Below are 72089 nucleotides of genomic sequence, written 5' to 3' on the forward strand. Positions count from 1 at the left end.
CCCTGTTTTTTGCCCAAGATCTCCAAGGAATGTGATCCTGTTCATCAATAAACCTTCTTTCCAAGCAACTTCCATGAATCTAGTGTCTTTTTCCCCACTGGAACTGAACCCAGAAGGACATTTCTTCCAATATCACACTTAAGTAAATAACTGCAGTTATTAAGTTAGTAACATGGTTGTTAAGTGAATCTGGCTTCTCCATTGACTTTGTCTGTCAGAAGATCACAAAAGATGATCACATGACCCCAGGACACTGCAACCGTCATAAATATGAACCAGTTGTCCAGCATCCAAATGTAAATCACATGACCACGAGGATGCTGCAATGGTCATAAGTGTGAAAAATGGTCTTAAGTCACTTTTTTTCAGTGCCATTGTAACTTTGAATAGTCACTAATCACAAGATTCTCAAAATAAATACAGAATACAGAAATCAAACCAGAGACTTTAAAAAGATTTTATGGTCAAAGAACCTGGAAAAAAAATCTGAAACTTTGTTGTTATACATGCTAACAAGCAGCAAGAGTGCTGCAAAAGAAAGGGAAAGAGATTCTAATTCCCACAATGGAAGAACGGAAAAACTAATAGAAGTAGCAGAGATGGCCAAATTAGCTCCTCTAATCAAAGAAAAGAATATATCCAACTTTATCTGTACTCTGGATTTTGTGCTTGAGATAGAAAAAAAAGGAAATTTCAGTTTTCGTTTTGCTGATTAGTTGTTTATTGTTATAGAAATGGCTAGTACATATTGAGCATGTAAAAGTAAAAAGTCAAGACTGTAATATTAGTTTATTCTATTGTGCTGAAGAGTTGGAAGAATGTGTTTTTTCCTATTTATCCTATATTTCTCTCATTTCCCTGTGGGAAGCCACACCTCTCCTAGAAGAATGAAATATTTTGAAAAATATTAAAAAGGCAGAATATTTTATTTCCTCGAGAGGGAGAAATGGAGAAACATGCTCACTCTTTCTTAATAGCCTCCCCTCCCAGCAGATATTTTGTGCCTATTAAGAAAGTTTGAGCCAGCCTATCTACAAAATAAAAGCCTTCAACTTCAGGGTGATGGGATTAAGAACAAGATATGACCCTTCAAGACATAATAGGATTAACCTACTACCATTTAGCAGAAGACATAGAGCTCACTACATTGCACAATCCCGTAAAGGCATTTCAGATATTGCACAACCCCCCCCAGCAGCATCTCTGAAACTTATAAAAATCCATGTACTCTTCAAACCAGTTGGTCAGCTGCACCAGAACCACAAACCCTGGTGGTTCTGTTCATCACTAAACCAACTTTCTAACCAGCCTCCATGTTTCCAGTGTCTTTCTCCCATCTTGAAACTGAACAGATGGATATTTCTTCCAACACCCGTTTCCCTTCCATTTCCCCATTATTTTTATTTGTATTTTATATTCTGATACTAATATACCCTCTGGAACGAGCTCCCTCTGGGGCTTCGTCAACTCCCCGACCTCAGGTCCTTCCGCTGCGAGCTGAAGACGTTGCTGTTTCGAAGAGCAGGACTAGCGTGAATGTAGTTTTAAATTGGGTTTTAAATCAGGGGTTTTAAATGGGGTTTTAAATTTGTATTTAAAAGTTTTAGGCCATCAATTGAATTAATTTTCTATTCTTTTTGCTGTTTTATATGTATTATATATTTTCTGTTGTTTTATTGGCTGTGAACCGCCCTGAGTCCTTCGGGAGATGGGCGATATACAAATATAATAATAATAATAATAATAATAATAATAATAATAATAATAATAATAATAATAATAATAATAATAATAATAATAATAATACCACCAGACCAATTTGATAATTCTTGCTGTTCAAATGCAAGGTTAACTATTTTTGGTCCATACTGACTGATAACAGAACGAGAGAAAAGCTTTATTTATTCTTTTGGCAAGTTGTTATAAAACTAGGATTTTACCAACTACCTTAACTAGTTACGATGCATTTACAGGCGCTTTTTTTTTGGTAAATCAATCATAGTCAAAGATTTCTTCCAACTTTTTAAAGAGAAGATTAAATCTCGAACTGCCAAAGTATGCAGCAAAAATATGATTTCGCCAAGATTTCAACTTCAAAAAACTGCGTTAGTACTTGAGTACGAAACTTTTTCATTCTGCCCCTCGTGATCTAAAAGGTTAAAAATGACTCACTCTCCCAGCACAGAATGGACTGAACCAACACTGAGAAGAGCGGGGATCAAACATGAGTCTACGATGAACATCTCCCCCCCACTTCACTTTTCTGCCAAGCTGTAGCATTTGTCGTAGCTCTAGAGCTCGGAGAAAGTCGGGTAGTAGGAATGTACTATTATCATAGGGGGAAGCGCGTTTATTGTAACGTTCTTAGAAATGCCTTGGCTCATGAAAAATAAATAATCGTTGGGGGAAAAAAACCCGCAACGATTTGTCAAAGCGTTGAATAAAACAGCACGTTGCCCGGTTTCATTTGATGAACGTAGCAGGCCCTCCCACCTCCACTCCACCCCCGCTTTTTAAAGCAGGAAATGGCTGGGCCCAACGGGTAACTGCTTCCTCCTTCAAGTGGCCCGTCTTTTCTGGAGATTTTCTTGGCCGCCGCTGCGCGAGAGGCGTCGAGGAGGGAGCCACCGTGCGCGCTGAGGCGGCTTCAGCCGGGAACCCAAGATGTCGGTGGCGTTTGCCCCCCGGCAGCGGGGCAAAGGCGAGATAACGCCGGCTGCCATCCAGAAGGTGAGCTGTCGGGCCTAGCCCGGGGGAAATCGGGTGCTTCGCCCCGTGTAGAAGCGGGGTGGGGAGCGAGAGAGTCGGGATTCTGCCCCGTCCTCCCCTGCGCGTGGGCTTGACCTGGAGGTCGGTCGAGGCCGGCGCTCGTGACCTGGCAATGATGTCGGATACAAGTCTTTTATTTAATGCCCAGCTTCTTCTTCTTTTTCTCCCCTCACTGTCGCCTTCTTGGGTGTTTCGAGGCTTTGGGTCACGACTCTGGGCCGAAGGGTGCTAAAAACATAAGAATTTGGGCCTGTGTGTTTGCATGACCCGAGAGGTCCGTCTCCGTTGTGGTCTAACCTCTTGTGCAATCCCGGCTTGTGTCAAGCTCTGCAGCTCAAACTCTAAAGGAGACTGGGTAAAACTATGGTTTAATAAACCGAGGGAAAATATGGCCTGCGAGTACAGCAAATAGATGGGGAGGCAATTCAGTTGTAAATTCAGGTGACCTAGACCGACTCCAAATCAAGAGAGTGACTGTTGTAAGGGATCTCTGGAGCAGGGGTCTCCAACCTTGGCAACTTTAAGCCTGGTGGACTTCAACTCCCAGAATTCCCCAGCCAGCTATGTTGGCTGGGGGATTCTGGGAGTTGAAGTCCACCAGGCTTAAAGTTGTCAAGGTTGGAGACTCCTGCTCTGGAGGATAGTGAGATGACTGGAGCTCTTGTCTGTGGAGATTCTGAGTCATCCAGGTCATGCTTGTCCCAAAGGTGCTTTTTCAAGAGGCAGCTGGACTTTCTGGTTTTTCTTTGAAGACATTTCTTTTCATCCAAGAAGCTGCTGGATGAGAAGCAAAATGTCTTCAAAGGAAGACCAGAAAGTCCAGTTGCCTCTTGAAAAAGCACCTTTGGGACTGGAGCTCTTATTAATGTTGAATAATATACAGTGATAATATAGTTTGTTTTGGTGATCTTAGATATAGTCCATATAACTCCGCACCTTATTTGAAGAAACCAGGCATAAAGACAATATTCTTAGCGTCTTCTGGTTGTATTGTAGTTCAGTTGTTTTTAATGGCTAGTAGGTGGATCTTGGAAGTTTGCATACAACCTTGGATAACAACCTTGCATACAACCTTGGTGGAAGGCTGAGCTGAAGTGTAGAAAAAGATTTTAGTGAGATAGGCTGTGGTTTCACAGAATGCTAAACCACATTGTGTGTTTGTAGTTTAGTTCATTTTCAGAATTCAGTGGTTGTGATCCATAAAGCATGAATTTTGGATTGTTGAGAATTAGCTAGTTAGTTACTGGGTAAACCAAGGTTGAACTAGCCATAACTAGCATACTTTGTAAAAATAGCTACATACCTAAAACAAAAAGTAGAAGTAAATTAAAATGTAGTAGAAAAGAAATTCAGGTAATGTTTTGGGCTGTTGATGGGGGCATTCCTGACAATATATGACAGCATGTTATTGTTAGCTTTCCAATTATTAGTGAAACAAGTAATGAGAATAAAAGGTAGCATCATACTAATTCGTATATCTTTGGACTCCAAAGAACCTGGAAGTGAGCTTGTGCTTGAAAAATAGGATTTTAAGACCAACCAAGATGAGTGCTACACCTGCTGACACACATTAATAAAGTTTAATTAAATAGGTAAGGTAAGATTAGTTTTAAACCTTTAGGGTTAAAGAGCTACACTACTTTCATCTGAAGATATATTTAAGTATTTTTGTTGAAAGTTATGCAGCTTAGTCACCATATCATAAGATCAATACACTATATATAAAAAGGATGGAAGATAGAGAATAGACAACAATGTGTGTATTTTTGTTTCTCTTTGAATATTGTCTATCGGACAAAAAGTGAGCATATTTATTTATTTATTTATTATTTACATTTCTATGCCGCCCTTCTCCGAAGACTCAGGGCGGTTTACAGCCAAGTTAAAAAGACATGATATGATTTGTGCTAAGTGCTGTGGAAAATGTTAATAGAGTTTACCTAGTTTTGTGATTTAAAACTATTGTTGAAAAATGTTTCTGTAGTTGTAAAACTAGAAAAACTGCTCTGGAGATTTGGTTATTACAGTTGCTCATACTGTATGTAGCCTTAAAGAAAAATGAAATTCTTGTTGGTGCATGTTACAATATAAAAGAAGGCTTAGATCACTGATGTTATTCACAAATTATAGCAGCTAAAAAAAAAGCTAAAAATATGAAGTCTTGGACTAGTCATTCATCTCTGCTCAGACTACTTCGTTTATTCATTAATCACATTCATATAGCCATCTGTCTCATAAATAGTGATTCTGGGTGGCACATATTAATCAACAAAACAAATATAAAAATAAAATGTAAAAATCCACACTAAAAGCTAAATATCATAAAAAACAAATTTACAAAATCTAGGCAAAGAGGGGATAAGAATGTCCAGCTCAGCAATGAAGCCATTGAAGAATGCCTCCAGTTCCCTGGGAGCTCTGGGCCTGCTAACATAACTAGGTCTTGAAGGACTTCTGGAACATCAAAGGGATGGAGCTAAACTAGTCTTAGGAAGAATGTTCATCAGATGGGTGCCATGGCAGAGGCCTATTTCCTGGAACCCACCAAAAGATCCTTAGCTGATGCTTTCACCACATGCTTTCTCTTCCTGACCTAAAAGGAGGGGCTGATATAACTGGGGAGAGGCGATGTCTCAGTTCAGTCCCATGGCATGAAGGGCTTTAAAGGTTAAAACCAGCATCTTCAATTGGATCTGAAAGTAAACTGGTATCCAGTGCAGCTCGCAGAGCTCTAACATGCACTATTCTAGGAGCAAATTACAACTGCCCTGTTGTTACATTCTGTACCAGCTGAAACATCTGGATACTCTTAAAGGACAATCTCAGGTTGAGCACATTGGTTCAGATTGGAATGATTTTAAACAGGCTTACCAATCCAGGAAATGGGCACAAGTGGTGCAAGATACAAAGCTATCCAAAGCTCACCTAGCCATGACTACCACCTGTTGATTGCTTGTGAATTTTGTGTCGACTCCCAGATTGTGTACTGCACATCTGGGACAGTGCAATCCCATCCAGCACCAAAGATGGCATAGTCCTGGAATCAGTCAGGTCCAAAGTCCAGAGCCACTCAGGCTTGTCAGGATTCAACTGAAGGCTGTTGTTCCTCATCTAGACTCTTCACAGACTCCAAACACCAGGATAAAGCATTCACAGTATCACTTAATTTATCAGGAGTAGAAATATATAATTGGCTATCATCAGCATGCTGTCATCAGCACATGATGACAGATAGTCTTACCCAGTAGCCTTGTGTAGATGCTGAACAGGAGGGAGAAAATATCAAACCCTGTGGCACCCCACATAATAGGGAAGGAGGGCAGACTTCACCTTCCCAGTCACCAGAGTGAAACCAACCCTAAAGAAAACAGTACGACACCATGCTGCCTACCCCATCTTCTAAGCTTATTCATAAGGATACCATATAGTTCCTTTCCTACCTATTATATACTATAATTTTGATATACTATACCAGGGGTGGGCAATTAATTTTTATCAGGGGCCGCATGAGAAGCCTGAATTGTGTCAGAGGGCCACCAACTTTCTTTCATTGTAAAATACTTAAATTAAATATTTTGAATAGCTGGTACTGATAATCAGAAGAATAAAGCACTCTGTAAATATGTATATTAGGTTATGTGAAACTGTGGTCTATTGGTTAAATAAGAAAAACAATTATTGAACCAGTGCAATTTATTTTTCAAAATAAAAGTTTAATTTATGGTGTTTATGATTGGCCTCACGCGGGCCGGACAGGGACGTACAAAGGGCCGGATGTGGCCCGCGGGCCTTAATTTGCCCAGGTCTGTACTATACTATAAATTGGTTAACCTTTAATTAAAATCAGTGTGAAATATTAAGTGTTCAAAAAAGAAATATTGATGACAGGTAATTGATTTGATTTCCATTAAAGAAGTAGCTTTGCTTTTTGCTGAACCAAGCAATTTTATTTTACTACTGAAATCTCTTGTAGCTACTTCCAATGAAAATAAAAAGATGCTTTAAATAACTAAAGTAATATAATTTAGTAGATCTGTTAAAATCAATCTGTTTTGTCTGTTACAACTGATACCCCTTAGAACTGTCAAACTCACGGCCTGTGAACCGGTTGCATCACGTGCTGCCCCTGCCGGGTTTACTGAAGGGGAAAAAAGTCCCAATACGTCATGTGACAGCACTGTGATAACGCAAGTTTGACACTCCTGCTTAGAAGAACTTCGGATTTTTCCTTTTGAAACCTAGCCATGAAATGTGCTTGACCAAATGTCAGAAAAGTCATTTATTTAAGAGTAGCCAAGGAAGGTAGTATAAAATGATTATTGTCAAACATTTACCATATTTAAGTGAAGTTTTTTGAGTTCTAATTTTGTATGACTGACTCATCCTATTCTGATATTCTTAATTTTTCTTCCCAAAACTAAATATCTACTTTGAAAGAGACTTTGTTGTTTTTCATATAAAATGATTGATAGATGTGTGAGAGACTGTGGTATGATGAAATAGTTTTTATTGTTAAAAAAAATCTCGAAAGGCTATTGTTTGGTTTTTGTATCTTTTAACTAGAAGTAAAACTATAGCTCTATAACAATGGGAGAGATAACTAAGGGAATCTTTTTTGATGTAGTTTTATTATTGTTAGACTTAGAATAACTTTATTGTCACTAAACATACATTAATTGGCATACATTAAAATGAAATTTTGTTTCATACAGCTCTCAAAGAGTCATCACCTCCAGCATACACTACATAAACATGACAAATAAATAGTTACATAGTCAGCCAGATCTTTAGTCTGAATTTGGCATTTTTAGTGAGACCTTTCAAATTCTTGCCAAGGAGCCGGGATAGGCACATACTGTATGTGTTGTTTGATGGTATTAAAGGTTTGTAAACTGTTCCAAGTAAAACTACCTCTTGCAATTGACTGATGGTGATTTTGTCAATGCCGATGTTTTCTTTTGCCGTAGTTGTCCTACTTCTATTTGCAACTTTTTGTATTGTGTGACTTTCTTTAGTTTCTTCTTTTCTGCTTTGCAGTGTCTACTGTCCAAACTCTTTTGGCTTTATTATCAGCAATTGTTAAATCTGTTGTGTTACAATTATTGTTGATTACATTTGTACGCTATCCAACCCCCATCAACTCTGGGTGCACTCTTATGCAACTGAGGGTCTGGTTTTATATTTTTGTGTCACAGAAGTTCATGCAGGTATGCAGAGATTTGGCGGAACAACAAAGGAACAGAGCAAGAGTTCATTCCTGTTATTTTTCTCTTACCATTCTGATCACTTGAGTTTTTTGGTAAAAAATAATACTGCAAAGCTGAACTGTATGATCTTATAAGAATGGGGAAAATGACAAATGATAACTTAGCTATAATCTTGTCACAAGTAACTGTAGGGAAGTAATCAGTCTTTTGCCAAACTTTCAGAAATGGTGCTTAAATACAGTTGTTAAGTAACACATGTTGACAAAGTTCAGCTTTTTTGCAGCTTTGCCTTGACATCTGTATTGAAGGTAAAACAGATGGGTTCAAGCTCAGTCAGTACTAGTTTATCTCATTCTAAAAATCTGTTCTGTTATTTCAGATGTTGGATGAAAATAATCACCTGATTCAGTGTATAATGGACTACCAGAATAAAGGCAAAACTTTGGAATGCTCTCAGTAAGTTAACGATAACTTCAATATATCAGCCTGGACTCCTAGTGGCTATATGAATATGTCCACACTTCAGGTTAACAACACAGAAGTAGTGAGCCATTATTTTCCTTGAATATCTTTTTTTTATAAAAAAAATTCTGGTTTATTATATATCACATCAATTTCCTCCAAGTTTTAGAAAGCTTGGGAGAGAGTTTTTTCCTGCTGTATAAAGGGTTGACCAAGCTATAGGTAGTTCTTGCTTAATGACCAAAGTTTGGACTGGAGTCTTGGTTGTTCAATGAAGCTGTCATTAAGCAAGACATCCCTGTGACATCTTGCTCATTGACTATGATTCCAACACTCCTTGTTGCAGTCGTTATGTGGTATCACAAGTTGTTAAGCAAAGAGAGTCTCTCTCCATGCCTGCAAAGTTATAGGGAAGCAGGGAGTGATTTGGGGGCTCTGTTCATGCTTGGATTTCTGCTGCCGAAGTACAAGCAGCATGGACCCCATAGACTCCTTTCCCCACCTCTGCGGAGAGCTTCACAAGGGCAAGAGAAGAAGGACACTAACCTTCTTTTAGTGTCTAGAGTTTCAGCAAACCACAGTTGCTGAAATCCAAGCATGCACAGAGCTTCAAATCTCTCTCCCTCTGCCTCCACAAAGTTCTCCACAGAGGTGGGAAGAAAAGGACCCTAAGTTCCATGTATGCCTGGACCTCAGCTGATGAAATTCAAGCAGGCACAAAGCTCAAAATCCTGCCTGCCTCTGCAGAGAGCTCAATGGATGCAGGGAGAAAAGGACTTTAAGCTCTGTCCCTGCTTGGCTTTGGTCAGCTGAGGTCCAGGCATGCACTGAGCTTGACCATGGAGGTCTGTGTGCTATATTTTGTAATGGTCAAAAGTGCTTTACACTTCTTTCTGAAGCCATCATAACTTCAAATGGTTGTTAAGCAAGTACTACCTATAGTGCATAACAGGTATTTGGAAAAATATGAATCTGTTTCTAATTATAGGTAGTCCTCAACTTAACAACCAAAATTAAGCCCCAACGTCTACTGCTAAGTAAGACAGTTAAGTGAGCTTTGCTGCATTTTATTACCTTTCTTGTTACAGTTGTTAAGTGAATCACTGAAGCTGTCATGTGAATAATTCAGTCATTAAATGATTCTTGGTTTCTCTCATTGACTTTGCTTGTTGGAATCCAGCTAGGAAGATTACAAATCACGATCACATTGACCCTGGGATAGGACAACTGTCATAAATATATGTCCATTGCCAAGTTTTTGAATTTTGACCATGTGACCACTGGGATGTAAGCGTGAAAACGGTCATAAATCACTTTTTCAGTGCCATTGCAGCTTCAAACAGTCGCTAAATTAATGGTTGTTAAGTCAAGGACTACCTGTACACAGTCATTGTATCAAGCAATAATATATTTAAGGCAACTTGTTTGTCACTGAATTGGTTTTGTAACATGGAGGTATGGAGAAGAATGGTTCAGTAGACAAATCAGAATAACAGTATTTCTCTATAAGCTTAGAGGAAAGCAGAACAGGCCTTGGGGTAAGTATAAAAAGCCTTCATCATATCTCACTATTCAAAAATCAAAATTATACTATGCCAAAATGTCCTTTGGATGGGAAAACCCAAACAATATGGTTTCCAAGCCATGACTTTATGTATGAATCAAGCCACTGTGATATACGCGCATACTGTATATTCAGTTTATTCCCTCAAACAGTTATCTTATGCTTTAGGTATGTTTGTCAACTATGCTTTTTAGTTTTTGAACAAAAATATGGAAGTTATTTATATAGAATAATTTACCTCAAGGCTGGTAGTGAGTTATTTAAATATAAAAGATCATACTTTGAAATAAGCTTTACCAGTAATAATAGCAAAAATAGTCTGTTATCCTCAATTTATCTTGTTGATTATAATTCTTGAAATATTTTATCATTGCTGTACTTTTCTCCAATTATACAGTTGAAAATTATAGAAATATCCCAGTATTATAACCTATATGTTAGTGGAAAACGATCATGTGGGAATTTTTTTAACTTAATTTTTTTCGTTTAAAATTAGGTACCAGCAGCTGTTGCATACAAATCTGGTCTACTTAGCCACAATAGCAGACTCCAATCAAAACATGCAATCTATATTACCACCAGTAAGTACCATGCAAAAAAACCAATTGCATTTTCTGAGAAACAAAGATATATTTTACAGAAAAGTGCTATAATGCAGGGGTCACCAACCTTTCGGACCTCAGGGACCACTAAATTCATAATTTTAAATCCCGCGGACCACTAATATGATCTGCCTAATGACCAGCTGGGTGGGTGTGGCTAGATGGTCATGTAACTGAGTGGGCAGGACCAACTCAATGTCACATCGAGGGCCACCTCACCAGCTTCTACTCACCCCTCCCCTCCCAGCTCCTCCTCGCTTCCCCATCCGGGCTCCTTTGGCCCCAAGAGGAAGCAGTTGTGCGAGCTAAGCAGCCACCACAAGAAAGAGTTGGCAAAACAGCTCAGTTCAAATTGGATCTGACTGAGGAGGCTCAGTAGAAGCACCTCACTGAGGATTACAAACATAGGCTTTCCAAGCAGAGGGAAGACCTGCGAGAGTGCAAGGCCAGATACCAGCACCTGGAGGCTCAGCGGGCTGAGATGGTCAGACGGTTCCAGGCATGATGCAGTCTCACTGGAACAAGGCCCTCCGGCTCCTTGCCACAGCACTTCCCTCCAGCCTTTGCCCAAAGCCCTGCACCAGGAGGCTGAAGCAGACCCCAAGTCAGAATTTCTGTCCCCCTCCAACCCACAAAAAAGGGGGAAGACCCTCTGCAGCAACACAAACATTGATTGCATGTATCTGGTCCAGGGGCCGTAGTTTGAGGACCCCTGATTTAGTGCAATGCAAATAATTTTTCTGCGGACCACCAAAATTTTCTCATGGACCACCAGTTGGTGACCACTGCTATAATGCATATGGTTATGGTTTAATAACTCTTTGAGTATTGTATATTACGACTATAACTTTTCATAACATAAGAATTATATTATTAAACCTAATGCATATTTAAATATATATTTGAGTATTATATCCATCTTTGTGTTAGGTCCTTATAATTTTTTTCATTTGAAATTTTTTAATTCCAGGTTACCTCTTGAACATTTAGGTAGATCTTAGCCAATTGTTTTATGAATTCAATCAGATCTTTTGTTTTTATTTAAATATTTAATGGTCATATATTAAAATACTTAGTTCATTAGCAAATGTTTCAAATGTTGAATGTTTGAGATGATTTCATTATTACTTTTTATGAGAAACAATTTATGTGGAAGTCTGTGAACTTTATTTTAATAAAATGTACTATTTCCAAAGATATATAAAACCAGGTCAATGTAGAGAAATTCTTAATCTTGTGTTAGAAAAGCAGAATTATAGAAAGTGTCATTCTGCTTATTAAAGGAATTATATAACTTGTCTTGTTATATGCAGTGTTTGAACCCAATTTCTAGGAAGTATCTTTTTTTAAATAACATTACAACTGGATAGATTTCTACTATCCACATTTCCGGGCAGTGATCCCTGTGGAATATAAATTCCTTTCTATGATGTCGTTTCAAACAACAATTAGGGATTTGTAGTTTAAATACCTGTTTTACCACTTAAGGCAGCTTTAGAACTGAGTAGAATGAATTCATCAGTATTACAGGGTTTTCCCGTTTTTGTTTTGAGGCAGTTGCAAAGTGCTGTGGTTTTGAAGTACATTGTAATTGTTTCTTCAAAATTCATTGCCATGGTCTGATGACTTTCAGGTTGCTTTTTGACTGGCTGGTGTTAAGCGACCTAATGGAAAAAAGATTTTCCTGCCCCATTTGAATTTCAGAGTTTGTATCTGGTGAGGTCAGATATCATCAATATGCAGATGATACATCTTGACCTCAGAAGTGTTGCTGTTAAAGTCTTCATGGTACAGAATACTTCCCCAGTCTTATGCCAGGATATTGCTATTGTATATTCCTTTCTTGTCAATTTCATCTTCAGCAACCAGAAGTGATATCAGCAGTCATACATTTTGGTCAACAGAAGATGGACTCCACCATCAAGGAATTATAATAATAGTAATAATGATAAGAATCTGCAAAAGATTCAACGTTTCTTCATCAAAAATCAAATGTTTTTGAGTTGAAATAATTGCCTGTTTTACAAAAAGAATTAACTCAAAATTGAGGCTTCATAAGGCATTAAATTTGATCTTACAGGAAAAAGTTGTAGTGAAACTTATCCTAGATGCTGGGTAGAATAGCAATAGCACTTAAATTTATATACTGGTTCACAGTGCTTTACTGTCCTTTCTAAGCGGTTTGAAGCAATTACCATTTTTAATGTTAAAAATACTATGTTTGCACTTGAATATTGTATAGTATTATAGCTTTCAACCTTTCTTTGGCAAACCTTTTTTCCTGTAAGATCAAATTTAATGCCTTATACTTACGAAGCCTTAATTCTGAGTTAATTCTTTTTGTTAAACAGGCAGTTATTTCAACTCAAATGTTATTTCAACATTTGATTTTTGATGAAGAAACCTTGAATTTTTTGCAGTATTTTCATATTAAATAAATCAAGATGAATTTTGATTAAACAGTAATATATGAGTATAAAAGGAAGAAGGAAGAGAAAAGGTTTACGCTTCTTGTAATTGCTTTGTATTTACTGTAATTGTAATTGTTCTAATTGTTTACTGTGAAGTAGCAGTAAATTTTGTAATGATATCAGTCTTCTAACTCTAATTGTATACTTTTAATTATAACAGTTAATTAATATGGTAACTTCTCAATTTTAATACTAAAAAGGTGATATTATATGGGCTGTTGAGAACCTGTTAGAGTAATATGAAGGTGACATATTTTATCATTTACAAATATATCGCCTCAGAAATCATCCTCTTTTATTTAACAACTTCATTTATGGTTCTTGAATATAAGAGTCTTTCCTCTCAAATGGGAGAGATATTTATAGAAAGTTGGATTGGGCTTTGGAAGTTTATCACCTGTTGAAATTCTTAACAAAATCTTTAATCCCTAAAATTTATCTCTTTATATTAAACTCTCCTAGAATACACTTCACCGTATCTGATGGTTTTGTTTGATACTGTAAGATTTTGGAATTACTCAAATTTTCTCTTGTTACTTCTTTAATGTTATACTAAAGAAAGCTGTTGTCAGGAATAAATACAGGTAGTCCTTGACTTACACCACTCCATTTAGTAACACTTTGAAGTTATAACTTATAACTGTTGCAGCTTCCCCATGGTCACATGATTTAGATGTGGATGCTTGATAACTAACATTTATGATGTTGAAGCGTCCCACCTTTTGCAAACTTCTGACAATCAAAGTCAATGGAGAAATCAGAGTCACTTAACAATCGTGTTACTAATTTAACAACTGCAGTGATTCAGTTAACAAATGTGGCAAGAAAAGTCATAAAATGGGGCAAAAGTCACATTACGAATTTCTCACTTAGCAACATAAATTTTGGGCTCAATTGTGGTCGTGAGTCAAGGACTACCTGTATTCTTTTATGTGTGCTTTAATGGCATAGTGCCGGACTATCCAACAGACTATCTGTCGCTAGTATATTTTTGGCTGTCCTGCACAAATAGTCAAGAGTTGGCATGCAACAGTAACATCTGACAGAAACCAGGAAGTGAGTCTTTTTTGTCACAGCATTTGCCTTCTGGAATAGCTCCCACTCTCACCCCCCCCTCCAAGATTTGTATAGCTTCCTACACACACTCCCCAAGATTTGTATAGCCCCTTATTCAGTCTTTAAGATCATGGTGTTTTCTTTAGGTCTTAGGCTTAGGGTAGGTGAATGTGTATGCTAAGTAGTATGCTTATTATTCTGTCCAGATAGTGTCGTTCGTTTTTCTTTATTGTATGCAACCAGAGTCATTTATGGAGTCAGGTGGCTATAAATTTGATAAATAAATAAAAAGATCAGTCTTTCATCCCTTGCAGCATAGTTAATAAAAAGGATACACAATGATTGAAGCTACCAGTTAAATAATCATTTAGTGAATTGTGAGGGCACAGTCATTCAGAAACAGCACTGTTCTTCAAAGCCATGTAAAACAGAATAGAAGTAGGCTAAAAAAACAAGGACTACGATATAGTTGTAGATACGTATGTGAAGACATACTGTATATTTGTTGGATTATAACCTTTTTTACTAAATTATTTTTCAGCCACCCACACAGAATATGCCAATGGGTCCTGGAGGAATGAATCAGAGTGGCCCTCCCCCACCTCCACGTACTCACAGTATGAGTTCAGATGGTATGGTAGGTGGGGGCCCTCCTGCTCCACACATGCAGAACCAGATGAACGGCCAGATGCCTGGTAAGTTTTTCTTCTAGAGATATTAACACCAGGTTGCTCAGCAACTGAAACAACGTGTGTGCTCAAGGGATTGAAGATTGTTGATGACAAAACTACTTTGAATGCTCTTGAGTACAAGTTCTTTTAGAGTTTGTTAGTTAGAGAGTTACGTGACCTGTATTCTATGTTTATCAGACTGCCCCTGGGCATTCCTTTGAACAGAACCAGCTAAATTTAGTGTGCCTGAAACCATACAGTACAGAGTCATTACAAGGCTTGCTAAAGAAAGATACTGACTTATGGATGAATGCATTCTCATTGGAATAAATTATTTAAAATAATTACTGTTAAATTAGTTTGATAAAGAGGAAATGAACTTAGTAAAATTTTGATTATCTTTCTAAGTTATTTTTCTACTAATCTTCTGCATGACAAAACAGATGGAAATGACAAGCTATTCTTTGGGGAGTTCATGTGAAAAATATCTTAGAAGAATTATTTCAGACCTTAAAACAGCTTTTTTAAAGAGAATAAAGAGGTATAAGCTATTGGTGTTTTTTCATAGTGGTCTATATTTTACTATACCTATAGAGAAAATTGCTTTTTAAGCATAGATCTGTCAGACAAGGTAGAATCTTTTCTTATTGAAAGACAGTTTCTCAGGATGTTTGTTAAAATGCTCTGGTATTGGATTTGGTTTTTTTAAAGTTTCTTCCAAAATTGTTCTTTTTTCATATTTGTTCAAGTTATTTCATATCACCATGCTCTTAGCTCTGTTTTATTTCCTTAAACTGTCATCAAAATTCCTATAAAATTCCAATAGCAAATTAAAGAGCTAGGCTGTAAATCTAAGCATAGTTTTAGAAGAATAAATTCTCAATCATAGTGAGTCTTCTGAGTAAATTGACTTAACATTTCTTGTAATATGGAAAGACTAATTCATATTTATGTCCAGCTAATGAGCCACAGATTTCTATCGGTTATCATTCTTTTCAAACCCAAAATGAATATTTTAGTCTCAGCATAGGGAGCATTTTCATACACACACACACACACACACAGAGTGAGAGAGAGAGAGAGAGAGTTTAGAAAACATGCAAAGAAAAATAGAATTCATGTCGTTTTAATCTGTGTACAGCCAATAAACACATGTAGAAGCAAGAAAGGCTGTATGCTTGTCATATCAACCAAGCAGCTAATTCGTTATTCTGTCATTTATATAGTTATATATATTATAATTTACCAATTATAAGTTTTACCAATTATAAGATGACATGCATAGTATAAAACAGGTAGCTGAAATCATACCTCTGAAACTTTAAAATACTTTTGCACTGCTTTCTGTTATTCTTGTTTGCAATAGTATCACTTTGTAAAGGGATTCAATCCAAGAAAAAACAAGTGAACTACTGATTATAATATTTTTCATTAACTTTCTAATCCTAAGTTTAAACTGTCAGGCAGAAAGACAGGTAGTCGTCATTTAGCAATTGCCTCATTTAACAATCATTGCAGTTAATGATAGTGATGAAAAAACAGCGTGAATGTACAGTTCTGTAAAGCAAAGGAAAACTGAAATAAAATCATAAGTAGCCTTTAGTGACAGTTTTGCTTAACCAAGTTGTCAGTCCCAGTTGTGATTGCTAAATGAGGACTACGTGTAGTAGTTAAGTATAGTTTTAACCTAGTTTTTCTTCTAATGAGACAATATATGTAACATACCATGTTTCACTGAAAATAAGACAGGGTCTTACTTTCTTTTGAACTCCAAAATAAGGGCTTGGCCTTATTATCGGGGGTCTTATTATTTTGGGGGTACAGGAGGCCTGGGCGGACCATAGCCAGGAGTCCGGCAGAGAGAGACTCACTTCACGTGCCGCCATAAAGCCCTCCTGCAGTGTATGTATGTGTGTGTAGAACGCGAGTGGCCCGAAGGCACCAAGCCACATGAGTGCCTGCCCCTCCCCATGCACCTCCCAGGCCTTGCCACGTTGATGTGAGTGAAGCTGGTGGGCACCAGGTCCTTGAGGAGCTCATAGCCATTGCTGCTGGCGCCCACCACCAGCATGGAAACCACGGCCTGGGGTAGCTCTTCCTGCAGGGTCCAGCTCCAGCTGTCACCACAGAATGGACAGTACACTCCCAGAGCGGATGCTGTCCTGGCTGGGGTTTGGAAGCCACAGAGGCAGAGTTTGGGGGAGAGAAAGAAAGACTTCTGCTGCTTTCCTTGCATGTAGCCAAAAGCAGAAGCAGCAGAAGTCTTTCTTTCTTTCCCCCAAACTCTGCCTCTGTGGCTTCCAGCCAGGGTAGCGGCTGCTCTGGGAGTGTGCTTCCCACTCTATGGTGACAGTCACCAGAGGCCTCCCCTTTCCCCCTGCTCTCCGTTCCAATCGCAGGTCCAGTTTACTGTTTCCAGGCGACCGGCAGTGAGACGCCAGACTGACACAGCTTGGCCGGCCCAGCCACAGCCAACGCTCCTTTCCCATGGCTGAGCTTGGCTGCAGGGGGCCTCTGGGGGCGGCAGCAGCAACACTTGCAGTGCCTCAGTATCCCCGCCGAGACCTGTGCCCAGCTGCGGGATGCTCCAGGCTCCACGATTGCCCGCCGCACATGGAAGCCTCTCTGTTGCAAGTGGCTGCCCTGCCAAGGAAGCCCCAGGATGGCAATGCTTGCGCTGGGGCTGCTGTGGCGGCCACTCAGTAGCATGAGCTATGCGGATGTGGCACCTGGGCGCGGGGGCGAGAGCAGGCGGGCTGCTACCATGGTGCAGGAGCAGGCGCTTGAGGTCTACAGTCAGGCCACAGGTGGGGAAAGGAACGGGGGGCACAGGAGTTCGCAGGGATGTGGCTACCTTGGGAGGATTGGGGGGGTGAGGGACATGTGTATGTGTAAGAGAGGTGGGGTGCTTATTTTCGGGGGAGGCCGTATATTTAGGTCCACCCCAAAAATCAGGCTTGGTCTTGTTTTCGGGACATGTCCTATTTTCGGGAAAACATGGTACTATTTATACATGATTGAATAGATTATCAAAGAAAATAACCAAAATTGTGTTCAGGCAGTATTCTAATTGGAACTCTCTGTGAAATAAGCAACATATTATTGAACAATGTGCTGATTATTCCCTCTTATTCTTCCTATCCTAAGATTAACAAGAGGATCTATGTCATCCAAATCAATGTTTAAAACTTTGGTAGAGTATAAGCCTATAAGATTAATCATGATATGTGGTTTCTGTTTCTGGTGTATTCTAGGAATACATTATGGATAGAAGCTATGGTTTGTTTTCTGATTTTTCTGACTTGTTCACTAAAATTAATTCTGATTTGCCACATTCTCTGAATCACATTTTGATTTCATTCAAGTTAGCTCTTACAAATTTAGTATAGAAATAAAGGTAGACTTCATTTAACAATCCTAATTACAGAGCCACGGTGGCACAGTGGCACAGTGCAGTACTGCAGGCTACTTCTGCTGATCACCGGCTGCCAGCAGTTTGGCAGATCGAATTTCACCAGGTTCAAGATTGACTCAGCCTTCCATCCTTCCAAGGTGGATAAAATGAGGACCCAGATTGTTGGGGGCAGTATGCTGACTCTGTAAACCACTTAGAGAGAGCTGTAAAGCACTGTGAAGTGGTATATAAATCTAAGTGCTATTTCTATTGCTAGTTGAGACCAGAATTTTCATCAGTAAGCTAAATGTTCATTAGATGAAACATGACATGACCGCATCATTTAGTGAAAGTGGTTTTGGTAGTCCTGGTTGCATTTGTTAGGCCACAACCATGCTGTCATTAGCTGAGGACCTTCCGCCTCTCTTTCAATCCCCCACCTGCCTGTCTCCTCCCTTTCTATCCTTGACTGCCGTGCACTTTGCTGATACCCCAGCTGACTTTCTCTGTCTTCTTTCTTCGGCTGCTGCTGCCTTGTGCCTGGCAGGAGACCTTACAAACGGCCAGTATATACTTTTGCTATATGCACCTTCTCAGCAGCTGGAGACAGCGATGGAGTTGAGAGCAGCCAAACAGACAGAGATGTTGGCGGGGGTGGGGAGATAGGCTACTGAGTGGAATTGAGGCACACGCTGTGAAAATAAATGCAAGCAGGCTTCCACTCACCAAAAATTTGATCACATGACCGTGGGGGCACTGCAAAGATCTAACTTTGAAGAACAGTGTCTTCAAAGTGAAGAACACTGTCATTGTTCAGTGCCATTGTAACTTCCAATGGTCGCTGAACAAAAGTTAGGTGAAGACCATCTGTATCACTAATTTGCACTTCAAAGTAACTGCCTCACTAGCATAATCCAATTTATATTTCTTCCAGCAACAAACTTTTGTTGTTACGTTAGATGTTCCTGACATAAACAGCTCTCTTTTGAGTTTGATCTCAAAATGGGGTTGTTTGAGTTGGTGCAGAAAGAACAAAGAATGTTCTTTCTGCGCCAACTCAGTAAGCTCAAACTGCCCAAGGAGCTGCTGATTCAGTTCTACAGAGGAATTATTGAGTCTGTCATTTGCACCTCTATAACTGTCTGGTTCGGTTCTGCAACCCAACAAGAAAGACACAGACTTCAGAGGATAATTAGAACTGCAGAAAAAATAATTGCTACCAACCTGCCTTCCATTGAAGACCTGTATACTGCACAAATCAAGAAGAGGGCCGTGAAAATATTTACAGATCCCTCACATCCAGGACATAAACTGTTTCAACTCCTACCCTCAAAACGACGCTATAGAGCACTGCACACCAGAACAACTAGACACAAGAACAGTTTTTTCCCAAAGGCCATCACTCTGCTAAACAAATAATTCCATCAACACTGTCACACTATTTACTAAATCTGCACTTCTTCTTCTCATAGTTCCCATCACCAATCTCTTTCCACTTATGACTGTATGACTGTAACTTTGTTGCTGGCAATCCTTATGATTTATATTGATATATTGACCATCATTTGTGTTGTAAATGTTGTACCTTAATGAACGTATCTTTTCTTGTATGTACACTGAGATCATATGCACCAAGACAAATTCCTTGTGTGTCCAATCACACTTAGCCAATAAAAATTCTATTCTATTCTATTCATTTTGAGCTTGAAAAGCTTCCAGAATCGTTAAAGTAACCAATTTCAAATTTAACATAGAATGTTTGAACTCAGATCATGTTTTAGATACATGTGGTGCATATATGAGAACATAATATTGGAAATTAAAGTTTCAGGGTAAGCAAGTCAAATATTCTTCAGGTATTTTGTCATAATTTTTTGCCAGTTGTCATGCTATATGATGTTGGCAGACCACAAGTTCCAAACCTTGGAAGACAATAGGATATGAGTCATGGTTTATAGTTTTGTTCAGCAATGTTTAACATTGCTGTTAAAATACCAAACTATTAACCAAAGACTATTTATTGTTTCCTAACCTGATTAGGGAGATTGAGATGTTCACATTGTCCTAGGCTAATGGTATAATGCAAAGAGAGTGACAATGATAACATTCAATATAAAAATCGTTAGATGTATATTTATGACCGGTAGTCATAAATTATCTGTATCTATTATTGTAGCTGCAGTGTAGTAACTTTTTCTGCCATTTTCTGAACAGTTTTAAAACCTCAAAATAGATACACTATCCATTTGTATAAATTTACTACTTTTTAGAATGAACTATTATGAAAGGAGAACCTATTGCTATTATATTACTATATTACTATTGTAGGTAACAGGTGTTGAACTGAAAATTCATTATGATTATTCATGACATTTTTGAAGTATGAAATATTTTTTAGTTTTTATTATTTATTTTAAAGATACTTTTCATTTTTTTGTTTTTTCAAAGGACCTAACCATATGCCCATACAGGGACCTGGACCAAGCCAACTTAGCATGACAAACAACTCCATGAGTATACCTTCAAATAATCATGGGTCAATGGGAGCCTATAATCATTCAGTGCCATCTTCACAAAGTATACCTGGACAGAGTCAGATGACAATAAGCCAAGGACAACCTATGGCCAGCTATGGTCCCAGACCAAATATAAATATGCCGCCAAATCAAGGTAAAGAAATAGATTGTTGGCCTTCTGCTAAAAGTAGAATTATCACAAGAGGCAATGCTTTAAAATTCTTATTAAAATTATTCTAAAAAGGGTGTTTATTTGCACTGATTTTATTCACTCACTGTTAATAAGTTAACTTTTACTGTCAAGAAAAGGTGATTCTTAATCTTTTTCAATGGTTTCTGTTATAAAATTTATCAATAAGTTTTACTTTTTAGTGCCCTAAAAGGATAGCATATCCTTTGCAAGAGTTCTTGAATGCTCAGAAAAAGGCTACATCTGTTCTTATCAGACGCTTTACTAGTGGTTATGACAAAGAGAGCCTTCTCTCTGGTTACTTCGTATCTGAACAATCATTCCTGGTCTCTTTTTTGGCTCCCTGCGGTTTTATTTTGATGTTGGTGGTTTTCACTTTGATGATTGTAAGCTTCTGAGATACAAATGTTATTAATAGATATACACTATATACAATTTAATTTTTTGACAACAGTCCCTTGTACATGTTATAGAACGAAGTTTTAAAAGTTTCTTTTTTCTCACTTTTATTACACCTCCCCCCCCCCCAAATAATTGTGCAAACAATTGTAAGTATGGCAAATAAGGAAATGAGAGAACTTGATTGAAGGTTGATGTCTATTATTTTGCACTCTGAATTTTTTATGAATACGATTATAATTATAAAATTATGAATGCTTTGAATTAAGGCATAGAGTGGCACAGCTATTATATAACATAAATTGGATGTTATGTTGGATGTAGCGGGTTTTCAAAAGGTTTCTTCCAAAACAATTATGCTTAATGGGATAATGCTTATATTTGGTCCAAAGGACACTAAAACAGTGATCAGTTTAGGTAAGTAAAAAGTTGTGAAAAGCAGAGTGAACAACTGGGGTATTAGTTACAATATACAAAGCACTGAAGCATTGAGATCAAAATCCAGTGATTCTATGAATATTCTATGCCACGAGTGTCAAACTTGATTGCGTCACATGACATATCATGATATTTTTTGCCTTTGTGGAGTTGGGGTGGGCATAGCCTGCACGTGACACATCTGGCCCACAGACTGCCAGTTTGATATCCCTGTTCTATGCCATAATAGTTCTCTTTGTCATAAAATAACTTGATTTATACAGAGTAAAAAAAAAATCCGTGTCATACATCTTGAATGTGCTACAAAAAAGATTTATTAAATAAGAGGTTATAAAAACAAAGTAATCCAGATATCTATGTGAATCTCATAACCTAATGCTTCAGAACACACAATGAAAACAAGAACATGGATTTTGTAAATTGATACGTATCTGTGTGTGTGTATTTATGTCTGCATGAGGGTAGCTTGGGATACATAAAAATGACTCCTTGTTTAAAAGAAAAGATACCTGTGATTATAGATTGGTAGATTATGCGCATTTTTCATGCAGAGAATCCTACGCCATATTTTCAGGATTGATTAAAACATAATAAATTGTGTGCTATTGAGAGAAATTAATATTACAGAATTGAAAAAAAAAACCTTAAACATTGCTGTATTTCTTCTCATTGTAGGTCCAATGATGCATCAGCAACCACCATCTCAACAGTATAATATACCCCAGGGAGGGGCACAACATTATCAGGGACAACAGCCACCAATGGGAATGATAAGCCAAGTTAATCAAGGAAACCATATGATGGGACAAAGGCAGATTCCTCCATATAGACCTCCACAGCAAGGTAAGGTTTAAAAGTTGAACACTTTTTTTACTCTATCCATCCAGTTTCTCTTAGTTATTGCAGGCATAGAAGCCTCCTCTGTCTCAGCGTTTGAGACAAATTTTGCTTGCTATAAGCATCCTGACATTTAGCCATTATAAAATGTCTCATATTACATTTCCCTACAAATAAATTGAGGCTAAACTAATCACTACCTTGCCAATAAATGTTGAAATCTGTATTTCTGTCTCAGAGGGCAGCTTAAATATATATTGTCTATATGCTTTGTGAAATGTAAATTCACAATTAGTATATCATACAGTCAAGATGCTCTCTACAATACGTACATGTATTAAACACAAAGCATTAAGTAAACTTTCTGAAACAATGCTATGGGTGGGGGAAATCTGTAGGTGAGAGGGTTTCTCAAATTACACTGAGAAATTAGTGAGCGTGTTAACAGAAAAAAATAAATTATTTACATATTGACTGGTTGTGGTTTTTCAGGCCCACCACAGCAGTACTCAGGCCAGGAAGACTATTATGGGGACCAATACAGTCATGGTGGACAGGGTCCTCCAGAAGGCATGAACCAGCAATATTACCCTGATGGTAATCTCTCATAATGTTAACTTTCCCATTTTATATACCTGCCCATTATTAGTGATACCTACATAAAATCACTGGTTGAGCAAAGTTTTAGTTGTTAATCACTAGAATAATTTTATTTATCAACGTTTTCAAGTTCCATAGTTTGAAAACCCAAAGAATAATATTAATTTATTGCTTTCTCAAAATATTTGTAATTTAACTCAAGTACCACAATACAATTTTTATAATAAGTCCCTCATTTTGCTATTCAAGTTTTTTCCCCACACAGATAGTGGTTATGTAATATGTCTGTTTATAATAATACTTCACTTATAGAAAGTTGTTTTAAAGTAAGATTTAATAGAAACTTGTCTGCTAAAATAGATTTCATCCTAAAATCCTCAAAGCAGAAATGGTCTTTCAAAAGTATATTTTTTCTGCATATTTTTTTTAAAAGTGGCACAGTTGTTTACACCAAATTTATTTATTTATAAGATGTTCAACCCCACTTTTCATTCTGAGGCTTGAAGTAGCATACAAAGCACTTCCTCCTGTTTTGTAAACCTATAGATAGGACAGACAGAATGATTTGCCCTAAATTACATAATAAATGTATGTAGCTGAGTCTCATTCATTATCTAGATTTCCCAATCCAAATTCAATACTTTTAATTCAGTAAATCACATTCTTTCTGAAAAATATATAATAGTTTCCCCACCTCTAAGATTCTGGAAATTACATAGAGTTTTTGAACTGTATTACCTGAAAAGTATTACAACACAATTAGAAAGCTGATTCTTTGTATATCCTGAAAATATATGAATGATGAGACTTTTTGCTTAAGAATTCAGATTTTTAATTTATATGTTTAACTAGTATGATTCAGTACAAGCTGAATAGATACGGGTTGCAGTTGTAAGAGATAGAACGACACTTTATGTATTAAAATTCGTGGTGGGTAGTAGATTATTTTTTCAATTTAATATTTATTGCAAATATTTGTTTCAAATTAATTTACTTTCTGAAAAAAAAATATTCCTGAATTGTTTTTGCTAAGTTTTAAACAACCTACTTACCACTGGTGATCCCCATGCTTATGGTTTACTTAATTTGTATATCATGAAATCAGTTTCGCACACCTTTTGCTGGACCAACCTAGAATCTATTTTGTGCTATGTAAGATTACGGTAAGAAAAGTTGCATAGAAAATATCTCTAAATTCTTATTAATCATTTGTAAAAGAAATAGTGGATTCTGTCTGACTGTTTTATGTACAAAGTAAAATGTAACAATATAAGTTTAATAATCTTAAGGTGTTGCTTAAATAATTGTAAAAAGTATCCTAAGTTTTATTTGCTGCTAGGTAAGTTGAGGCAAGGTTACGCAACTTGTGTCATCTCAGGGGTCACAACAAACTTTGTCAAGGTCTAATTCCAATCGTAAGAAGGGACTGGTCTGTTGAAGGCAGGGTTGGGGATTTTAAGAGATAAAATGGCTACTTTAAGGATCTGCATCAGTTAAGGCAGCCATTTTTACTCTCAAAGCTCTTGAAATGTAAATTAAGTCTCAAGTTTACAGTGCCACTCAGTCTGGGAGAGTTTGTGGGCTATAAAGGGAATATTGGCAAGCCCTAGGTACTGTCTGGGGAATACTTTTTGCACTTGCGAACTCTGTTATATTTGAAATAGGTACAACACATAATGTATGAGTATAAAATATTGTTTATAAATAGCCCTTTCTCTGAGAAGCTGTAGAGAAGATACAATGCAAAACAAAAATAAATTGCAGTATAGCTGAATTAAATTTGTGATGCCCATCACAAAAAAATAAAAAACAAAATACTTTAGCATAGACTTTAAAGAAATGTCTTTTTTTCCAAAGCCATTATTGTTTTCAATACTGCATATGAACTAGATTCTTACAAGCAGGTATCTGATATGAATAAAAATGTCAAGCAGATCCTATTGATAGATTGTAGCATTTACTGGTTATGTTTGTATGTATAGGATAGCCTCATTTTTCTTTTTTCTTTTTTAATTAGATTTTAGATAATTTATTAGTATTTTAATAAATATGTCATGTAAAATCATATAAAGGTTATTGAAAGTTTATTGAACATTATATAATAGAGTTCACATTGCTTTTAATAGCATACATTTTTGAATTGAAGATAAGTAGAACAGGTGTTTAGCAAAGTATGATAATTGAATTCTTTGTTCATTGTAATTAAATAATTCTTTACATGTGTGAAGCATAAATGATCTCATAAAAAAACAATTTTTTTACCCTTTTACCAGAAGCTGTAAGACCATTCCTTGCTGTGATGTTACTAAAACTACTTCATTAGCTGATTTTTTTACCTCCTGTCACATGTTCATTCAGTAAGAAAGGAAATCCTGTCCTATTGGTGAATCCTTCTAATTTAATTTGAAGGTTTTTTTTTTCATGTATTTCCAGCTGACACTGATTTTTCAGTAAAATGAAATATTCATAGGGTTTTCACTCAGAGGCCATTAACGTTTCTTCCTGTCTCTTGTCGAATTGATGTAGGTCATAGTGATTACGGTTATCAGCAACCGTCGTATCCTGAACAAGGCTACGATAGGCCTTATGAGGATTCCTCACAACATTACTACGAAGGAGGTATCTATATACCTTCACACACACATGCGCACATACATTACTTTTCCTCTCCCCTTCCACAAAAGAGCAAACATTTCTTGCACAACATTAACTTGTTTCCTGCCCATGCAAAGCTCTTGTAGTGTTTTAGTTGCTGGCTGTTAAGAATTGCAGGGAACTACTTTCTTGCAAACATCTAAACTTACAATTTTAAGTTTGTCATTCTAACAGCAGTAAAATTATTATAACACTATTAGTTGTTCTTTAATAATATTTTTATTTGAATATAAACTCATTGGTCCAGTTTATATTTTGTGTGTGTACACATACAAATATAGTGCCACTAGGAAACAGCTTGCTGATTTGTGTAGCTAGTTTGTGCTCTGTAGCTGTCTTTAATTTTGTCTTTTTTTTGTTTGTTTAGCATAGTCATGGCCTTATCAAGTCATGACATCACGTTCCAGTAAAAGTAATACTCGTTTGGCAGAGATGTGAAAATACTGCAGTTTAGCCTTGCAAATTTGGCTTTAACTGCAGCTTGGCTGAATATCTTCTGTTTTGGTTTGTTTTCTTTGTTTTCTTAGTTTTTGATATAAATCTGCATTTTCATTTTGTTTTTTGTGGTGTTTGCTGTGCATCTTAAAAAAAAAACAACCACGCATGCAGAAGAAACAGCATTTAACTGTTTTTGCTTCATTTCCTATTTCAGGTAATGCTCAGTATGGCCAACAGCAAGATGCATACCAAGCCCCACCTCAACAACCAGGCTATCAACAGCAACAATATCCAGCTCAGCAAGGTTATCCTGGACAACAGCAAGGTTATGGTAAGCAAGATGATAAATTTGTATAGGGACTCTTGAGTATAAAGCACAGCTTTGGTCAACCTTTGTTTATACTCTTAGTTCCCTGTGTTAATGAAAGACATGCACAAACACATGCAGTAGTAGCAGTGGTTGATAATCATAGCTTTAGTTAGATTCCATAGTTTTGTTTTGGTCCTTTAAATGTCGATTTACCAATAACCTATATATTTTGTAAAATAGTGAAACATTTCTGCATGCATGCAAAATAGAGTTTGAAAGAGGAATTTGAAATATATAAAAAAGGTTTCCTTGAATTGAGGGTAGAAAAGTGAAATTCCAGGGGAGAAAATGGGGAGATTGGATTTCCCCCCTATTCTCTCCTATCTTTTTCATATTTTTATGAAGAAGAATTTAAAAATTTGAAAAGCTTTCTGAAATTTTTCTTTTAGAACAATAAATGCAACAGTACGATATATCCTTACACAGCGGTAACTTGGTACTCAACTGTTTTGAAACTCATCAAATTTGGTACTCATTGCATTTTGATATGAAAATTTTGTTCAGATACTCATCATTTGTTTAGTAAACAAATTTATTGATACTCATAAATTTGTTTACTCAACGCACAAGCTAGAATGTGTCAATGTTGATTGCCTTGTGACTCACTACATTATTTCTTATGGGAAAATTTTGTTTAGTACTCATCGTTTTTGGTACTCATCATGCCAGCTGGAACCAGTTAACAATGAGTACCAAAGAAACACTGAATAACTATCTTAATTTCCTCAAATGTTTTATAATAAACTGCAATAGGATGTTTATAGCATATCAGAGCAGTACAGTTTTTCTACATGGAAGAGAAGCAGTGCACTACAATTCTAAAATGGAAGAACAAGATTCATTCTTTACCAGGGGTGGTCACCACAAAGATAGAAGGGAGAAAGGATTTAGTGCAAAGGACAGAAGTAGAACAAACACTCACCAGAACAAAATTTAGAATTCACTTTAAAGTAAATTCAAAGAGTACATGTAATTATTTTCTAACTGGATTATATTCTTATTTTTAAAAAATGCCAAAGGAATGTATTGTAAAAATAATAAACCAAGCTAAACACAAGTAATCATACTTACTGACCACTCTTTCAGTGACCATTCAAAGTTGTGAAGACTCTGAACAAGTAGACTTACGATTGTTTCTTGAACTGCTGAAGGGCCTGAATCATGATCACAGTTCCCTGTGGTCATGTGATCATGATTCAGGCACTTGGCAACCAGCTTCCACTTTAGGTTGGCTGCAATGTCATGGGATCACCATTTGCAACCTTTCCTGTTGGTTTCTCACAAGAAAAGTCAATGGGGAAGCTGACAGGGAAGGTTGTAAGTACTAAGTCTTGTATGTGCACACCCTTCACATACACACACATCCCACTCCTCTGCATTCATGTTGTTGTTGTTGTTGTTGTTGTTGTTGTTATTATTATTTATTATATTTGTATACCGCCCATCTCCCGAAGGAATCAGGGCGGTTCACAGCCAATAAAACAACAGAAAACATATAATACATATAAAACAGCAAAAAGAATAGAAAATTAATTCAATTGATGACCTAAAACTTTTAAATACAAATTTAAAACCCTGGAGGTCGCCAGCCGACATTGTTTAGCTGACGGTATCCGGAGGAGGCCCTCTCTGTGAGAGCGCACTGGTCGGTGAGAGGCTAATGGTGGCAGTAGGCGGTCCCGTAAATATCCTGGCCCTAAGCCATGGAGCGTTTTAAAGGTGATAACAAGTACCTTGAAGTGAACCCGGAAGACCACCGGGAGCCAGTGCAGATTACGCAGGAGGGGTGTTACACAGGAGCCATAAGGTGCTCCCTCTATCACCCGCGCAGCCGCATTCTGGACCAGTTGGAGTCTCCGGGTACCCTTCAAGGGAGCCCCATGTAGAGAGCATTACAGTAGTCCAGGCAGGATGTAACAAGGGCATGAGCGACCGTGCATAAGGAAGCCCGATCCAGAAAGGGGCGTAACTGGCGTATCAGGCTGATGAAAAGCTCCCCTGGCGACGGCCGTCATATGATCTTCTAAAGACAGCCATGCATCCAGGAGGACGCCCAGATTGCTAGCACTTTCCGTGGGGGCCAATAGCTCGCCCCCAATGGTCAGTGATGGAATTAGCTGACTGTACCGGGCCGCCGGCATCCACAGCCACTCGGTCTTGGTGGGATTGAGTCTGAGTCTGTTCCTCCCCATCCAGACCCTTACGGCCTCCAGGCACTGGGACATCACTTCAACAGCCTCGTTGGGATGGTTAGGGGTGGAAATATAGAGCTGAGTATCATCAGCGTATAGATGACAACTCACCCCAAGACCACGGATGATCTCACCAAGCGGCTTCATATAGATGTTGAACAGAAGAGGCGAGAGAACCGACCCTTGCGGCACCCCACATAAGAGGCGTCTCGGGGTTGATCTCTGTCCCCCTGTCAACACCGTCTGCGACCGTTCATCCCATAGCCTTCCTTCATTCACACAATTCACCCCTGGCCTTCTGTGCTTGTGCCAACCCCCACCCCCCAAGCCTTCCTGAACTCGCACCATCTGTGGCCTCTCTTTACTTGCACTGTGCCATCTATACACCCAGCCTTCTTGTATTCATGGTGTGCATTGGGACTCCCAAAATTTTCTCTATTTTTCCACAATTCACACATGACTTGCCTCAGCTCTCCCAGGTCCTCCGCTGGCTTCCACCCTCAGCAGCATCTCACATTTCTTACTTGGGGCTCCCTCCACTTCTCACTTAATGAATTGGGTGTGCATTGGGGTTAAGACAACAACTGGGATTTCCCTCACCAAGCAGTATGGTTGTTTCAGTTTTAAATAAAAGGTATGTCTCCCTTCCCTCTTTTTTTCATGGTGGCTGCATGGAAAATATTTATTTTAAAGCTTCAGGAAATCTGTTAAATCTGTACTTGAGAATATTAGCTAAATAATTACAGTATCAAGTTTGTATCAAAGGGAAATTCGTGGCACATTCACTACCCATAGATTAAACTATGGTTAGTTTTAAGCATTGTCCTGGAATGCACATAAGAGAGAATTCTGAATAATTTCAAAATAATTTCAATATATCCGATTTCTTATTGTTGAAGGAGGGGGAAGCATGGGAGCCCAATTTAGTGTTTTTATCATCCAATTCTGGCATATTGATATCACTACTGCCTCCTAAAATGAATCCCAATTATATACAACATGCAAATCTTAATGATTGTGCTTTTTCTTGGTACAACTTTTAAAACCTTGAAATGCTTTTCTGTAATACAAGTAGTCCTTGACTTAGAACCACAACTGAGTCCCAAATTTCCTTTGCTAAGCAAGAAAGTTAAGTGCCTTTTCCCCATTTTACCTGCCACAGTTATTTAGTGAATTACTGAATTCATTAAATTCCTAATATGGTTGTTAAATGTATCTAGTTTCCCCATTGATTTTTGCCAAAAGGTCACAAAAGGTGATCACATGACACCAGGACACTGCAGCCATCATAAATTATGCCAGTTGCCAAGCACCCAAACTTTGATCGCATGACCACAGAGACAGTTGTAAATGTGAAAAATGGGTATAACTCAACTTTTTTCAATGCCATTGTAACTTTCATTAAAGAAATGGTTGTAAGTCCAGGTTTATCAATGTAGGAAAGGTATATGCAATATGGAGAAATTAAATATGGAATAATCAAGCGGAAGAAATTTGTGTAAATCAAACTCTTAGTTATTTCTGCCCAAGTTTTCCACTTATCGTTCTGTCTCCAGATTTTTGTACTTGGCAGTATGCAAGTATTCTGGGCAAATGCTAGTAGGCTTGGCAATTCCATTCCCATTCTTCCCTAGTTTTATTGTTTCCCTTTCTTCTGTGGAAGATCAATAAAAGCTGTCAATACAGCTTAAAATATTGAATATGCGAGTAATATATAATATTTTTGTAAGTATAGTACAATTAGAGTATTCTGTGACAACAGTGTTATATAAATACACCCCTATTGGATTAAATTGAGGTAAGGTTGCATCTACATAAATAATATTGATTAGACAAGACAGTTTTCTTAATGGTTTTTAGATAATTCATAGGCCTTTTAATTAAGTTGGATCCCACAGAGTCTTAGGGGAAACATCAAAATACTTAATTTCTTTCCATCAATTTTAGAAAAAATGTTTCACTGCAATTTTGAAAATAAATGTTTTTACATGATTCCACACATTTAAACCCCTATTCTTTCAAAATAGCAAAAGTAAGGTTCTTAAAACAAAACAATTTTTTTTGTTCTGATAGTTTAAAGGTATTGATAACTTTACTGTAATCTTATTTGTATATAATTTGGCCTCATTAAGCCAAGCCTATTGATCATATTTGTAAATCAAGAGAGATGAGTACTTTGGTCCTCAAATGGGAAAATATAAATGTATTAAAATTTTGATTGAAGGTCCTTATCTAGAGAAATAAAAATATAAAAAATTGTGTTTTTAATGATTGAATTGCTAGAATTTCTGTACAAAATATTGTAGGTCCTTCCCAAAGTGCTCCAGGACCTCAGTATTCCAATTATCCTCAAGGACAAGGTCAACAATATGGAGGATATAGACCTACGCAGCCTGGCCCTCCCCAGCCTCCACAACAAAGGCCTTATGGATATGACCAGGTACAGTTTTTGGAGTTACAGTATTTTTCGGAGTATAAGATGCACACACTCCTCCCCCCAAAAAAGTGGGTGGAAATGTCTGCATCTTATACAGTGAATATTGTGGCGGGGGAGAGGGGTTTGTGCGGTGCCGATCAGCTGTTCTAGAATGGGCAGTGGCGAACGGGCTGCAGCAAACAGGCCAGATGAATACTGGATTGATGCTGGGAGAGAGAGGCAGATTTGTTTTCTTGTTTTTCTCTCCAAAAGCTAGGTGCTTCCTATAGTCCAGAGCGTCTTAAAGTCCTAAAAATATGGTATACAAATTTTTGAATGTGTGTTTAAAGTTTTATTGTTCAAATTCAAATGCTACCCTATATGAATATTTAAACATTTCATCTGAAACCATTTTAGATAAAAGGTAAAATCAAGCATTACACATATACCATAGTGCAAGTTGCCTTTACTTTTCAGGTAACTAGCTGTACACGAGAATCAGTCTTCAGAGCTAATAGGCATTACTGTTCATCTGCATGGGTTGATGAATTGTAATAGGCCTAAAGCAAAGATTCTTGAGTAGTAGAGAAGTAGAGATTGTTGATAGTGCTATCACTGCTTATATCAGTTATATTAAACTCACGGCGTCAGATGACATAGCAGGACTTTTTTCCCCTTTGCTAAACTGGATATGGGCGTGGCGCATCTGGCCCACAGACCACACGTTTGACAGCCCTGGCTTATATGATTCATAATTTACTTCTGGTTTATTTCACTGTTAGCTGTGGGCAAAAGCTGCATGCAGGAGTAAAGGATCCCTGTGGATTTTACTCCGCTAGTCGTTGCTGACTATAGAGGTGCTGTTCATCTCCATTTTAAGGCCATTGAGCTAGCACTGTCTGAAGACATTTCTGCAGTCATGTGGCTATCATTTTCCACTGAAGTGGTATTTATTTATCTACTTGCATTTGCATGCTTTCAAACTGCTAAGTTGGCAGGTGCCTGGGTAAGGACAGGAGCTCACTCTGTCATGTGGATCTCGGGTCTCAAACCTTTCCAGCCAGCAAGTCCAACATCTTAACCACTGAGCCACTACGCTGCCCTTTGCAGGAGTAAAGTAAGCTTTAAACAAAGCAGCACAGAGAAATGCATGGGTGACAGGGAGATGCAACTGGCACAATCAAATTATATTTATAACTCACCATAATATTGTAAAAAAATGTTTTAATTGTACTTTTTCTGTTTGGTACTGTTTCTTTAAAAATATTTTATCTATTAGTTTATATTGAATATTTCTGACACATACATACTTTTTATCATTCTTCTTGGCCCCTGAAGGAGCAGAGTGATACAAAAACAAAATAATAAAATAAATACCAATGTTTGTTGTGTCCAAAAATTATCTTTTGTCTTTCAATCTTTTCAGATCAAAAAGCAAAAAGATACAAGAGGTGGATTTCAACTGTTTATTTTTCTGCATATCATTTCTAGATAATTGTATCCGTGGCCCAATGGATTATCCTTTCAGAGATAATTCCTTATCAAAACAGAGAAACAAAATTACCATGAATGGGCAAAAAATCAATGGGAGCGGAAGTGATTTCCAGCTCCCTGCCTATCTATCTATCTATCTATCTATCTATCTATCTATCTATCTATCTATCTATCTATCTATCTATCTATTTATTTATTATTTTGATTTATATACTGCCCTTCTCCCGAAGGACTCAGGGCGGTTTACAGCCTAGTAAAAACAAAAATCACAAAAGTTAAAAAACATTTTAAAAACTAATTTAAATTAGGCCCAAAAAGATTAAAACTCTAGTAAAACCCCTATTAAAACTAAATTAAGCCAGCCCTGCGCGATGAAACAAAAATGTATTTAGCTCGCGTCGAAAGGTCCGGAGGTTGGGGAGTTGACGTATCCCCTATTAATGTTACTTAAGGAAAATTGGTAGGGAGCATCAGAAATCACTCCTCCTTGACTGACCTGTGGAACTGCCTGGCACTTTGCTGAAGAACAAAAAGAGTCTGGACTGCAGGAAAAACTGCAATCCTGCTCCCCATCCTGACATGTCTCCAAAGGCCCCCTCCTTCCAGAGAGAAAAAGGACTCAACCATCAACTGTCACCCACAGCCAGTCTACCTCGCAAGCCAGCATCTGAGTTCCAAAGCAACCAATCATGGCTCACCTGTTGGCCTTGCTGCCAGCTTATTGTAGAAGGCAGGAAAGAAAGCTTCTCCAAACTTCCCCTACACCATGCAACCTATAGTTTCCTGAGAAGTTTAGCACAGTAGTGTTGGAAGTATCTACAACTTCTCAAAATTTCATTTTTATAGGAGGATCATGGGTCCCAGCATTCTGTAAATTGGTCCATTTGGATTACCTTGGTTCAATAGTTACTGTTCTGTACCTTCCAATTTTTCCCAATTTAAGGTTGCAAACCAGAGGTGGGTTTAGCAGATTCTGACCAGTTCTGGAGAATCGATAGCAGATATTTTGAGTAGTTGAGAACCAGTAGTAAAAATTCTGACTGGCCCATCCCCAACTATTCTCTGCCTCCCAAGTCCCAGCTGATAGGAAGGAAATGGGAATTTTGTAGTAATCTTCCGCTAGATTGGGGTGGGAATGGAGATTTTACAGTATCCTTCCCCTCCCACGCCCACCAAGCCATGCCACGCCCACCAAGCACACCCACAGAACCAGTAGTAAAAAATTTTTTGAAACCCACTACTGTTGCAAACAGACAGTAAGAATATTAGTAGTATATAGATTGATGTTAAAAATATTCTTGTACCAAGAGAATACTATGTTGGTAATAATAGGCTGTATATAAAGATGGTATAATCTAATATTGTTTATGCTATTTATTTTAACTGAGGACATTTCCAACTTCTTGTATTTTTAAATTACCATAACATTTGTAAATACGTAATTTGGCAAAGATAAAAATCTATCCTTGAAAAAAGTTATACTTATATACTAAAATTAAAAAAACATACACAAAGAACAAATGTATTTTGTATTTACAATGATTTTTAAAAAGCTTTTTTGGAAACCATACTTTGCTCTTTTTTTGTAATTTTTAATATTCATTTTTTTATATTCAAGGCAAGACATGTTTTAAGAAACATTTCTGGGATGCAAAAAACTAAACAATGGAATTATAGAATTGTTTTTGAAAGTTGCCACTAAAATCAAATACCAATATATTCCTGAAATTATAATTCCAACGTCTTTCTTCACACTTGAAATTACAAATAACCCTACTTTAGAGAAATCAGTGCTAAGAATCTATGTGTTTTCCTTTTTGTTTTTTGCCCTTTACTTAACTATTGTCCTTGTTCAATTTTTTTATAGGGGCAGTATGGAAATTACCAGCAGTGAAAACCTAATTTTAATAAGCAGTACCTGTTAGCAGCCTCATCGTCTCTTCGGCATTGTCAACATCTTTTGAAGAAAATCTTCAATTGCTTCTAATTTTAGAAAGAAAATGACAACCTTGCCTTGTTAATAAATGGCTGTATTGGAGTATATTGCCTATCTAGGTTAGCTTTTGTCAGCTAATTATAAACAAATGTAATTGTCCTTATGGAAAAAGATGCATCTGTACTCTAGATGGCAATATTGGACAGAAAATACACTCACAAACAATTTGCAACGAGCTTAGAACTGTATATCAAACAGTTACAGACTGAAGTATGTGAGCAGTACTGTATGTTTATGAAGGTTAAGGGAATTTAGTATTTTTCCAGAGATTCTTTTGTAAGAGTAAGGGAAAAATTTTTACAGCAGCAATATTTTATATATTATGTTTTTTTCATGTGGAATATGCAAGGTAGTACACTACAAACTGGCAAGGTCAGAAACCCAAGTAAAGGAGAAATACAAACTGATGTGAAGAATTTGTGGGTGTGTATGCTGACCTCAGTGTTGGATGAGAAGCCAACCATGTATTTGACAGATCCTGATATGAAGACTGTGTATCCCAACTACTGAAATGATGGAATTATCATGGAACATATAAAACGTCTACATAAAGTAAATTTAAAATACTTGATGGAAACCTGTAAAATGGTTGTACCAGTGGCAGTTCATTTTACCTTTTCTTCCAGTAACACAAAACTGCGAATTTTTAATGGCCTTGTAATGGTTTCAAATAAATAAGAGCTGTGATCTTTTTTTGATTGCAGTAGCAATGACTTTGAAAAAGTGTTCATTTAACCTGATTTAAATTTACAAAGTATTTATAAACAAATTATAGATAGGTTGACATGTATTTTATTTCACAAGTGTATTTAACTTGTAGTACAATAATTACTATGTAACGAAGATAGTATAGCAGCTTTTGTAAAACTTGTCTAAACTTTCTCATTCAAGAGTGAATATCTTTAAGAGAGAATACAATTGTGTATATGTCCATGTTTGTATTGGTTATTATGAGACCAAAAGTAAATTTTAATGTGTTTTTTAAAATGTCAGTTTCCTTATAAACTATAAATTCTGACCAATCCCACATTAGAGAAATTTTCTATCCAGAGCAAACACAGATTCAGCAGGGAAGACCCTCCCTCCTATTATGTTTGAGGCGCATTACTAAATTTTGTGTTGCAGAAGCATACATATTTCAGACAGATGTTTGAAAATTTGCTAATAAAATCAGTCATGTATTGGTATATTTTGATAGGAAAATAGCAGGAAGTACCTGAATTAGGGCATAAAAATACATTCCTCTATAATCCTAAATAGAGAATATTTTTATGTCATTTAATTAAAATCAAGTTTTGAACTGAAAATGTGGAGATCATTGATATGAATAACATGCTTATAGATTTAGTGCCAATTTTCCACCACTGTGTACTTCATTGCTATTTAAAATTGTATTGCATCAACTCTTAAAAGAAGAATAAATTATTTGTGATTTAATATCCTAATTGCCCTTTTAAATTTACTATTTAAATTTATAATGGATTTCTATTTTATTTTTAGTTTTGTATAGGATAACAATTATATTTTTATTTTAGAAGTTTTATCACAATTGTCTCTAAGAATCATGTGAAGCTATAATCAAGGTGACTGAATTAGATAAATGAGTTGAGAAAAAATGTTGAATTCAATCTGTTATAGATATGACTTCTTGTTTAGAATATGCTTTACTGACATTAAGAAATATTTTGTCTTTCTAGACCATCTTTTGTTGTCTTAAAATTGTTGTCTTAAAATTAATAAGAAGAATTTCCTCTGGGTTTTCTCTCCTAGGGAATAATGCGTTTTCAAGATTTAATTGTTTTATAACAGTCCTGTTTTCATAAAAGTGTTTAATCGGTGACATTACAATAACATTACCTTATTCTGTTAGGTTAAAATAAATTAAGAGATAGCTCCATTTTATTTTCTGTTTTAATTTAATTTTAAAACTAAAATTAAAGTGGCTATCCCCCTATAAATGGAAATTCAGCATCAAAATCTTACCTAAATTAAGTCATTCTAGTTAGATGCAATCAGAAATAGGAAACAATGCAAAAGAAAAAAATGAAAGAGACTAATTTCCCAGCCAAAAAGAAATGTTCTTATTTGTTAAGAATAAGAAAGGAAAATGTATGTTTAGGATTCAGGACATTATAGCAATTAATGCCATGTATGTATGCACATATGTATGTTCCTGGACAAAACAAATACTCTTGAAGATTTAAATAACTTGATCATTATTACAAAACTACTTGGAATTATTCCAGAAATTACTACATTACTATATTAATAAATAATGTTCATTTCAAACAAATTCAGGTTTTAGTACCAAGAAAACAACAAATCCCAATTAAAAAATATAAACACGATTTATTAACCATACAAAAGGCTATAAGTAGCATCTAAAGTGTCTTGAATAAAATTGATATGTTTAGTAACCAATAATGAGGGATCCTTCAAAATGCCTTGCTGTGCTAATAATTTGCTGTGCTAACTTCCTGGTAAATTCTTTTAAACAATTTTCAGCATTTTCTTGATTATTAGGCTATGGGCAGTTTAATCTTAAACACAAATTTATTTATGAATTCAGCATATTCATGATATAGATCCAATTCACATTCTTTAATACATAATAGAGCGTTTGACTTATTCCTTTGTTCTGTGTTCAGAAAAGTTATTCTGGCAATCAACATCCTTTTACTATTAACTTCAATGAAAATTGGAAGAAACGGTTTATTAAGGCATTTAATATTTAATGAAAAAGAAAAATAATTGGAGGAAAATTTATTTGTTTCTAAAGATTTATGTAACTAATACGGCCCTTGGCCTTTTTTTATTTTACAATGTAATGATACTTGTTTTCATGAACAGAGATCCAAATATGCTTAAGAATATTGGAAGTGTCTATGTTTGTGCATTACATTTTGGGCCAGCAGTCTTATCTCAGACAATATAGCAAATGTTTAATCCAGTCAGGTTTTCTCATTCCCTAGATACACTCTACAATTTCTTAGCCTGGTGTTTTGCATAACAAAATTCTTAATATGAATAGAAGCACTTGTACCAATAGCATTGAGCCGGGATGGCGCAGTGATTAGAATGCAGTACTTCAGGCTACTTCTACTGACTACCGTCTGCCAGCAGTTTGAGTTGCACCAGCTCAAGGTTGACTCGGACTTCCATCCTTCTGAAGTTGGTAAAACGAGGACCCAGATTGTGGGTTGTGATTACCCACAGATTGTGCTTACTCTGTAAACAGTTTAAGAGAGAGCTGTAAAGCACTGCGAAGCAGTATATAAGTCTAAGTGCTATTGCTATTTTTTTGTATGGGGTAGTATGGGAAAGTTGTCCATTTTAAATGAAGGACCAAACCAACTGGAGATATGATAGAGCATTTTCATTAGCACACAAACTACAGTGATTAAGTATTAAAGAGTGGAGAGAAGAGCAACAAAAATGATTAGGAGGCTGGAGGTTGAAACTTGATGAATGGTTGCAGGAACTAGATATATCTAATCTAATGAGAAGGACTATGGATGACATGACAGCAGTCTTCCAATATTTAAGACACTGTCATTAAGAGGGGAATAACTATTATCCAAAGCAAGTGAGGGCAAAACAAGTAACAAATGGAAACTTATCAGAGAGATCCAACCTAGAATTGAGGAGAAATTTTCTTCACAGAACAAATAATTAGTGAAGAGCTTGCCTTTGGAAGTTGTGGGTGCTCCAGTTTTTAAGAAGGGATTGGACAGTAATTTGTCTGGAATGATGTAGTGATTCCTACTTGGGCAGAGGCTGGACTCCCAAGATCTGTTCTAACTGGCATTCTAAATTCTGATCAACAACCTGCCACAGTGGTGAAATCCAATTTTTTTTTACTATCGGTTTGGTGGGCGTGTCAGGCAAAGGATACTGCAAAAACCCCATTCATTCCCCACTCCTGGGGGAATGATATTGCAAAATCTCCATTCCCACCCCACTCTGGGGCCAGCCAGAGGTGGTATTTGCTGGTTCTCCAAACTACTCAAAATTTCTACTACCGCTTCTCTACAACCTGCTGGATTTAACTCCTGGCCTGCCACTATAAGTATGCTCTATAAACAATTGTATCTGCATACTTAATCCTTTCAATCCTTTATTGTATCTGCATACTTAATCCTTTCACACCATTCCATCCACATGCTAAAGAATGATAGTTGTCTGGTTTCCATTATCCATTATCAGTGCTAGCTTTTATTTCGATGAACAATTTTACTGCAGCTCTGCTTTCAATCCTGAATGGGCTGTTTCTAAAATGAGAATAAAATGAATTTAGCCACCACAGTGTGGAAGTCTTACAGATGAAGAAAAAAGCGGAATAAAAGTTTTGGTGTCAAAAGGGCTTATTGTCACATTAATTTCCTTGCTTTTAAAGTAGTAGATATGGTGTACACCGGTTGAATAGGATTCTGAGAAATTGTTCCAATAGGATTTAATATGCTGTGCAAGCATGAAAACAGTAACTTGATGCCTGAGTTGACATACATCTTAACTCATAATTTATTTTATCTTATTTTAGCTTGACCTTTGTCAGAATTTAGATTTTGCAGGCTTCAGAATATTTGAGGTAGGAAAATTTGTAACAAGTCTATCTAAATTTCAGGTAGGGTGTATCTCTTTCCTAACATGAGAATGGTTTGGTATTCTATATAAAACAATTCTATGCATTATATATAATGATAAATTATTGCTGTTTTATTAGATTATGGAGTTCTTTTTGTTTTATTTACGTTTTACTATCAGTCTGCTTAATATTTCCAAGTATTACGTAAGAATGATCCGCAGCCCTAACACGAGCATTCTGTATTTTAACTGGTGTGAGACAATGAAAGGCAGGGAAAGAAAGCATAACAAAGGGCCAAATACAGAAATCACATATGGACACTGTAGGTAATTAATGCTCATTTCAAAGGCTATCAATGTAATTCACAAAATCATAATTTAAAGCATCCTGCTTTCCTGTTTTGCCTTGAAAAAGTAAAGCTAACCTAGATGTAAGATCACTACACTTACACATTTATCTGTAATTTAAATTACTGTACATTATCCAGTAATGCCAGATGCTTATACATGCATGATACAGTGATAAATGATAGAGAGCAAGGAAGGGACATCTGGATTTTGTATTTTCCAAAACTGTTATCTTAATCTTTGTGTGTGTGTGTGCGCGCGCGCACAGACTTACTATAGTGACATTGTTGTCTTTAATGTAATGAGATTCACTTCTGTTGAAACAAAGCCTTACAAGTTTTTTTATAGCAAAGGGGAAAAAAGAAAGAAAAGCACTGACTTCCTACTTCTTTAGTTATTTTAGAATAAAATAACATTGCAACCTCAACTACTTTCCTTTTACATTTTCCCACTATTTTCATTTTCATTTATATTTTATACTTTGATAAGTTTAATTAATTTTAAAAAAGTTTTCTATGGCACAAGTGTCCAGCTCTAAACATGCTGAGAATGCTTATATTGCTTCTCCACTTACAAAATAAAACAGTATCTTTATATTGCTAAAAGCTTTTCAATGTGCAGATTGACATTTTTTGCAGATATTTTTGAGGAAAAAAAAGTATTGCTGAAACTTTAAGAAGTGGATTCTGTGAAATACGTGTTAATGAAAAACACTGAAGTTAAGTCCAAATTTCAGAACATACCATGACTCTACCTTTTGAAGGAAATAAAAAAATCTTTCCATAATCTATAATTTTTTCTATATTTCCTTTGTCACCACCTTCACAACAGGTGCCTGTTTTAATCCATACAAGCTGGTACTTAGTCTTCACTCCTACATAAACACAATCATTTTGCAAACATATTCTAATATTAATTACCCCCTTGGCACCAAAAGTTAGGATTTCTTGATGCAGCCCACTAATGTAAAATGCATTAGTGCAGTTGTTAGCTGCAAGTATTCAGATTCAGATTCTCTTTAATAAATAGTGATGGATGGAGTAATCTGTTCTACTAACTACTGTGATGTACATGCTTTTTCATGGGTGGGGGAGATTTCAACCCCTCATATTTTGATACAATTAACATTTGTTTTAGAATTAAATATCCATCAAAATTATATTTCAAGAATATTCATATAATAATTTCATTTTGTTTTGGTTTGTTTCTACATGAAACTACCATTGGAAAACTGACAGGTGCACAATCTAAAAATTTAAAGCAGAAATTCTGTTTTGCAGACAGTACTACCCACTCCCTGTCTTCATTCCAACTATCTCAGCCTACCATTTAAAATCAATTTTAATGGATATTTATTGACTTGGGCTAGATTGATTGTATTTGTATTTCTTTAAGAGGTTATTTTTATTCTCACAGCAACCCAACAGATAGGCCAGGCTAAGAGTAATTAGTCCAAAATCATCCCAGGGATTTCAAGGCTGAAGGGAATTTGATCTGAGATCTCCCTAGGTTTGCTCTGTAACCACTATATTACATTTTTGAGACAGGTTAGAAATGTAATCATGGCATCTTTATAATGTTTAATCATAATGTCTGGCATGTGTTAAATAAATAATAGAAATTTATTTCTATTATGGAAAGTGAGACAAAGCATACAACAACTTCAAAAAAATGTATAAAATCAATGAGAAGAATTTTCAAGAATTCATTATTAGGACATCTTTTCTTGCAAAAGACAATGAACCGATAACCATATTAATAAGTTACTTAAATGATAATTAGATAATACAAATACTTGTTTATTATAATATTATTATTTATTTTGTCAGTTTCATTATCTTTTGTTTATAGTCAATGCTATACAACTTCCATTTAAAGAATTACTCTTTCTTTGCCGTTCTCATTTAGAAATTTAGAGCAGGCGTAGTCAACCGTTTTATTCCTACCGCCTACTTTTGTATCTCTGTTAGTAGTAAAATTTACTAATCTCCCACCGGTTCCACAGTAATGGTGATTTATAAAGTATATCGTCGTCTGGGCATGCCTCTCACGCAGTGTGGATTGGGTTTAGGGGGGGCGCCGGCTACCAGCTCTGCTTGTCTGTTACAGTTGGGTGGTTTGGGGGGAGATGCGCAAGCTATTCTGGGACGAGGCTCTTTTGTTTGCGGTCACATTATAGTGCCATTTAGTTTCACTTACCTAACGTGAACTAAACGTATGCGCGGGTGATACAAATAGTATATTTTCAGAAATTTAAATTGTCACGGGGAATTTTATGAAAACCTAATGAAAATATTTTTAAATAATGCTATGAAAATTTTTTAAAAAGTCAATTAAATTAAAAAAAGGAAAGTGCTTCAGTATCGGACAAAAACCCCTACCGCCCACCATGAAAGCTGGAACGCCCACTAGTGGGCGATAGGGACCAGGTTGACTACCACTGGTTTAGAGATTCTTTACAACCTAATCGATTCATCAGTCAATACTAAGGATGTGACCAAAGGATCAGAGAAGTGGCCTTTTGTTTTGTTTTTTGAGATCCAGATCCAGTAATGACATAGTCAAAAGGGTAAAAGGAACTGGCAATTTTGGCGGCAATGTAACAAACTAAATCATGTTTTTTTCTTTTCCTAGACAGTAATTTTAAAGACTCTTAAGTGTTTTGATGCCTTAATATGTGGAGTCAAATACAACATTAAGAAAAATATTTTTAAAATGATCTAAGAATTTTTCTTTGACGGAAGATTTTGTGGGGCATGAGAGTTGAACAATATTCAATTGATTGGTAGAAAAAGCTGCTACATATATAAAATAACCTAAAGAGTTGAAATATTTCCCCCCCCTCCAACCTGTATATATTTTATTTTTAGGCTGATCAGGCACAGGAGTGGGAGCAGATAGTGCGAAAGCTCAGATTAAAAATGAAAGCAAACTCAGAAAAGCTTTGAAAATCAGTAGGTGCTCAGTTACTACTGTGCTGAGTGTCATAGAAATAACTATTAAGGCACCATCTTCAAGCTTGGAAGAGCAGAATGAAGCAGTTAAAACCTTGGGCTCTATCTAATCCCCCTCCCTCTTTCATTTTTGTAGGAAGATAATATTTGAGTTGAGTTCCATCGTTTCCGCCTTTATTTTTTTGTATAAGCAACGCCAATATTGGCAACACTTTGCTACCGATCTGACGGACAGAGTAGAGTAACCAGCTCTACAGATGTGACAACTGTATTTCTGAGACAGAAGGCCCAATGCCAGATAAAGATTTATTTATTTATTTATTTAAAAGTTTTATATAGCCATTCTTCTTATGTGCCATAACTCTGAATGCTTACAAACAAAGATCCGAACTGGTAGGGGAAAAAAATCAGCCTTCTCTTTTAACCTTCAGAAAAAACTTTAAAACCTAGTTATGCTGACTGTATGGAGTTCTGAAAGAGAAGCTGCTGGCTGGAGGTGGTTGGTACCAGTGGTGGATTGCCCCTGGTTCAGATTGGTTCTATAGAACTGGTAGTAAAACTGGCGTGTGGCTCCACCCACTGGCCCAAACGTCATCAAAAATGATCTGCGCGTGGGCATGATGCGAACCAGTAGTAAAGGTAAGTAGAACCCACCCATGGTTGGTACTAACAGAGAAGGCACCCCATCTCCCCTTTAATCCCCCCCCGCTTTTTAACTTGTTTTAATTTTTGAAATCTGAATCTATCTGTATATTTATAAGAGTTGGATGTTTGTTTTATCTTGATTTTTGCCATTCAGAATCACCTGATCCACAAGAAGGACAGCAAATACATTTTTTAAAATAAACTAAAATAAAAAACAATAAAATAAAATCTCAGTGTTGCTTAAGTCATGTGTTCTTCCTTATTAGGAGCGTGCACAATCCAAATACCTGCTGATGACTAGCCCGTCAAGAACAGATACTTTTCTGAATTACAAGCAGCAGTCAAGTTACTTGAATGTACATTAACTGTATATGGCGATAAAATCAACCCTGATTCAATTTGAATTGGAGGTTCCAGAGTCAAAGAAATCAGAATTTGTGATTCAAAATTTGATGGCAACCTGATTGAATTCAGGCCTCTGAGTTTCAAGATTCAATCTGGAAAGAAAAATTGAGTAGGGACATTGATTAAACCTTGATTGCTCTTCATGAAATGGTAGACTTTGCTGTCTCTGATCATGAGTATCTTGAAGTCATATTGCTGGTTGGCAGGTATGGCTGTTCTGGAAAACTCTCATCTTAGATGCTAAACTATGAGGAACACATTGGCTAAGCTTGGATTCTTCTCAGGATGAGTAGAAAGAATGATCCCTTGAGAAATGGCATGGTTTAGTGGTAGCAATGTGCTGAAATGCATTGATTTGACAATGGAATAACTTGGCAAAAAATGCAGTATACCACCCTCCTCTCTGGAATATATGATGTTCTCGAATTTACGAAATTAATCTTCCATGGCAAACTATTTCTGATTGAGATACTTTAGTTCCCTTAACCAAGCTATGCCTAGAACAGCATGCTCTGAAAAAAGATTTGGTGGGAGCTGGAACTTTTTGAAGTCCTTCAAAATATTCTATTCCTGAATTGACAAATTGTTCACACCTCTACTCTGTTCCCTAATTAAAGAGATTTCTAGATCAGCGATGTGACTTGTTGGCTATAATTTGCACTGATTGAGAGACCAGAAGCAGAATGGCACAGTGAGATACAATATCACAGAGATAGGAGATCTATAGAGAACTTTTCCCCCGTATCTATATTTTCAAAGTAGTAAAAATTTGAGCCAGTACCTGGCTTCCACTCATTTCCAAAGGCTTAAATGTGCCTCAAAGCTACAGAATTTTAAAGTAAGAGCAACTTTGAACCCATATTTAAAGTATTGAGAGTTGCACTGAAATCCAGTTGTGTTAACAGGAGCATCATAGAAATATTATATGCATGAGAGTTAGCAAAATTGGAGTTTATGAGTAGGCAGATTAATTAATTTGAGAACTAAAAATGAATTGATCCTCAAACAATGTTACCCTTGCCAATTCCCAAAAGCTTGGATAAGCAGAGTTTATTCAGGTGAAAATTTTCATTCACTACTTGGCTGAAGTCAATATCAGAAAACACATCAAGCCACTCAACCTACCCTCAAAGAATTTTTTCATATAAAGAACCAAAGTTGCAATATTTCTATAAGTATTCCAAAACCAAAATACTTTGGAAGGGTGTAAAATGCTTGGAGCTTTTCAATTGTTTTAAGGCATGCCTCTATTTTGATGTATACATCTACCTCAGTGAGGTAATTGTTGGAGGTGTGAATTTAGTGGCATTGACTATTCAGCATTTCATGAAATATAAGCCACAAGGGTGCAGTGAGGTGCAGAGAAAGTTAAGGATTTAATCTATGTGCCTTCTACCTGCTTTTTTGTTTAAAACATTACATTTTTCAGGTCATTTCCTTCTGCCTTTGTTCCAAGGTGCCCAGATAAAGTCCATGCTGTTTGACTGTATTCCTGGTAGGATGTAGTTAGCTAGATTCTAGACTTCTATACAGTAGAAGTAGGCAATCTTTTAAATAAATATCCCATTATAGTAATAAAATTGGCTTTATTAATCATTGTTCACATTCACAGGAATGTTCACACAGAGAGAAAGAATGTGTCTGCTTCCAACAATTCAACCAAAGCTTCATCAAACTAAAAAATCCATCAGAAGCTCTGCCGAGCCCTAAAATTTATGTTTTGCTTGTAAGAAAGAAGTAGGGTTGTGCAAATCCTTTGAAAGTTCTGGAATGTATGGGAACATAAACAAGACTCTTCTATCTGAATCACTGAACCTGCTGCGTCTTTTTACAGGCTCTCACAGCTACTTTGGCACATATTTCCACCTGACTTCTAGGTGCATCTGCAGTGATTTTGCTTTGCATTTTTAATAAATTGAGAAACACCTCTTTCAAAGAATATATATAACCAGGGGTGAAATGCTCCCGGTTTGGACCGGCTCGCGCAATCCAGTAGCAATGGCGGCTGCTGGTTCGGAGGACCGGTAGCAAAAATCCCTGGCCCTGCCCCCCTGCCTCTGCTGAGCTGCACCATCAGCAGAGGGGTTTTTTTTTTTTACTTTTAAAAGCCGGTTTTCCTTCAGCCGAAACATGCCTTTAAAAGTAAAAAAAGCCTTTGAGGATCCCGCCCCTCAGCTGAGATCGGCAGAGCCTTTAAACTTAAAAAAAAATTAAAGTCTCCTCTGGTGATGTCACCTGAGTTCCTCATCAGCAGAACCTTACTTGTACTCTTACTTGTAGAAAACATGTTTTCTACAAGTAAGAGTAGAGAGTCTAAGGCACTTACCTGATTACTGATGAACACATGGCTTTTTTTCCAGGCCGAAAGCCCCAGTTTCACTTTCAGCCAGACAGAATCAATTGCTTAGCTAATCTATTTCCTCATGATCAACTAATGCTGGCTGGCTTTGCTGGCTGAGAAACTCTGGGAATTGAAGTCCACACTAAAATAAAATAAAATAAAATAATAAAATAAAATATTTGTGCAGCTTTCTGAGATTTGGTGTGTTGTTGTTTTTTATTTGAATTTATATCCTGCCCTTCTCCGAAGACTCAGGGCGGCTTACATTGTGTTAAGCAATAGTCTTCATCCATTTGTATATTATATACAAAGTCAACTTTTATTGCCCCCAACAATCTGGGTCCTTATTTTACCTACCTTATAAAGGATGAAAGGCTGAGTCAACCTTGGGCCTGGTGGGACTTGAAGTTGCAGTAATTGCAAGCAGCTGTGTTAATAACAGACTGTTGAGCCACCAGAGGCCCTTGTAGTTTCCGTTTCTGTAGTGTTTCACTCTAACTACACAAACACACAAAATCTCAGAAAGCTGTATGTGGCATTTTGTGTGTGTGTGTGTGTCAGTTGTGTGTGTGTAAAGTGTGAAAGTTGGTTTTTGAGCTTTTTGCGGCTGTGTGAATTGTGAAGTGCAGCTGCTTTTATATTGTGTGTGAGTCAGTTGTGTTGTGTGTGTGTAAAGTGGAAAGTTGGTTTTTGGTACCTCTTATTGTTTTTTTACTTTGTTTATTATTTTTATTACTTATTGTTATTGGCCGCACCCACCCAGTCATCTGACCACCAAGCCATGCCCACCAATTAAGCCACACTCACAGAACCGTTAGGGAAAATTTTTAGATTTCACCCTGTGTATAACCCTAAAAGCCAAAAGGCCAAACTTAAATTATTTCCATTTCAAAAGAATACATGGCATGCAATAGCAATTGCTGAGCATAAGGATAGTAGGGACAAATGTTAAATCACTGTTTCTTTAGGTACAGTTGCTTAGAAGCCATAAGTGGCTGGATTCTTATTTAGCCATGAATTATATTTTACGAACTACAATGGCTTTTTTCACATAACATATTAAACCCTAATATAAATTGTTTAGTTAGGCTTAAGGCTTTTGGGATGATTTGCAAACCAATGTTTATGGCTTAGTGTGTAATGTAAACAAAATGAACTGGGATTATTTGATAAGCCATGATTAAACCATAGAACAGTGATGTACCAACTAGACTTACATATAAAAAATATATTGACAAAACTTGACGGATGACCCAAGCCAACAAAAGCCCAGACTCCATATTCAGTTGAGCTAGCAGGGAAGATCTGACCTTGCAAAATCTGGTGTTGTATTTCTGACTAGATAACCTCCACATCTACTTTAAGTGCTCTTGGTAGCAATACTATGATAGGATGGAGGTCAAAGGTATAAGTGTAGATTCAGGATTTACTTTGTTCCTGTAAAAATCTTGTAAAAACTTTGTTTTGTTCCTTAAAATCTACTTGGACTTGTTAAATATTTTATATATTCTGCTTGTAATTATTATAATGATTTGTATCTTGTCTCTTCTGGAGAAGCTCAGGGAAGTCTTTCTTCATCTTTATACCCACAACAGCTTACTGGGATACAGTTGGCAGACAGAAATTTACCCAGAGAATTTTCATCGCTAAAGGTGGACTCTAGACCATCAGTATTTTTACTGCAACATTTAGCCATTTAATCATTTAATACTGGGTTCACTAAATTCTGCCTACAGTAACATTGAGGGAAACATGACAGCCAAATGACACATATATTGTATAGATGTATAGAAATAGCCCAAGATGGCACCAATGAAGGCTGCCTCGGTGAAATGCTCTCTAATTGTTTCTTTATTTCTAATTGTTCTCTCTGATTCACTACAGATTTCCTACTCACGAGACCATCTGCTAAAAATTAAGGAACATTTCTTTAAGGAGCAGCTTTCTTTGATCTCACCCCCACCTGTCTTTACAAACAAGGAGGAGATTCTAATACAGGAGGAGGCAATTCCCACGGAGCCATGGATTACAAAAAAAAAAAAAAACCTGACAAAAGCGACGGAAGAGAGGTAAATGAGCTGGGATCTTAAACAGATTAAGAAGTTGCATTAAAACTCCTCTGCCTTCAATTTTCCTAACAAATATACGCTCACTTGCAAATAAGATGGATGAAATAATCCTCTTAAACAAATACTATTCTGATTTTCGCAATTCAGCAGTCCTATGCTTCTCTGAAACCTGGTTAAATGAATCAATTGAAAATAGCAGCCTGAACATTCCAGGGTTTCAGATTGAACGATCAGACAGGATTCCAGAAACATCTGGTAAAAAGAAAGGAGGAGGCTTATGCCTATATATTAGCAGAAACTGGTGTCAAGATTTTAAAATAATTTACAAATTCTGTGACAATAATTTAGAGACTCTAATTATCAACTGCAAACCTTACTATTCACCTCATGAATTTTCCTCAATTCTTCTAATTGCTGTTTATGTCCCACCACAAGCCTGTGTAAACAAGGCATTACGAACTCTAGCTGACCAAATCATGGAGGCTGAAGCCAAACACCCTGATTCACTGGCCATTGTTTTGGGAGATCTAAACAAGGCAAACTTAAGGAAAGAGCTACCAAAATACTTTCAGCATGTCAATTGTCCCACCAGAGGCAAGAATACTCTAGACCATTGCTACACAACACTAAAAGATGCTTATCGGTCTTTACCACGTGCAGCTGTAGGACACTCTGATCATTGCATGATTCACCTTGTACCTGCTTACAGGCAAAGACTTAAAGCCACAAAACCAATAATTAAATCAGTGAAGACCTGGACGGAGGAATCAAAATTAAAGCTACAGGCATGTTTTGACTGCACTGATTGGAATATTTTTAAAGATACCTCTGCAGACCTGGATGAACTCACAGATACTGTAACATCATATGTCAGCTTCTGTGAAGACCTATGTGTACCTACAAGGAACTTGCGAATATATAGTAACAACAAACCTTGGTTCACACCTAAACTTAAGCAGCTACGACATTCCAAAGAGGAAGCCTACAGAAAAGGTGATAAAATGCTGTACAATCAGGCCAGAAATGCACTAACAAGGGAGATAAGAGCAGCAAAAAGAAGCTACTCTGAAAAGCTAAAGAATCAGTTTTCAGCAAATGAACCAGCAAACATGTGGAAAACTCTTAAAAATATCACCGGCTATGGCAAACCTCCTTCCCAGGCTGAAGGTAATCAACATCTGGCAGATGACCTGAATGAGTTTTACTGCAGGTTTGAAAGGAAACTACAGCCACCTATCTCCACAACCCCCATCTCAGACACACCAACAACAGCCAAGCCTCCTACAACTGACCCCATTTCATTGGGTTCACAACCCCTAGTGATCACAGAAAAAGAAGTGCAGGACCTATTTCACAGACAAAAGCCAGGAAAAGCTCCAGGCCCAGACAAGATAACTCCTTCTTGCTTAAAAGTCTGTGCTGACCAATTGGCCCCCATCTTCACCCATATTTTCAATAAATCACTAGAGATGTGTTATGTTCCTTCTTGCTTCAAACGCCCTACCATCATCCCAGTGCCGAAGAAGCCCACCATCAAGGAACTGAATGACTACAGACCAGTTGCTCTAACATCTGTAGTCATGAAAACCTTTGAAAGGCTAGTGCTTTCCTACTTGAAAACCATCACGGATCCGCTGTTAGACCCCTTGCAATTTGCATATCGAGCAAACAGATCAACAGATGATGCTGTTAATATGGCTCTGCACTACATCCTACAGCATCTTGAGTCTCCAAAGACCTATGCAAGGGTCCTTTTTGTAGACTTTAGTTCAGCATTCAATACCATCATTCCAGACATTCTTCTAACTAAGCTAAACCAGCTACAGGTACCGGAACAGACTTGTAAGTGGATCACAAGCTTCCTAACAAACAGGAAGCAGCAGGTGAAGCTAAGCAAGATCACATCAAATACCTGTACAATTAGCACAGGGGCCCCCCAAGGCTGTGTGCTCTCCCCACTTCTCTTCTCTCTGTATACCAATGACTGCATCTCCAATGATCCATCTGTTAAGCTACTGAAGTTCGCAGATGACACAACAGTGATTGGTCTCATTCGAGACAATGACGAATCCGCATATAGGCGAGAGGTCGAACGACTAGCCTTGTGGTGCAACCAAAACAATCTGGAACTGAACACACTCAAAACCGTAGAAATGGTGGTAGACTTTAGGAGAAACCCTTCCATACTTCCACCTCTCACAATACTAGACAACACAGTATCAACAGTAGAAACCTTCAAATTTCTAGGTTCTATCATATCGCAAGATCTAAAATGGACAGCTAACATCAAAAACATCATTAAAAAAGGACAACAAAGAATGTTCTTTCTGCGCCAACTCAGTAAGCTCAAACTGCCCAAGGAGCTGCTGATTCAGTTCTACAGAGGAATTATTGAGTCTGTCATTTGCACCTCTATAACTGTCTGGTTCGGTTCTGCAACCCAACAAGAAAACACAGACTTCAGAGGATAATTAGAACTGCAGAAAAAATAATTGCTACCAACCTGCCTTCCATTGAGGACCTGTATACTGCACGAATCAAGAAGAGGGCCGTGAAAATATTTACAGACCTCTCGCATCCTGGACATAAACTGTTTCAACTCCTACCCTCAAAACGACGCTATAGAGCACTGCACACCAGAACAACTAGACACAAGAACAGTTTTTTCCCAAAGGCCATCACTCTGCTAAACAAATAATTCCATCAACACTGTCAAACTATTTACTGAATCTGCACTACTATTAATCTTCTCATAGTTCCCATCACCAATCTCTTTCCATTTATGACTGTATGACTATAACTTGTTGCTGGCAATCCTTATGATTTATATTGATATATTGACCATCAATTGTGTTGTAAATGTTGTACCTTGATGAACGTATCTTTTCTTGTATGTACACTGAGAGCATATGCACCAAGACAAATTCTTTGTGTGTCCAATCACACTTGGCCAATAAAAATTCTATTCTATTCTATTCTATGTTTAATATAATTCTTGTTCAGAATATAACCATAAGTAAAGCATGTTTTGCAATGCTGCAAAAGTCATATTATAATAATACAAGATGTAGAATGCCTGATGAGGATTATGTTTTCTGTTCTTACAAATATGCAATATTTTGAAACCTTAAACTTCGTTTGAATTAAATGAAATCTGTTTTTTGGAGAAGCTGGCTAAAAGAAGCAGAGCAGGGGAAAAGTTGGATGGACAGTGAGTCTGTTCTTACCTTCTCTGCCAGATAGTAGACTCAGAAGCTTTAAAAAATCTTGAAGATGTTATCCAAATAATACTAAGCTTCAGCCTGATTTTAAGGATTAGAAACATCATTTTTTGAAAGGGCTTTGATGCAAATGGAAGTTGATGTGGAACCTGGTTAAAATAAGGCAGAGAATAGAATAGAATAGAATAGAATAGAATAGAATAGAATAGAATAGAATAGAATAGAATAGAATAGAATAGAATAGAATAGAATAGAATTCTTTAGTGGCCAAGTGTGATTGGACACACGAGGAATTAGTCTTGGTACATATGCTCTCAGTGCACAAAAAAGAAAAGATATATTCGTCAAGAATCATAAGGTACAACACTTAATGATAGTCATAAGGTACATAAATACACATACATACACATATAGCTTGTTTATATAATAGAAGAGTACTGGAGAGTGAAAACACTACAGTTAGTAAAACTGCTGTAGAAAAATAAACTGGTTGCTGACATGAATAATCTCTTACTGAAATCTATGTCTAAATACATGAATAGTACATATCATTTTCATCACCTAATATATATAAGACTATTTTTTTCTATACTTATGTGAAAACATCCTTCTCTGTAATTCCATGTATTTTTATGTTGTGAACATTGATGCTTATAGTTTAACTCTGCATCCAGTCTTCTAGTGTTCAGTGATAGATCTGGACTATTTTGAAGAGATGCAGTGTCTTATTTTCTTGTTGAAAATCATGGTAAAACATGTACTTTAGCTTTGCTGGGTATGTGATTTTCATTTGCAACTATTTGTCTCATATTGACGTTTCTGCAGCAGCTCCAGAATTACTACGTTTTGTAGCTTAGTTCAGAGCTTTTTATTTCTAGCTGACTCAGTTTGGCTTTGACTTTTTCGGGTGATTCTAGAGATGTGAGCTGTCTTATGTGAGTCATTGTGTTTTCTCAATACACTGATCTCTAATCATCTCATCTGCCATATTTCCAAATTCACATGTAACGATTAGTTCCCTCAGAGCAGCAATATAGTATAATGATGATTCCCTTGGTTTCTGCTCATGCTGGCAAAATGTGTAGCAATTAGCTATCACTTTGGGCACCAAAAATCATTTAATGCAGTGAGTGTCAACTCATATTTAGCATATCTTAAGAAGAGAGTAGAATATTCTTGTCCCTTTTGCACAATGGCATTGAAAACTCATTATAAGATTGGATTTTAGAAAATTTCCATTGCTGACTTATTTTAATTATTGCACTTAAACACTACATTTTCAACAGCAACAATAAAAAAAAGTCAAAAGGGCATATATAATTCTTCACTCCACCCTTTTACCTTCAAGCATCTCTTTGAGGAACATTATGCTGAGACCTAGTCATTAATTCAAATTATCATAGTCAGGTGTGTGGACTGGAGATAATACTTAAATCCTTTTTAAAAAAATATAGTCTTTATTGAAAGTTTTAAAAAAGAAGATAAAAACTAATCTAAAGAAGAAGAGAAAAGAAAGAAAAAAGATAGCAAAAGGTGCAAGAATGAAAGAAGTTGAAAAATAGAACAGAAAAAAAAAAGAATTGGCTTCTGATGGCCTTTACAACAATTATAAGTACAATTATATTTTAATCTCTCTTTCTAAAGTTACATCATAATATTCTTCTCATTATCATCTATCCTCTCTAAACATCAAAGCTATAAATTCAATTTTTTTTTCATTTTAATACAAAAAGTCCATTAGAGGTTTCCAGTCACCAATAAATGTAATGTATTTTCTCTAATCAAAGAAGTTAATTTATCCATCTCAGCAAGATCTGTCCACTTCCCCAATTGTTCCTCAATAGTGGGAAGTGTCAACTCTTTCCTTCTCTGTGCATATCAGATAAATCCTGAGATGACAATTAAGATGATACTTAGAGCTACCAACTACCAGGGCCAAGGATGATAAAAGATGCTGAGAATTGTGTTTTAGCAGCATCTGGAAAATTCCATTGGAAAATAATTTCCTGAAAAGGCGTATCTATTTCTCCACACATAATCAAAGAAGACCAGGTTTATATATCACACTATATTATAATGTGGTTTGCCTGTTTACAACTTAGTGCATTATGTGAATCTGACCACTGAAATTTATAAACTACATTTTAAGGGCTGCTTTAACATTGGAAATGGCAAAATTGTTGGAACTACAAAATTTGATGGAGCAGAGTTGGAGGGAATTTGGGATGGGTTTTTTTTTATTGTTTTATGCCACATTTTTGCTTTTCAAAATTTGCTTATAAGCTGGCTGTTCTGCCAAATGTGCCTAATGATATGTAGCTGCTGTGTGCTGGGTGTCCCAATTTTTATTTTTGGTATTTTGAGTTTTATAGAAATGGATCGCATATAAACTTTTGTAAAAAATAAATATAATCTATATGATCTATTACATGGCATCAAGTTCTTGTCAACCCTTAGTGACCACATAGATATATTTTCTCCATGATGATCTATCCTAATCTATATATTTAGGTGTATGTAAATGTCTAGGTCTTAAAATGTATGTATGACTACAGAAAGTTGTCTTAGCATAATGTTCCTCAGAGGGATGCTTAGCATCTATGTAAAAGGTAGTTAGAAGAGAAGCCTTCTACCTAAATTTGTTTTTTGGCAGGATCTGACCACATTTCAGCCATATCCATGACCATGTACTTTTAAAAAAATGTTGAGGCGCACTGTACAATTTTATTCCTTTTCTCCTTTCCCTCTTTTGTCACTCTGGGAAGACAGATTATTGATACTTAAGGGCTACTGCAGAGTGGAAGTAGTTGCAAAACACGTATCTCTGTTGCCCGTTTTTACTCTTATCTGTATTTAGAAGCATAGCAAACAGATTAAACAAGGCAATGTGGCTTCTACCTGTATTTATTTCAGACTAAAATGCCATGTTACGAAAATTATGAACTTAAAATAAAACTTTTCCTATCTTTCATATGCTGAATAAAGATCTCAGTTCAATGTCTTTCTTTCCTTGGCACAGAGCTGTAGTTTAGATCTTAATTCCCTCTCAAGTGACTTAATGGTACTGTATTGCTTAATTATAGCAGTTGCTAACTCCATCCGCTAAGATGTAACACTGGGACCCAAACATCTGCAAGATTTAGAAAGAACAGAGGATGCTGCATAATAAGATATCATTTTTGCCTTTATTTTGTTTTTTACTTAATGTGTCAGATACTGAGCAAGTACAGTAAGTATTGCTGGAATTATGCAACTTTTGTGTAGGGGTGTGGTATGACATTGACAATATGCTTATTTGTAGGTATACTTTTCTGTGTGTGGGGGTACTGTCAGAAGCAAAGTATTACATAATGCAATATCTATTCTTGTTTATTAATGCAATGGTTCCAGAAAAGGGTTCCATATAGTCAGGTCTAACCCATAAACAGAGCACTAGTAATGAAAGGACAATGACTTCCATTGGACCAGTATACAGTTAATATTTTAATTTTTATTATTCAAATAAGAACTGAATAACGATTTTGGACTGGAAATCCCAAAGGGTGGTTTTGATTTTTTAAAATTATGAAAAAACATTAGTTAAGATTTTTTAGTTTACTTTATTGTCATTGCACCTCGTAGAATGAAATTAAATGCCATCTTTAGTGTATGCCATCTTCATATTGTTTATCTAATTAATTAAATGAAATATCTATCTATCATCTATCTATCATCCATCTATCTATCTATCTATCTATCTATCTATCTATCTATCTATCTATCTATCTATCTATCTACCTACCTACCTACCTACCTACCTACCTACCTACCTATCTGTACACACACACACACATATGTGCATATACTTCCCAGATGTACTGGCTGAATTCTGAAAATTATAGTCCAAACACATTTGAAGGGAAAATGCCAAGTTGGAAAAACTGGTTTAGAATTTCTGCTTTAGGTTCATGGCACTGGTGCAAATCCTTTGTGTGCAGCCTTTATTCAGCCAGCATTATTTAAGAATATTCTTTTTAATAATACTGTAGGATTTGCCAGTTCATAATTCAACCCAAACTTTATGGCTTAGATCCAGAGAAACAGGAATGGGACTTGGCTTGGTTTTTCTCTCTGTAATCCAGCCTCCTGGGCTTTTCTGAAAAAGCCAGTCATGAGAGTACAAGTCTTTCAGTAGAATATAAGATGTAATGTAAGGACTGTACTGGAAGGCAGCATTAGTAGACAGTTGTGACTGGAAGAGCAAAAGAAGTTTGGGGGAACAGAAAAGCTGTCTCACAGAAGAGAATTAAAAATAAAATTGTTTCATTTGCTAAAGATCTTGAAAAGGTTGCTTGTTTCAGGTTATATAACAAGAGGATCCCATTAGAAGACAGAGACTTGGTTCCAGCCAGAGTAACCTTCTGTAACAGTTCCTAAATAACTACAAATAAAGTTATTCTGATTCCCATTTATAATGTTTTTCTCCCCTGGAAGAGAAGAAAAAGTACCTATTTAAAGTTGTTTCTGTTGCTATAGAAACTGTCTCCTAGGCATCAGTAGACATAGTTCTTTAATAATCTTTTGTCCATGACTGTCAAAGAGTAGGAGTCACAGGTGTGCAGGCAAAGATGTCCATATATATCTGGATCAAAGTTAGAAAATGTATCAATGTTAAGAGTATGATATTCATTTGCTGGAGTCTGTCTTTATCTTTAACTGTATATTGCTCTGCAGGTTCAGAATAATGTTAAACATGGAGTGTCAACATTACATTAAGAAAGGATTTTTAGGAATATAGGGCAAATCCAAAGTTTCAGCTTGGACCATCATCAATATAAACCATCCACTGCTTCTTGGGCATCAGCTTCCTCCTCTTCTCAACCTATAACAAAGGCTCCCCATGTCTGTGTTTTCCAATGTTGATTCAAAACTGCTGGTTTCCAACCTAAGCTACCTTAACCCCTTTAGGGCAGATGTTCTTCAATGCATTGTTCCATTCTGGTAACAACCGCAGCTCTGATTGGCTGCAGTGCCTGTCATGGCCTCTCCCCTCCAGCAGTCAGGTGCTACCTGGGGCCATTTTGTCCTGGACTGCCAGTCTGCTATAATCTCTACTAATTGGAAGTTGCTGTTTCTTAGAAACAATTTTACAGTTGATCCAATATGGCTATTAAGTCAATGACTAATCTTCAATCCTAGATACTCCTTTTCCCTTAATACCAAAAATTTCCACTTCCCTTCTGATTTTTAAAAATATCTTTTAAGTTGAAACTAGGAACATTGCTTTGTTTCTATGAAGTTGAATTATCAGTACTTTCTTGCTATAAAATTTCCATAAACCTATAGAAGAATAATGAAAAACAAACGAACTGTTTAATGATGGCAGTGGGGAAAAAAAGAAAAAGAAAGGCCTCTGTTAATGACAAAGGAAGTAGTGTGGAAAACCATGTGGGGAAATATCTGAAGTAGCAAAGGAAAGACACAGGGATTATTAGAAGGGAATCCCAAGGCTCAAGCAAATAATTTAGCAACTTTAAAACAATTTTAGGCTAGTAGAGATCTAGTTTTTAAAACTACAAGAAAAAAATCTTAGAGGAAGAATTTGAAGCAAGTGTAACAGGCACTTGTAACAAATTTTGCAGTGCAGAGTGGTCTGTGTTTGAGATTGCAGACATCGAACTTTTAATTTTGATTCCATTCCATCTCCAACAACCCTCAGAATTCAATGCCACTAAAAATAATTTCTTGCATTGTTAGGGAGGGTTTTCCCCATTAGCATCTTGTTAAGAATTTCCTGCATAAATCCGTACACTTTTGCAAACAACAAAGTTCTTCCAAAACTTCTGTTTCAGTGATTTGGTTCTGTTTGTAATATGCATTTATTGAAAATAATGCTGGGCACCCTCAAAGGAATAATATTGAACTGATATACTGGCAGTTTTATTGACTATGATCAGTGCTTAAGCTTCTGATAGATTCGCTGTTGACTAAGACTCAGATTCTAATCCATTCTCAGTCAGGAAAATTTACCAGGTAACTTTTTAGCTACTGTCAACCCTGTCACAGACTTATTTATGTGGGTGGGAAGGGAGTTGGGAGAAAGAGTGCTTTTTATTCATTTTGAATTCCTGAGTAGTAATATAATAAAAAGTGGAATTCACTTAAATTATTTTTCAATAGTCATATGATACAAATTGGAATTCATTACAAATTTAATAAAATTAAGGTTTACAAAAAATGTCATGACTGAGAGTATTATGCACCTGGAATATCATTTATCATAAAATAAGCTCTGAACCTGATTTTAGCCCCTGTTGATTTTCCAGTGAAGTTTAAAAAAACAAAACTCTTAGCCAGCTAAGTCTTTCACTTTTTTCTGGGCTGAAATATTGCAGTGAAACACATTTTGGAATTGAGCCCAAATGCCTCAGACAAAACTCTGGCTTCTTTGAATGGATGAAATTGTTGTATAAGGTTTAATGAAAACTATATTTTGAAAATGGTTTAATGGTCTTGGTGTGTTCTCCCTCTCTCTTGGTATAACATGGGCCAAAATCTTCAAATTACTTACTCAATAGTCATCTCATAGGACTACTCCAACAGCTCTCCAGAGCCAAGTGGTTTTTTAGAAATGCAGCTGAAGGATTTTTCCCCCCTTTTTGTTGCTGTTGTAATAGTTTAGCAAATACTCCCTAGTAGACTAATGCTGGAAGCAAAACATCACTTGGGACTATCACCCATCTTGGCTTCTCTTTTATTGTTTTGTTTTCATAAGAAGTTTGTAAAAGAGAAGTGTCTCCCGACATACAATGTTAGCCTACAAGAAACTTACCTACAGTTTCTTTTGGTGAATAGATAGTGTTGAAAATGAAAGGGTAAGTCAGGGATAAGCAACCTGGTACCTGCCCCAAATGTTTTGGACTAAAATTCTATCTAAGATAGCATGTTCAATAAACAGGAATTGTGAGAGTTGTTATTAAAAACATCCGGAGGGCATAGAATTGCTTATTTCTGATACAGCTAGCCTCCAGAGTAGGTTAATAATAATAGATAGCAAAGGTGAAGCCAAAATAAATGTTGTTTTTCAAGCATGGGCTACTTCACATAGACTAAGTGAAAGATAGGATTCTTTTCCTTTTTTTCTAATATCTACCCATTGTAGAAAATAATAGAATTGAAAAGTTGGTGAGTCCTACAGGAGGGAAGGCAGATATTTTTTTTTTGTTTACCAGCATATAAGGTATCTAGTCTACAAACTGCATGCAATACGCAAGCCACATGTCCTTTGTTGTGTCTCTCAGACTTCTTTCTAAAATCTAGTGCAGGTTTTGGAAGCATGATTGTTTTCTGAAAAGAAGGACTTAATTTGGTCTCCTAAATGTGCCTTCCAAAAAAATTGGCCTTTGCAAGCCAGTTTTAAAAATATTATAGTTTTCCTGTCCACTCCTGATCTACAGACATGCAAAAGATGATTCTTGATCTACAGTATTGGCAAAGGGTTCATCCATCAAGCATGCCTTCCAATGTAGTCTATTTGAGAACAGTTTGACACAATCACGGCACCATTCTAGACTATAAAGAATAACTAGGAGAGACATGTTTTAAACAAATAAGTGAACTAGATCCTAAGAAGATCCCAAGATAATTGAAGCTGATATTCCCAACTATAGATAGGATATATCACAGTGAATATGTGATTGCACATAGACATTATATATGCAAATATGTTCTTTTATTAGGAGGATGTATATAATAACAGTAAGAACAGGAATTAAATCAGTAGCAAATATTCAGTATATAATAATAGTAAGAACAGGAATTAAATCAGTAGCAAATATGCCTGAGCAGATTTCTCAAGAAAAAGGGGCAAACTACTAAAGATTAACCAATACAGATATGCATTGTTTCATTATAGATGAGTTAAAGAAGATGAGGATAATGTTCAAATGACAAAGTCAAAGGGTTTATTTAAGAAAGTTACAGAAATTAAGGGAGTGATCATTGCCTATTCTGTCTTCTATCACCTATGAGACTCACTACAGATTACTTACTCATTAGACCACCTGCTAAGAATTAAGCAATGTTTCTTTAAGGAGCAGCTTTCTGTGATCTCATCCCCCCCCATCTTTACAAACTCGGAGGAGTTTCTAACACAAGAAGAAGCAATTTCCCTGGAGCTATGGATTACCAAGAAAATCAAACAAAGGAAACAGAGATGAGGTAAAAGGGTGGGAATTTTAATCAAGCTAAGGAATAGGGAAAATAGAACTGCTCTGCCTTTGATCTTCCTGACAAATTTATGTTCTCTTGCTAACAAGATGGATGAAATGTTCCTTTTAAACAGATGCAACTCTGATTTTCACAGCGTAGCTACCCTATGCTTTATTGAAACCTGGTTACATGATGATATTGATGACAAAAGCATGCAAATTCCAGGGTTTCAGATACATAGAGCAGACAGAATTGCAGAATCATCAGGTAAAAAGAAGTGAGGAGGCTTATGCTTATATATCAATGACAGCTAATCTCAGGATATAACTATAATATATAAATTCTGTGATGAAAACTTAGAGTCTTTACTTATCAACTGTAAACCATTTTACCGTCCATGTGAGTTCTCATTTCTACTGTTTATGTCCCCCCACAAGCCTGTGTAAACAAGGCATTACGAACTCTAGTTGACCAGATTATGGAGGCTGAAGTCAAATACCCCAATTCACTGGCCATTATTATGGGAGATCTAAACAAAGCAAACTTAAGGAAAGAGCTACCAAAATACTTTCAGCTTGTCAATTGTCCCACTAGAGACAATAATACTTTAGACCATTGCTACACAACACTAAAAGATGCTTATTGGTCCTTACCATGAGCAGCTGTGGGATATTCTGATCATTGCATGATTCACTTTGTACCTGCTTACAGGCAAAAATTTAATACCACAAAACCAACAATTAAATTAGTGAAGACTTGGAGGCACAGTTAAAACTACAGGCCTGCCTTGACTGCACTGGTTGGAATGTTTTTGAAAGTACCTCTGCAGACTTAGATGAACTCACAGAGACTGTAATATCATATGTCAGCTTCTGTGAAGACCTATGTGTACTGACAAGGAATTTGGAAATATACAGTAACAACAAACCTTGGTTCACAGCTAAACTTAAGCAGCTACATCGTTCCAAAGAGGAAGCCTACAGAAAAGGTGATAAAATGCTGTACAATCAGGCCAGAAATATATTAACAAGGAAGATCAGAGCAGCAAAAAGAAGCTACTCTGAAAAGCTAAAGAATCAGTTCTCAACAAATGAACCAGCAAACATATGGCAAACTCTTAAAAAATCACCGGTTATGCAACCTCCTTCCCAGGCTGAAGGAAAACAACTGGCAAATGACCTGAATGAATTTTACTGCAGGTTTGAAAGAAAACTACAGCCACCTATCTCCACAACCCCCATCTCAGACATACCAACAACAGCCAAGCCTCCTACAACTGACCCCATCCCATTGGGTTCACAACCCCTAGTGATCACAGAAAAGAAAGTGCAAGGCCTATTTCACAGACAAAAGCCAGGAAAAGCTCCAGGCCCAGACAAGATAACTTCTTCTTGCTTAAAAGTCTGTGCTGACCAATTGGCCCAGGGGTGAAATCTATTTTTTTTTTGCTACCAGTTCTATGGGCGTGGCTTGGTGGTCATGTGACCAGGTGGGTGTGGCCAAAAAAATGTGGTGAAACTCACTTAACAATGCTCTTGCTTAGCAACCAAAATTTGGGGCACAATTGTGGTCATAAGCTAGCTAGCTTTCTTTCTTTCTTTCTTTCTTTCTTTCTTTCTTTCTTTCTTTCTTTCTTTCTCTTGTCTTTTTCTCTCACTTCCTTTTTCTTTCTCTTTCTCTTTCTCTCTCTCTTTCTCTCTCTCTTTCTCTCTCTCTCTCACACACACACACACACACACACGGAAACACACACACTGTTGTGTCTTGTCCGCTCTCACCGCAGCCGGGGTCTGCTTATCTGCTCCCGAACACGGAGGAATGTATGCCTCTCGGCCCCAGCCCTGGCTCCATGCCCAGACAAGCTGCAGAGGAGGGAGCATCCCCCGGCCCCAGCCCTGGCTCCATGCCCAGGCAAACGGAGCAGCTAGACCCCTCCCCCTCCTCCACAGCATGTGAGCCTGAGGAAAGTTTACTTCCAACAACAGCTGATTGGAGTGACCCTCGCATCAGAAGATTGGATAGGCGGAAGGAAGGGAGGGGCAGGCCTTAATGAGTGCTGAGTCATGGAGCCACACCCCATGGCCTATATAAAGGATCTGCTTTCTGGCAGTCTCTGAGTCAGGCAAAGTCGAACTTATCTTGCTGAAGTCACTTACTGGTCTCCTGCCTGCTCTGAGGACTTTGCTAGGACTTTGGGCAGAGCTGCAGAGGCAAGCCTGATTCGGATTTCCCTGACCCGGCCGTCAGCGGAGGAGTGGGACACGACACACACACACATACAAACACACGCACACACACCCCTGGTCTGGGCACATAGAGCCCTTCCTGGGGAGTTTTCCTGCCCGGACGCTCCTGGAAGCAGCAATAGTGGCAGAAGCAGCAGCAGCAGCAGCAGCAGAGCTTGCCTGGGCTCCTCCACCATCCTGGAACTGTGCTGCGCCGGGGAGTTTTACCATGTGGACGATCCTGGCAGTAGCGGTGGCGGCAGACCTTGCCTGGGCTCCCCTGCCATCCCAGAACTGTGCTGTGCTGGGGAATTTTCCCATGTGGATGCTCCTTGCAGCAGCAACGGTGGCAGTGGTGGCAGCAGAGCTTGCCTGAGCTCCCCCGCCATCCCGGAACTGTGCTGCACTGGAGAGTTTTTCTGTGATGCCATGGTGCCAATGGTGGCAGCAGCAGCAGAGCACATCCTGCCCTTCAGGGACCCGAAGGTGGGTGGCCCAGCCCAGAAGCGGCACATTCCCCATCATGGGCTGGATGTGGGGGGGAAGGCAAGCGGGCGGCAGTCAGCCAAATGCCCCACGGAAGCCAAGCACAAAAGCTGAGTGCGCCATGCCTAAAAGGCGAGCGAGCCTTGCCTTGTCCCCCCCGCGGCCGAGCACAGTGGGTCTCCCTCCTCCCCTGCCAGCATTGGCTTACCTTCTAGATCCTCTCCCGGCAGCCCTGCCATGCTTTCCTCAGTTTCCTGCCTTCCACGTGGTCTTCCACTTGCCTGCCTTCACACATGGTTGCGGGCCACAGACTGGTTCAGGGGTGTGGCCAGCCAGAGATAGCTACCGGTTCTCAGAACCAGCCCCAATCTTCGCTACCTACTCGCCTGATCCAGTCCAATCTGGTAGCATTTCACCCCTGAATTGGCCCCCATCTTCACCCATATCTTCAATAAATCACTAGAGATGTGCTATGTTCCTTCTTGCTTCAAACAGTCTACTATCATCCCAGTGCCAAAGAAGCCCACCATCAAGGAACGGAACGACTACAGACCAGTTGCTCTAACATCTGTAGTTATAAAAACCTTTGAAAGACTAGTGCTGTCCCACTTGAAAACCATCACAGTACAAAGAGAACCAATATAAAATGTTCTATTGCTGGCATTTGGCACCCTCTAGACTAGCAAAGATATACCCAAATTTAAGCCTGAATTGTTGGAAATGTGGTAAAAAACAAGGTACCTTTTATCATACATGGTGTTCTGTCCCCCATCTCAGTCCAGGAGGCACATGAACTGGCTCAATTAGCCAGCAATTTAGTCCACGGCAACTATCAGCTCTGGCAGCAAACCAGCGTTCATCTGCCAAGGCTTCACAGAGCTCATTACCAGAGCAACCAGGAAGTCAGGAGCAAACAGCAATTCAGGCCAAATGCTCAGTCAGATAGTTCAGCTCAAGTGTTCTCCAGTCAGTTGATTTGTTTGTCACGAAGTAGTATAGCAGCCCCTCCTGCTTTTATACCCTGTGGGGTGTGGTTCCGTGACTCAGCACTTTCTAGGCTTCTGTTGTTCCCACCTCTCTTATCTATGAAACCTAGGATCTAACCAGGGCTGATTGTCCACAGCTGGGTCTGGAAGCGTTTCCTGGGCAGGGGGAGATATAGGAGATAGAGACCTCGTCACTTCTTCCACCTGGCCTGCCTCTGGCTCCTGGAGCTGAGCCAGAGAGGCCGGCCCTGCAGAAGGGAGCCCTGACAGCCCTTCCCCCTCACTCTCTGAGTCACTTTCAGGCAGGGGATCAGGCCCGGGGGGGGGGGGGGCTGGACCCAGAACAGATGGTGGTTGTGCCCTGAAACGAAAAAATTTTGGAAGAAAATACATAGTTAGTTACAGGAATTAACAGGACATCAGATAGAATATTCACCAGAACTATTTCTCCTAGAGATAGTTAAAAGGAAATACGACAAAAAAATTATATATATCATTTTACATATAATAACTGCAGCAAGGATAGCTTTCATGCAAAGTTGAGAAATACAAACATACCTTCCAAAGACTTAGTATTAAAAAAGTATTTGATTGTGCTGAAATGGACAAATTAACAATTGAACCGAAAGGACAAATAGATTTGGAATACTATGCAACATGGGAGAAGTGGTACAACAGGATTGAGAACAGAAAAAAGGAAAAGAAATAGAGAAAATAGAAGTGGAATTAAAATGTATAGTAAAATATATAGAGCAGGGGTAGTCAACCTTTTTATACCTACCGCCCACTTTTGTATCTCTGTTAGTAGTAAAATTTTCTAACTGCCCACCGGTTCTACAGTAATGCGCCGTGTATCATCGTCTGTGCATGCCTCTCGCGCATCGTGGATTGGGTTTGGGGGGGTGCCGGCTACCAGCTCTGCTTCTCTGTTACAGATGGGTGGTGTGGGGGGAGATGCGCAAGCTATTCTGGGACGAGGCTCTTTTGATTGCGGTCACACTCTAGCGCCATTTAGTTTCACTTACATAACGTGAACTAAACTTATGCGCGGGCAATACAAATAGTATATTTTCAGAAATTTAAATTGTCATGGGGAATTTTATGAAAACCTAATGAAAATGTTTTTAAATAATGCTATGAAAATTTTTTAAAAAGTCAATTAAATTTAAAAAAAGGAAAGTGCTTCAGTATCGGACAAAACCCCTACCGCCCACCATGAAAGCTGGAACGCCCACTAGTGGGTGGTAGGGACCAGGTTGACTACCACTGGTATAGAGTGTATTTGACTTGGAATGTTATGGTATGTAAATGGTTGCAGTTATTCATAAAATGTGGGTAAAACTTGTTTATTTGTAAAAACACAATAAAAATATTTTTTTTAAAAAGAAAAAAAGAAAACCATCACGGATCCACTGTTAGACCCCCTGCAATTTTCATACCGAGCAAATAAATCAACAGATGATGCTGTTAATATGGCTCTGCACTACATCCTACAACATCTTGAATCTCCAAAGCCTTAAGCAAGGGTCCTCTATGTAGACTTTAGTTCAGCATTCAACACCATCATTCCAGACATTCTTCTAAGTTAAACCAGCTACAGGTACGGGAAAGAGACTTGTAAATGGATCATAAGCTTCCAAACAGACAGGAAGCAGCAGCTGAAGCTAAGCAGAATCACATCAGATACCTGTACAATTAGCACAGGGGCCCCACAATGCTGTGTGCTCTCCCCACTTCTCTTCTCTCTATATACCAATGACTGTATCTCAATGATCCATCTATTAAACTACTGAAGTTCACAGATGACACAACAGTGATCAGCCTCATTCGAGACAATGTTGAATCTGAATACAGATGGGAGGTTGAACAACTAGCCCCATGGTGCGACCAGAACAATCTGTAACTGAACACACTCAAAACCATATAAATGGTGGTGGACTTTAGGAGAAACCCTCCCATACTACCACCTCTTACAGTACTAGACAACACAGTATCAACAGTAGATACCTTCAAATTTTTAGGTTCTACCATGTCTCATGACCTAAAATGGACAGGTTGGGTGTCCAACCTCAAAAACGTCAATAAAAAAATGCAACAAAGAATGTTCTTTTTGTGCCAGTTCAGAAAGCTCAAACTGCCTGAGGAGCTGCTGATACAGTTCTACAGAGGAATTATTGAGTCTGTCATCTGCACCTTTATAACTGTCTGGTTTGGTTCTGCAATCCAACAAGACAGACATAGACTTCAGAGGATAATTAGAACTGCAGAAAAAACAATTGCTACCAACCTGCCTTCAATTGAGGACCTATATACTGCATGAGTCAAAAAGGGGGCTGTGAAAATATTTATAGAATCGCATCCTGGACATAAACTGTTTCAACTCCTACCTTCAGAATGACACTATAGAGCATTGCACACCAGAACAACTGGACACAAGAACAGTTTCTTCCTGAAGGCCATCACTCTGCTAAACAAATAATTCCCTCAACACTGTCAAACTAGTTACTAAGTCTGCATTACTATTAATCTTCTCATCGTTCCCATCACCCATCTCCTCCCACTTATGACTGTATGACTATAACCTTGTTGCTGGTATCCTTAAGATTTATATTGACTGTTTCCCTATGACTTTAAGTGTTGTACCTTATGATTCTTGACAAATATATCTTTTCTTTTGGGTACTCCAAGAGCGTATGCACCAAGACAAATTCCTTATGTGTCCAATCACACTCTATTCTATTCTATTCTATTCTATTCTATTCTATTCTATTCTATTCTATTCTATTCTATTCTATTCATTATATGTGAAGGTTTGATCACTGCACTAGACATTCTTGAAAATGAAGAGAAGCAGGCCCTAGATAATAATGCTAACAACAAAACTGCTGGAGCTGATGAAATATCAGCAAAAGTCTTTAAAGCCTTATAAGTTAAATGAAAAACACTTTTTCAGTCCCCAGGTAGTTACTTAAATAGTCAGATCTTGGTACACTTTCTGAATATTAACAGAAAGGATGCTGATTATATTTCTGAAGGAAATACTTCCACAAGAAGTATTTTACTCTCAAGTCCCCCTTTGCTGCATCTCAAGGGAATGTAGACTTTAAATATGTATATTCTACATGCATCCTTGAATGGACAGATTCTAGTTGGAGTAAGGACTGTATAGATTATCACCAGTCCCATGAATTGTACATGGAAACCAAATGGCAACAAACACAGCACTCTCAGTACAGGTTTGATGTGTCAGTGTTGAGACATGCCCCACAATACAGGGGCAGCTGCATTTTGTATAAGTTGAAGTTTCTGAGCATTCTTCAAGGGTCATTCGATTTCTAGGTGATGAGCTCATAAATTACTGTAGTCAGGTGATGATGGCATGACCACCTTCCTGTTCTATAATGGCCATAATTGATACACAAGTGGAAAGAGGACAAAACCTCTCCTGGACACAGCTTCCACTTGTTAAATCAACAGCTGTTCTAAATCCAGGATACCCCTAGATTATGGATTAAGTTGTTTTGGAGCTTTTTAATTTTTTTATGATTAAATTTATTGGCCGCCCATCTTACCCTAGGGTAATTCTGATGCAGTTGCATAATTGGAACTCTCACAGAATCAGTTGAATTCATTGTGTAACACATTGTGTATTCAAGGAAGTGTTTTTAATACAATTGTGGAAAAACAATAGAAGTACAGAATCAATTGTCTTCTAAAGCTAAACAATGTGTATTTTAAAGGGGGGTGTATTTATCATACTTGTCAAGTAATTAAGTCATAATAAATCATACTCAAAGCACCTAAGATAGTTCAGCTGAAGCATTTTAAATTGTTCAATTATTCCTGTACTGTTTATAATAATTATTTCTTTATGTGTACATCTATAAATATAAAAGGGAGTAAAATAACTCTGATTTACTGCTAAAACATGAAGCTCTCCACTTCTTAATGACAAAATGTTTCATATCAAAGCATATGTCACAATGCTAATATTAAAAGGAGACATCTACATTCCCTCAAAGGCACCTGAGAATTGTCTGTGGTTAGCAATTCAGCTAAAAATAAATGTAAGATTCAGGGAGCACACAGTTTTTCTCTTCTGCTTCAGTCACCCATACTGCCCCTTTGCTCCTTGTTCCAAGACTTCTGCTATTTTTGAGGCTGCCCCATGAAATCTCTGCCAAATTTTCGAAGACTAGTGAGGGCTGGCTGTGAGTGAAATCAGACAGAAACTGACAGCATAAGTCAAGGGCAGGCAGACACTGGTCAAAGGAACAAATTGCTTTTTGGAAAGAGAAGGACAGGGAACAAAAAAGACTAGACAAGTGCTGGAGACACGGAAAGTTTCTGGTAGTCAAACAGCTCCATTAGTTTAATATGAGAGTCCCTTTCATATTTTATACTCAAAGCAGGAATATTTGTTTCTTTGCTTTTAAGTGACAGATAAGAGAAGGAGAAAATGTCAGGGTTTATAAAGTGATCTTAAGAGACATATTTAGATTATTGATACAGGTTGATAGATGTACTACATACAGGTTCTTGAAACACTTTTTGTAATCATTGTACAGCAGCTCTCTAAACAACTAACAGATTTATTTGAAATGCTAATGTTAAAACAGGAAGGCAGGTGCCTTTTGTTATATTTTGTTATATTAGTCTTTGCAGAAAGTTAAAGAAAGCAAAAGAATATATAATTTTTCACTACAATATCTGTAGAAAAACATTTTTAAAGATTTGCTGGATCAGACTAAAAATATGATCCACAAATAATTTGAGTACAAGAATTCCAACTTTTTACTAGTTGTTCCCATTCAGGGACTTGAAATTTTAATTACTCATTCCAAGAAATTTCTCAACAATATGAGCACTTGCACAATTTACGGATACATGCTCACTGGAAGCATGGGCAATTGGAGAGCCATTTGTTGGAGAAGCTTTAATTCTGGATTTCATGCAATGAGAGGTGTTGAAATAGATGTCCAACTGGACCAGTGGTGAAATCCTCTGAGGTCTGCTACCGGTTCACTGCACTCGCATGTGCGCTGCACACCAAACGTGGTGGCTCAGGCTGTAAGATAGCCTGTTATTAAAACACAGCTGCCTGCAATTACTGCAGGGTCGAATCCCACCAGGCCCAAGGTTGACTCAGCCTTCCATCCTTTATAAGGTAGGTAAAATGAGGACCCAGATTGTGGGGGGGGGGCAATAAGTTGACTTTGTAAATATACAAATAGAATGAGACTATTGCCTTACACACTGTAAGCCCCCCTGAGTCTTCGGAGAAGGGCGAATATAAATGTAAATAATAAAAAAAAACATGTGTGCTTCATATGCATGTGCACCACAGGCACTACCGTGCAGCGCTGAAAAAGAAGGCTTAAGAAGCCTTTTCCAAGGTAAGTAGAACAGTGGGGTGGGGGAACAGTTCTCCGGCGCCATTTAGATTCGCTAGAAAGTAGGATTTCCTGCTTTCTAGTGAATACAAATTGCGCAACACAGTTGATTGTCTGAAATATGGGTTTGACCAAATTGGTAGCATTTTATTACTACTGGTTTGCCTGAACCAGTCCGAACTGGTAGCATTTCACCCCTGAACTGGACCCAATTAATTCCACATAGAGGAAATATTTAGTTCTGCATTACAACTGACTGCTTGAAGCAGCCTTTATAGCCACATAAAATGAATCATCAACATTTAATACATAATCAAGAAATGCATTACTGCAAAACATTTATGATGGACAATACTGAAGTAGCCTTAAAGCCTTATCTTCAATCTGATATTCTCCAGATTTGTAAACTATGTCCCCACTTAGATTTAATCACAGCATAAATATGATATGGAACATCTATTTTTCTGCCATGTCCCCATATGGCAGAACACCTTATCTTGTCTTCAATCCATGACTGAAACAAACTTTTGTGAAAAGCAAAAGATTTGAAAGGGAAGGAGTGGTAGAACCTGGGGGCGGAGTTAAAAAAGCAATCTGCCTAGAATCTCTACATAGCCACAGCAGACTAAGTCCAACCTCCCACTTATGTAACTCCTGGCAGTTTCTAACTATTAGTTAAGAATATTCCTGTGCATAGATGAGTAGCAATAAATCAGTTTAATTAGACCTTCACATGTGGACCTGATCTTTCCTGCCTGACAGATTTATATAATTGAACAGAAACCATTATTTTTACAATTATTATATTATAATTGTAATATAGTACATTATCATGGAATATTATATTATATTATATTATATTATATTACATTATATTATTAATTATATTATATTATATTATATTATATTATATTATATTATATTATATTATATTATATTATATTACATTATATTATTAATTATATTATAGTATGATAGTTATTAAGTTATAAGGTTTGGTTTTGATTTTGGTTCAGTAAGTTATAGAAGCATAGCAAGTTCATTATTCAACAAATAGACAAACCACTTAGCTCAAGGTGTGAAACCAGTAGTTGAAAGCTTTTTCTAACAGTTTCCTTGGTTACATACATAGTATCTATCAATTCATAGAATGCTAACCACATAAAAGCCAGCTGGGTAGTATTTGTTTTTTTTAGAAAGCAAGAATATATAACAAACACTTACTTCTGTTTCTTGCACAAAATCAGCAACAACATATTTACAATTAAGATCTGGCTTCCCTTTTGAGTTTTTGCTGATATGGAACTGATTCTGTGCATTCCAAGCAGGCACTTTGTTTTTGTTTTTTTAACAGGCGTTACCTTTCAAATTTCATATAATTAATAATTCTAGAAATGCTTTAATAAGTTAACAATATTCTCATGTTTCCAGCATGGCTTGTCCTTTATCCAGCATTGTTGCTGGCTTTTGTTTTGATTTTGTTTTGTACATGGTTCTGCCTTATAATACGCAGGTAAGAAGACGAATCTAAAATGTAGGTGTGGAAGCATATTACCATTTTATCACTCTCTCACAGAGTGATTTTACAATGTAGTGAATGATCTATCTCTCCTGCCTCTTTTCTTTAATAGCAACTTTCATGTTCTTTACTAAATTACTTCTAATTATTTGAGATGAAGCATTAATGTGCTTGGTTTGGCAGCAGAAAAGATGACATGCTCTTTGCTCTAATTTACAGCCAAATTCTAGACTCTAACTCGAGTTAAATAGCATCTTTGTGTGGATTCATTCGGATGTTTGTAGTATATCTTGGCTGCAAGTCAGAAATCCATCAATGCAATCAATTGTTGCACTGTGAATTATTGTACAGATAGTATCTTGCTCTGCGTGCTTGAGGGATGTGCATTCTGTACCTTCTGCAACCTTCCTGGCTGGGGAAATATGGGAGTTGAAGTCCACCCATCTTAAAGCTGCCAAGCTGAGAAAAACTGCTCTGGTTTGCACATGGCTCTGAACTCCTTTTCAGTAGTCCCAAAATTTCTTGGCTCATGTTGCTGAAATTCAGTGCCTAATTGTTAAATATAAATTTATTTCTTGTCATTCCCCAAAAAATAAGGTAGTATAGTACATCTAAAAAGTTTTATGTCAAAAACTCCCTCAAACAAGATATAAAATAAAATAAGCTGCTTCATCTGTGTGGTGATATGATCACCCTGTCAAGCCTGAATTTGATTGGGGTGTGGGATTGTTTATGTCCTTGGGAACTCTGACATGAATTCAGTTTGACACAGTTTGGAGCTGAAGAGGGGAGACCCGAGGAGGATAGAGTCTTCAGCCAAAACAATATAGCTAGCCAATGAGTCAAGTACATTCAAATGGCTGGCTGGCCAGAGGAGGAGGAGAGAAGTCGCCAAGCAACCAGCTCTCATCTTGGTTGGACAATGTGACAGATTGTTTTGGAAAATTGAGAAACTATTACTTATACTGGGATGAAAAATGCGGTAACTTTCAGTACTGGCTTTCCACCAGTTGTGCCAAGATGATGTATCTAAATAAATTTGTTCTTTGAGGAAACGATATGCCTCGGAGTTCAATTTGTGATGGGTGCATTACTTGGAACCTGACACACCCTTTAGATGCTGCTATATAAAACAGACTAGTGCTAAAACAGGTGTGGCCTGTAGAGATGGTTTCCTAGCCATCTCTAATGAAGAATTGTAATTGCATCCTAATTATTGTAAAATGACACAGTAGCCTTTCCTGTGGGTTGTACAGATACAAGTGGGCACCTGAAGATTTTATTTGCATCCCAAAAAGCATGTTTGTGGCATATATAGGTAGTCCTCGACTTACAACAATTCGGTTAGTGACTGTTCGAAGTTACAAAGGCACTAAAAAAAATGACTTATCCCCATCGTCACATGATCAAAATTCAAAGCTTGGCAACTGCTCATATTTATGTTGGTTGCCGTATCCTGGGTTTCGTGTGATCACCTTTTGTGACCTTTTGACAAGCAAAGTCAATGAAAAAGCCAGATTCACTTGACAACTACCGGTATGTTAGTAACTTAACACAACTGCAGTGATTCATTTAACAAATGTAGAAAGAAAGGTTGGAAACTGAGCAAAATTCACTTACCAAATGACTTGTTTAGCAATGGAAATTTTGGGCTTAATTATAGTCATAAATTGAGGATCCCTGTAATGTATCATACTGAATTTCTTCTAGTACCTTTATATTTTGATTTGAGGGAGACAGGTTCAGAAATGTGAAATATAAATAAATACAATTTCATTGTCATTTAGGATTTCTAGACTGATATCTAATGTGGAATATAAATAGCAGTGGTGGGTTGCTACCGGTTCGCTCCGCATTGGGCGAACCTGTAGTGGTGGTGGAAGGAGGCTCCGCCCACCCGCCTGGACGTCTCTGCGCATGCACAGAAGCGTCGCACATGTGCATGAGTGCACGTGTACATGCACCTGGAAGCAAACCGGTAGCAAC

The 72089-nt window shown here is 37.3% G+C and overlaps 1 protein-coding gene across 3 annotated transcripts; it reads left to right on the forward strand.

Moving 5' to 3' along the window:
• The first annotated feature begins 2509 nt into the window (after nucleotides 1-2509).
• On the forward strand, nucleotides 2510-36182 carry SS18 (SS18 subunit of BAF chromatin remodeling complex). 3 transcript variants are annotated; one of them, XM_058176034.1, is made up of 11 exons: nucleotides 2510-2730; nucleotides 8356-8432; nucleotides 10499-10583; nucleotides 14673-14826; nucleotides 20645-20866; nucleotides 22415-22582; nucleotides 23069-23173; nucleotides 25703-25795; nucleotides 26484-26600; nucleotides 31138-31271; nucleotides 34609-36182. In XM_058176034.1, exons 1-11 carry the CDS (start codon nucleotides 2665-2667, stop codon nucleotides 34633-34635), a joined length of 1248 nt encoding a protein of 415 aa, XP_058032017.1. In that variant the 5' UTR covers nucleotides 2510-2664; the 3' UTR covers nucleotides 34636-36182. The 3 variants fall into 3 exon arrangements, with proteins under 3 accessions (XP_058032017.1, XP_058032018.1, XP_058032019.1); XM_058176035.1 differs by lacking the exon at nucleotides 25703-25795; XM_058176036.1 differs by lacking the exons at nucleotides 23069-23173; nucleotides 25703-25795.
• The last annotated feature ends 35907 nt before the right edge of the window (nucleotides 36183-72089 follow it).

The sequence above is a fragment of the Ahaetulla prasina genome, chromosome 3, assembly GCF_028640845.1.
Source record: "Ahaetulla prasina isolate Xishuangbanna chromosome 3, ASM2864084v1, whole genome shotgun sequence".
In the NCBI taxonomy this organism is placed as follows: Eukaryota; Metazoa; Chordata; class Lepidosauria; order Squamata; family Colubridae; genus Ahaetulla; species Ahaetulla prasina.

Excerpts from the sequence above, each read along its gene's own strand:
- SS18 (XM_058176034.1), top strand. The coding sequence starts at position 2,665 with ATGTCGGTGGCGTTTGCCCCCCGGCAGCGGGGCAAAGGCGAGATAACG. Across the intron at positions 8,433-10,498 it reads AAAACTTTGGAATGCTCTCA|GTACCAGCAGCTGTTGCATA; the intron begins GTAAGTTAACGA and ends GTTTAAAATTAG. Across the intron at positions 14,827-20,644 it reads GATGAACGGCCAGATGCCTG|GACCTAACCATATGCCCATA; the intron begins GTAAGTTTTTCT and ends GTTTTTTCAAAG.